At 40.4% G+C, this 60,948-nt stretch overlaps 4 protein-coding genes across 7 annotated transcripts; all 4 read right to left on the bottom strand.

The window, feature by feature from the left end:
• Positions 1-8,288: 8,288 nt before the first annotated feature.
• exoc3l2a (exocyst complex component 3-like 2a) lies at positions 8,289-24,794 on the bottom strand. The gene is made up of 13 exons (XM_026181058.1): positions 24,553-24,794; positions 21,586-22,157; positions 19,523-19,746; positions 18,339-19,086; positions 18,137-18,251; positions 17,942-18,052; positions 17,762-17,862; positions 17,532-17,642; positions 17,302-17,437; positions 14,085-14,207; positions 13,826-13,981; positions 12,360-12,481; positions 8,289-9,654 (listed from the first exon to the last, which is right to left on the bottom strand). Exons 2-13 carry the CDS (start codon positions 22,131-22,133, stop codon positions 9,339-9,341), a joined length of 2,811 nt encoding a protein of 936 aa, XP_026036843.1. The 5' UTR covers positions 22,134-22,157; positions 24,553-24,794; the 3' UTR covers positions 8,289-9,338.
• Positions 24,795-27,229: 2,435 nt separating this feature from the next.
• ppp1r14aa (protein phosphatase 1, regulatory (inhibitor) subunit 14Aa) lies at positions 27,230-36,598 on the bottom strand. The gene is made up of 4 exons (XM_026181073.1): positions 36,075-36,598; positions 33,267-33,347; positions 32,808-32,840; positions 27,230-28,434 (listed from the first exon to the last, which is right to left on the bottom strand). Exons 1-4 carry the CDS (start codon positions 36,261-36,263, stop codon positions 28,252-28,254), a joined length of 486 nt encoding a protein of 161 aa, XP_026036858.1. The 5' UTR covers positions 36,264-36,598; the 3' UTR covers positions 27,230-28,251.
• A 2,449-nt stretch (positions 36,599-39,047) lies between these two features.
• On the bottom strand, positions 39,048-43,715 carry dlb (deltaB). The gene is made up of 7 exons (XM_026183234.1): positions 43,450-43,715; positions 43,124-43,363; positions 42,919-42,976; positions 42,569-42,826; positions 41,329-41,690; positions 40,724-40,940; positions 39,048-40,532 (listed from the first exon to the last, which is right to left on the bottom strand). Exons 1-7 carry the CDS (start codon positions 43,498-43,500, stop codon positions 39,835-39,837), a joined length of 1,884 nt encoding a protein of 627 aa, XP_026039019.1. The 5' UTR covers positions 43,501-43,715; the 3' UTR covers positions 39,048-39,834.
• An 8,578-nt stretch (positions 43,716-52,293) lies between these two features.
• Positions 52,294-55,507, bottom strand: LOC113031155 (nuclear apoptosis-inducing factor 1). 4 transcript variants are annotated; one of them, XM_026183090.1, is made up of 5 exons: positions 55,394-55,507; positions 54,345-54,562; positions 53,658-54,086; positions 53,414-53,467; positions 52,294-53,339 (listed from the first exon to the last, which is right to left on the bottom strand). In XM_026183090.1, exons 2-5 carry the CDS (start codon positions 54,469-54,471, stop codon positions 52,897-52,899), a joined length of 1,053 nt encoding a protein of 350 aa, XP_026038875.1. In that variant the 5' UTR covers positions 54,472-54,562; positions 55,394-55,507; the 3' UTR covers positions 52,294-52,896. The 4 variants fall into 4 exon arrangements, with proteins under 4 accessions (XP_026038875.1, XP_026038874.1, XP_026038873.1 ...); XM_026183089.1 differs by lacking the exon at positions 55,394-55,507 and adding an exon at positions 55,203-55,365; XM_026183088.1 differs by lacking the exon at positions 55,394-55,507 and adding an exon at positions 55,151-55,214.
• Between the last annotated feature and the right edge of the window lie 5,441 nt (positions 55,508-60,948).

Here is a 60,948-nt window from a genome sequence, read left to right as displayed (position 1 = left end):
ATTTGATTGACCTGAAAAATTTCTAGTAAAACTTAAACAATACTTTAGTTAAACCACTTGTATTAAAGCTGAAAGTCTAATCACAGTACCACAGTGGCTGCGGTACTGTAGGAAAGCTACAAAAAAACCCCCAATTTCATCAGACTACCACCCAGTAGCGTTTTTTGATACGGGCGACACGGGCGGTTGCCCGGGGCGGCATCACGCCCATTTACTCGTACTCATGCTGCCCGACGTCATGCCAGCGCATATTGGGAAAGTCATAGGCACCAATCGGTTTTCTATCGCCCATTTGCTGGGAGTAAAGGCGCCCTTGCGACGTGCGCCTGCTGCTTGCGGCGCAGGTAGGAGAGGGCAGGGCGGCGGGGGATTCTCTGGCTGGCTGGAGCAGCATCTAATAACCAACTCGCAAAATAAAACAAAATAAAAACAAACCAAACACGAAAACAACAGACATTATAAGACAGACTTATAATTTGCACCGCTGTTTTTTCAAAATGCCGCGAAAAGTGAGCGTGAGAGCCCTCGGTGCGCCCGCTTCAGGGGCGATTTTGTTGACAATATTTGCTGTTTGTGTGACACACTACTAAAAATATAAAAGCATACAGTACTTGGTTGAGACGTAACACTTTAACAACAAAAGTATAGATAACCTCCCCCCCTCCCAAAGTGGTTTGTTCCAGCTCGCCTCTCCCCTGCTCTGGCTCTAGCGCCCTTTCTGCCAGAGCGATGGTGGCTGAGACACAGCAGAGCGGAGGTGTAAGTGCCTGGCTTAAAACAGGACATGTTGGCTGCATTTAACCTTCAGTTACTCTTTATATAGTTAGGTAGGAGTCAGACCATGTTTCTTTTTAGCTGAAAAACATTACACCAGGTAACCTGCAGTGTTGAAAACGTGTTTTTCCAACTACGGTTGCCACCCTACAATCCGTCCTGCTCTGTAGTAAAATCAGCGACCGTCCTGTTGCTCCCATTGAAATGTATACAGCCTATTTAAAATCTAAAACTTATAATTGTCCGTAGCCTACTGTTGTTACCACTGTCCTGTTTGAAATCTAATGAGAGAAACTGGTTATTTTCTCATATGTGCATGTGCTGATATTGAACCCAAGGTACTAACTAGCTAACTGACTGGATGCCCATTAACCTTATAACTCCTGTTTTGTGTGTGTGTGTGTGTGTGTGTGTGTGTGTGTGTGTGTGTGTGTGTGTGTGTGTGTGTGTGTGTGTGTGTGTGTGTGTGTACAGAGAGACAGCCAGGTTAATAATGGATATGAGGAGTTTTTTTCAAAAAAAGGAGCCACATTCAGGTAAAAGTGTAAAATCAAATGATCCATCGATAAAGGATAATGTTGGATCAGTGTTTCAATATTTATATCTTTTATTAGATGTTCATGTGGTTTGGTTATTTGCCTTTTGGTTTAAAGTACACTGAGAGAGGACTTTTTTATTAGTGATCTTAATAGTTTTTGTTTTTTTTATCTAATTGAATACAATCTATTTGTGTATGATTGTCAGTCCAAAGAGGGAGAGAGGAGAACATGAGGAGAAAGTACAAGGTCAGGAAGAACCAGGTAAGAAAACAGGCAGGAAATACTAACAGGCACAACACAAACTGTTAAACTGGCAAAGAAAAAAAAACTAATTTTACTCGTACAATCTGGAAGTTGTGTTCTCCCTATATTAAAGCTGCTATACAGAATCTGCTAAACAAACTGGGTTGTCAGCCCTGACACTGCATTACCATATTGAGCTTCAGTCAGAGGAAGTCACGGTTGCCAAAAACTTTTTGAAGCTCAAGAGTGAGGCTGGTGCCATCCCAGATATGTTTAACATTGTGCAATCTTCTGGATAATCAGATCTTCCCCACACTGAAAACTGCTATTCAGGTTGCCCTAACAAACCCAGTTAGCAGCTGTAGCTGTGAGAGGTCTTTTAGTGTCTTGAGTCAGCTCCATACAGTACCTGGCTGAGAAGGACCATGGGTCAAAGCTGACTCCAGCAACTGGCTGTGATGTCAGTTGAGAAAGATGCTTGAGAGACTTGACCACCAAAATGTGATAGACAGATTTGCCAACCTCAAGCTGAGGCGACATAGGTTAAAAGAAAAGATCTGCAGAGCAATAGTAGCATCTGCAGTAAAGATCTTTTCATACATTGTATACATTGTACCGTAGGCCAAGGTGTCTCAATTTTTCTAATTTTTTAATAATATTTTGTACATTTCAAGGACTGTGGAGTGTATTTTTATGTATCTGTATTGTATTATACATACACTTTAAAAGTGAGTCTCTGTCCAAAATATGCACTCAGTTTACTTCTTACTCACTGTGAGCATCATTCATTATTCTCCTGCAGTATTTAAGGTTAGGATATATATATTTTTTAAATTCCAGTCCATTCTTCATTAGCAGCATTTAAATAACCTTTATCAAATTTGATGGTTTTGTTACAAACTTTTCAAAAAAGTGTTTTGCTTTTCTTTCACAAATGTGGGGATTAAATTGTGTTAAAATGTACAAAACAGTGATGTCATGTTTTGTGACGAGGACCTAGGCACAGAGAGACTTGATGAATTTAAGAATGTTATGATTTAATAAAGAAATTTGCAGACTTGCACAGAGATGGTAAAATTATGATGACTGATGACGGAGACGAAGAGGGAGGAACAGAGGTTTAAATGCACCAAGGAGACAGTCAGAGGGAACTCAGGACAACTGGAGACATTTAAGGATGCAGGGACTGACAGAGACAGGGAAGAAGTCTCATTGTGACGAATAAAGTTTATCTTGCCTGGATGGGCAGCTCTCTGGGTGCTCAGCACCCCCAAACCTGTGATTCTAGAATCGCCCCTGGCCTGCTTGCGGCTGAAGTCAAAGTAAACTTTATTGTCATCTCCGCTACATACAGTCCAGTATATAGAGAGACGAGACGACGAGGCTCCAGTTACAACAGTGCAAGTAAACAAACAATAAATATAATTAGAGTAAGAAAATAAATATACACTTTAGGACGAGGGGTGAAGGGATCAATAACAATTTAAAATTTATATTTGATGATTTAAAGTCTCACACACAACCCATCGAAAGGGGAAGGGGGCCGGCTGCTTCCAAACAGAGCACATTTCATTTATAATATTGTAAATCCAAGCCCATTATGTATTCATGATTTGAATCCTGGGTTGTGCGAAATCTCAGAAATAAACACTAGACAAAGTGATTCTGTGAACTAAGGTGTAGGTCTATGAGGTTATGTTGTGGTGATCCTCAGGTTGGGGGGTGATTGTTCATACTGGAGTGCAAAATTAAAACCAATGGAGGTTTGGACAAGAAAAGTTCAAAGCCATCAGGTGCTCAGTTTAGAAAAAAGAGAAAGGAAGAGGAGAAGAAAAGAGCAAAAGATGCAGGTAAGCAGATGTGTCATTGGATAATGGCAGCTCATCCTGAAACAATCAGAATCAGAATACTTAACAGTAACAGACTAAACTCCAAACATTATGTAACATTATGTTACAGATTTTACACATTTAAGAAATAGCATTAAGATATATATGCTATATATATATATATATATATATTAGGGGTGCAACGATACACAAAATTCACGGTTCGGTTCGATACTTTGGTGTCACGGTTCGATATTTTTTCGATACAAAAAAAATGTTCATGCATTTTTAATTTGTCATTTATTAAAATTATAAATATATATTTTAACTCAAAAGTACAGTTTTTAAATTTAACCCTAACCCTTGTGCGTGTTTTTTATTTTGACAGCGAATGCGCACCTGCGGACCACTTATGTGCAGCCCTGGTTATTTAGCTCGTCATATTGCAGCCACAGAAATTATTTTGTCCATGAAACCATAAAGCTGCACTTTCTTTTTGCCTTATAGTCTGATTTGTCATAACTTTTCCGTTTTGTGGTAAGCTTTTCTTTGGCTGTCACTTCTTCACCCTGACCTGTCTTATTTGGCTCAGCAGAACTGAAATATATATCCTGCTGCTTTTACACACTCACTCACATAAGCTCAGTGATTCTCTGCGCGATCAACCTCTCACATGTTTAAGCTGCGGGAGATTTCACTTGTCATGTTTGCATAGTAAGCTAACGATTAATAAGACGATGTCAGAGGAATTGGTGCACAAATTATCATCACTCACAGATCAGTGCTGTCGCTCTCTATACACAGTTCGCACGATTGCAAAGTGAAAGCAAAAAAACAAGCGCAAATTCAAACGCAACTTCAATATGTCACATATTGACAGTGGCTCACCGATGCCAATGACATAATTACCCAGCTACATTTCTGAAAGAATGCAAAAGCATTGACATATATTTTTCCTACAATAGCCCGACGGGCAGGGAAGAGATAGATTTTGGTAGCCCGACTGAAAAGATCGCTAGCCCCGGGACGTCGGGCTAGCGATATTGCGAGCCCTGTATCTGATTGAGGAATCACTCATCTTTGGAAAAGAGAGTTTATTACAGAGAAATGGCTCTTTCCAAAATAAAAGCTATACTATCCGCTTCTTCTGGGCTATATTCTCAGCAGCATAAGGAGAATCATGTGCTAACAGCTGTCTAAATGACTTGGCTAAAGTTAGTAGCATGCTTGCTTTTTTTTGTCTGCTTCCACTTGTCTTTGCACTAGGATGATGTCGGCGTAAATGTGCAGTCATATTCGTTGTGTTCCCACTAGTGCTTTCAGGTTAATCTCGTTGAAATGACCTTAACGCCACAACACGGCAAATCTCCGTTAACGAGCTACCGCCGATCGCCCCGTGCATGGGGCTGGACGGCCAACACGTTAACGAGCTAACTGCGCTAACACACTAGTTCCCACCCATGTAATTGAGCATTGCATGGCACATCCAACATACTGTTTTAATTTAGTCCATGACTCGCTTACCTTCAGGGTCATACGTCACATGAAAACCAAAATAATTCCAAACGCCAGATCTGAATGAGGTTCAATTTGCCTGTTGCAGGGAGAGCTTACTTCTCGCTAGCTTGCCCTGTGCTCTTCCTTCTGACTATGCTGTCTGTGTGGAGCGCTCAGGGGATCTGCGCTCGACAGTGCAGCCTAGGCAGAGTAGTCGAACACAGATTCACTGAGCGCTCAACACAGACAGCATCGTCAGAAGGAAAATTGATAAAATAAATTACAAATGTTGTATTGTTCGATACGAATATCGTTGCACCCCTAATATATATATATATATATATATATATATATATATATATATATATATATATATATATATATATGTATATATACATATATATATATATATATATATATATATATATATATATATATATATATATATATATGTATATATACATATATATATATATATATATATATATATATATATATATATATATATATATATATATATATATATATATGTATATATATATATATATGTATATATATATATATATATATATATATATATATATATATATATATATATATATTGACAAGAAAATTGACAAGAATATTCCAGAGTAGAAAAGAGCGTGTATAAAAAGGGTGTAACTATTGCAGTGTTCACAGTGTATTACTTCCTGTTTTATTTTGGCAGTCTTCTGTCCCTTATATCTTGCCTTTAGAGTTTTTTTTTTTCCTTTATCCCCTTATCCCTTGCTGTGTGTTTACCCACCTGTTCCTCAGTCCCCTAATTAGCCTTTTGTGTGTATATATAGCTTTTGCCCTCCCTTTGTCCTTCTTATGTCATACTGTTGTCTTTACTCTGTCTATTTGTAATTCCTCATTCCTAGTATTTTTCATGGAGCTCTAGTGTTTAGTTGAACATTGTTTTGCCACCATCTACTTATACTAGCCTTAATAAATGGCCCAGTATTTATTTACTAATGCTCCTTCTCTCTCCACCTCTACATTTGTGTCCTTGCTTCATCACACTCCAACATGACTGTCAGACGGGCAGTAGTAATAGTGCTGTTACTATTTTCTATATTATCATTTTAGAGTTATTTGGTTTTATAATAAAACCACTGTTTTAAGACTTTTTATTTTTTTACTATACTTACAGATCAGAAAACAGAAAAGGCAAATGTATGCAATCGGAGAGCATACCACTAACTACTGTACAGTCCAATAAAGTCACACTGCACACATTCAGCAGCCACTTTATTACTTACACCTGTCAAAACAAGCTGCTGATGTTCAAACTGAACATCAGGAAGAAAGGTGAGTGAAAGTGGCATGGTTGTTGGTCTGAGTGCTGATCTACTTGACTCTAATGGATTTTCCCACACAATGAGGCAATGGTACAAAAATGACCAAATATCTTATGAGCCACAGTTGTCTGGTTGAAAATACCTTTTTGAAAATGCGCAACAAATCAACACAGTAAGAAATATCTTTACCACTGATCAATACATGGAAACCATAGCAGGGAGTATAAAAAGCTGATTTGAGAGCTGCATTAATAGTAGTGACAAAGACTGTTCTACTGTGAGGTTAGTGGCAGAGTGGAGAGGATTCTTACTTTTTATCTGAAAACATGTCTGCAGGACTAAATGTGTTGTTTTCTGTCAATATTTCCAAATGGAATACATGGTTATTATTGAATAATTACTAATAATTTCTAATGATCAGAAATTGAAATGAATCAATGTGAAGCAGCAAGCTTATATGTGAATGTAAATTTACCAAAAGCACTTAAAATAAACTTGCTGGATCGTGTCGTGTGACCACCCTTTACTACACTGACCTTACTGCGGTAAGGGGACATGGAGATGGCCAAACATCTGCAGTTCCATGCTTTTCAAATAAATATATCCCACCACCTGCTGTGAAATCCCACACGCTCACGGCAAACCTCCCAAGTTATTTCAAAGCACACGGCCACTCATTCAGAATTCAAATACAGATCCTCTGAGAGGTCGGCATGTAGAATGACCCCTGCTGGGGCTGGCCAACTTTGTTATGGTAAGCCCACGAGCAGCTCAGACATGAAAAAGCTCAGCGGCAGCAGCAGAAGGGAAGTTCCCTCCTAGTGCATAACGTAAACTTGGCTCCAATAAAAGCATCCGTTGGCACCTCAGCGGACAACAGGAAATCTTTGTTTAGTAAAAAACATCCCGTTGTTGGCCCCGGGTTGGATGACCCTTCTTGTTGCAAGACAGTGCAGTCGTTGTTCTTGAGCTCCATATTTAAAGCTCTGTTTACTGAACAAAGCAGCCTTACTCTTAAGATAAACAACAAAGACTTTATGTGTAGGTGGGCGTATATGCGTTGGCTACATAGATTGTGTGTTGGTCCAGTGCCTGTTTGTCAGAGTACCACTTGGTATGTATTGTTTAACACAGTGCTAGACAGCATGTCTGACCCTCCGGTGATCAGGGGTCACAGCACCTAAAGTTAGAAGCTGGCAGAGTAACTGACTAAAAGCATATCCATTCTAACAGTTACTCAATTTCTATTGGATTTCTCAGACTTTTTAAAGTCTAACTTAGTGCTCTGTTATGATAAATGATGATATTTTATTAGACCAATCCAAGAACAAGCTAACTTCAATCATTTCTTCCTAAAAACCATCATTGTGTCTTTTAGACCCCATCCCTGCTGCTTAATAAAGTTCCACCATTAATTAATCCTTCAATTGTAAACATGATTAACTCATCTTTATTATCAGGCCATGTACCACGGGTTTTTGAGGTGCCAGTAAATAACCTTCTAGGCACGACTCCTCTGCTTCCTTAATACCAGATCACTCTAACAGGTCCCTGAAAAGTCTTCAGTTAATCCAGAATTGGAGCTATAAAAAGAAACCATGTGTTTCCCATATTAGCTTCTTTTCATTGGCTCTCTGTTAAATTCACAGGTGAATTTGAAACCTTTCCCCGCACACTCAGGCTCTGAAAGGTCACACAACACCTTATTTTCCTAACAGAGCACCTTGTTCTCAGACTGGTGGCTTACGTGCGGTTCCTAGATTTGATAAAAGTTTAGTCAGAAGCCGAGCATTATTAAGCCGTCTGTGGGACCGGCTCCCGGTTTGGATTCAGAAAATTCACCGTCACTGCTTTTGAAACTTTTGTTTTTGATCAAACCGATAGTTAGTGATGGATCAGGTGATTCTGAACCATTCCTTAGTGACGCTGCAATAGGCTTAGGCTGCCGTGGGGTTTCCCATGATGCAGCGAGGGTTCCTTCTACACTATTTTTTGCACTCTCTGTATGTTTATACAGTACTGCTGATTTTTTACCTGAAATGCAAAACAGAATTTGAACCCACAATGACAGAGCTGCTGAATCACTTTACTCGACCCAGTCAATGGGCTTTTATTATGTTTCCAGCAATAGATCCATTTCATTCACAGTGACACAACAGATTTCCATAAAATTAATATGCAGTACTAAGAAAACATTGTAAAAGTAAAATGCAAATGGAGGATGTTTTGAAGAAAATAAAGCAATTTTGCATTTTTCTGTATTAGTTTAATTCAAAGTGCAGTCATGAAAAAACACCAATAAAACTGCACCACTTTTGTTTGATCAAAGGATCTTGGAGACCTTGCCACAGTTATTTTATGACTTCTTTCATGTTATATATAGCAATGAATGTTTGGCCCAAATCTGACCCACCTCATTGGATTTGGTGCAAATGTGACTTCTGCAGCTCAGCCACAGGTCCACTTTATCTTATATCCACATTTGTAACACTCACAACATTTGCCAGTTATATCGGTAAGTGTCAGAATGATCCCAGATTAGGTCCAAATGTTCAGGACCCTTTGTTTTTCTTATCACTAAAGCCAGCATCATATTGGCCTAATTGCACGCAGCAGAATGACTTTTTGACAGATCAGGTATCTGGATAAGAAGCAAACAGCTAAACAATAGCAAGTGTCTTTAACTTTTTATGCACAGTACTGTACATCCATATGCTCTATATACCAGAGAAAGGGTATATATCATTGGGTAAATATATGCTGAAGAGCAGACATTGTAAATCATATTGAAGTTTTTTGTGCAATGACAATTAAGAAATAAAGGCTGAAAAACTAATGAACATGATGTTACATTCAGAGGATATATTCTTTTTTGTTTACTTCTGTAGAGGTGTAAATAAACAGCAAAGTACTGTAAATCATGGTGAGTTATTAAAATACACAGTTTGTTTCATCGTTAAAGCAAAAGCGAACACGAGGAAATGGAGAATTGTCACTGAGGATGTACAGTATGTGCAGTACCTGAGGTTTTTTTTAAGTGGCTGGTGACAAAATCAGTTTTGGTCAAGGTGCATGTACATCTCATCTTCGCAGTATGCCTGTGACTACTCTCCTAGCACAAACACTAGTGGCTAGTCTTCTCTGTGAAGTTTAGTCGCATCTTCCTTATTCTCTGCAGGCTGAGGTGTAGCGTTCCTGATGCTTACTCTGCCTCTCCGTCTTGGCCGGTGCTCTGAGAACCAGTTGGAGACGGTCATGGCGAGGCGGAGGAAACCCAGGCTGATGCAGTGCACCTCTGAGGTGATGGGAATATCGGAAAAGAGGGCGTGGTCCCGGCACATGAGGGCGCTGCTGCATTCAAAATCTTTGACGACATTGAGGATCTCCTGTCGCTCTGCCTGCCGCATCATCCCTCGAACATTCAGCAGGGTGGAGACATGCTTCTTCCTGCAAAGAGGAAGGATACAGGGAGGACGAAGGATAAATGGGTATGAATCGGAAATTAGATCTGTGTGGTGTTGTTAAGAAGTGCCATGACGCCGAGTAACGGTCATTTTCTCTGAGTCACTGTGTTCACTTCTGGGAAGGACAGAAAATTCAGTGCCCGTCTAAAATTTTGCATGGCGATGGTTTTAAATCATATTGGGCCTACTTAAATTTACAAGCTTCATTTAAACTTAAACTAACACCGAATAAGGTAAAAACAAGAAGCACTTGTGTATGTAAACATTACAGAATAAAAAACTACAGTGGGGCAAAAAAGTATTTAGTCAGCCACCGATTGTGCAAGTTCCCCCACTTAAAATGATGACAGAGGTCAGTAATTTGCACCAGAGGTACACTTCAACTGTGAGAGACAGAATGTGAAAAAAAAAATCCATGAATCCACATGGTAGGATTTGTAAAGAATTTATTCGTAAATTAGGGTGGAAAATAAGTATTTGGTCACCTCAAACAAGGAAAATCTCTGGCTCTCACAGACCTGTAACGTCTTCTGTAAGAAGCTTTTCTGTCCCCCACTCGTTACCTGTATGAATGGCACCTGTTTGAACTCATCATCTGTATAAAAGACACCTGTCCACAGCCTCAAACAGTCAGACTCCAAACTCCGCCATGGCCAAGACCAAAGAGCTTTCGAAGGACACCAGGAAAAGTATTGTAGACCTGCACCAGACTGGGAAGAGTGAATCTACAATAGGCAAGCAGCTTGGTGTGAAAAAATCAACTGTGGGAGCAATCATCAGAAAATGGAAGACATACAAGACCACTGATAATCTCCCTCGATCTGGGGCTCCACGCAAGATCTCATCCCGTGGGGTCAAAATGATCATGAGAACGGTGAGCAAAGATCCCAGAACCACACGGGGGGACCTGGTGAATGACCTGCAGAGAGCTGGGACCAAAGTAACAAAGGTCACCATCAGTAACACACTACAACGGCAGGGAATCAAATCCCGCAGTGCCAGACGTGTTCCGCTGCTGAAGCCAGTGCATGTCCAGGCCCGTCTGAAGTTTGCCAGAGAGCACATGGATGATACAGCAGAGGATTGGGAGAATGTCATGTGGTCAGATGAAACCAAAGTAGAACTTTTTGGTATAAACTCAACTCGTCGTGTTTGGAGGAAGAAGAATACTGAGTTGCATCCCAAGAACACCATACCTACTGTGAAGCATGGGGGTGGAAACATCATGCTATGGGGCTGTTTTTCTGCCAAGGGGACAGGACGACTGATCCGTGTTAAGGACAGAATGAATGGGGCCATGTATCGTGAGATTTTGAGCCAAAACCTCCTTCCATCAGTGAGAACTTTGAAGATGACACGAGGCTGGGTCTTCCAACATGACAATGATCCAAAACACACCGCCCGGGCAACAAAGGAGTGGCTCCGTAAGAAGCATTTGAAAGTCCTGGAGTGGCCTAGCCAGTCTCCAGACCTCAACCCCATAGAAAATCTGTGGCGGGAGTTGAAAGTCCGTGTTGCTCGGCGACAGCCCCAAAACATCACTGCTCTCGAGAAGATCTGCATGGAGGAATGGGCCAAAATACCAGCTACTGTGTGTGCAAACCTGGTAAAGACCTATAGTAAACGTTTGACCTCTGTTATTGCCAACAAAGGTTATGTTACAAAGTATTGAGTTGTATTTTTGTTATTGACCAAATACTTATTTTCCACCCTGATTTACGAATCAATTCTTTACAAATCCTACCATGTGGATTCATGGATTTTTTTTTTTCACATTCTGTCTCTCACAGTTGAAGTGTACCTCTGGTGCAAATTACTGACCTCTGTCATCATTTTAGGTGGGGGAACTTGCACAATCGGTGGCTGACTAAATACTTTTTTGCCCCACTGTAAATGAGAAAATGATTTTGATAACTACCAGCAGCTGTGGCATAAACCTTACATTGGGTGGTGATCTAATAAAATTGTTAAGCACTGTATTTTATTTATCATTGGATTTTTTCATACTTTTTATCCACAATATGTAGACACAGCCGTATGTGCACAATGTGACTCTTATGGTAGATAAATAAAAGACTCGGGAAATCCTGCATTTGATCTCCTGAAAGACTTGCGGGTCTGTCATAAGGTACAAAGAAATGCAGCAAGTTAATGTGTCTCTAGGTCTGAACTGCTACTTTTTCTCTTCTCTTCCACACCTTTCTCTCTCTGACTCAAAGAGTGGCACCAGTCTGTCTCCTGCAGGATGGCAGGAACAGGAAGTATTCGGCAGCAGCTTCCTGTCTGTTCCTTGGAGGGTTATGCGTCACGTGCATTAGGTCGAAAACCGTCACTAATGTGAGTCTTAATCTGTGCACAAACAGGCTGGAACTCCCCCCCAGAGGCTTGTCTGCTTCATCCATTCTCAAAACAGACCCGCACCGCTCCAAAAATAGCAAAGTTAATGTAGATATGTTTCCGCGCTCCTTTTCCTTGTTTTGATCCATTGCAACAAAACAACATATGCAGGCTTACATTTTTCTTGTTTTAGCGCAGTGCCAAAAACAACACAGCGAATGTGTAGCCGTAAGCATAAAAGAATATAGGACCTTTGGGAGGGACCAGTGCAGAGAGCATCTGTCTTATAGATGTTTCCTGGTTGTAACATTTCAAGACTGTTCATTTGTGAGGGGGGGGGGGAATCCTTACCGTATATCTGGAAATTCTTTCACCAGGACAGCCACCTCCATTTGGATGGAGGGCGTGTCCTCCAGGAGAATGATGTCAGCAAGGTGACAGATGATGCTGTCCAACCAGGAGGAGCTCGATTCCTGAGGCAGAGAAGAGGCGACAATTCATTCACAGGAAACTCAGGACTACAAGATAAATCAAGTACTTTGAACGTCAGTAAGACTACAAAAGTAGCATATAAATGCAAGCACGCTACATAAATAAATATAAATCTGTCAAGTTGGACAGCTGTGCTTTTGTTTGAACTTATAATGTCGTTTGGGCACTTAGTTCTGGTGATTACACCTAAAATACCTCAAATACAGTGGATGAAATTTCAAAACACATAAAAGGCTAAAGGCTGGCATCCTTGCACATCTAATGGTAATGTATTGTTAGATATAAAAGTCATAAAAGATTCTGCAGACATCTTTGGTCACTGTTTACAAGACACATGCACTTGAATGTGCAAAAGTTTCAAAGAAAAACAGTGAGCGAGAGACGAGACATTGGATGGACAGAATGAGAAGAAATGGACTGCAAGAAGACGCGAGTTCCACTTATTTATTATCATTGCCCATCCAAATGACCTCTTCTTAAGTCTTAATGTGTTTTTCAGGCAAGAAGTGACAAGCAGTTTAGTGAACAATGAAACCCACAGAGGAAGCACAGGTTAATGCCTCTGGAGGCCAAACACTTAGGAATTTGATTAGTGAATACCAGACCTCAACCTCTGCTTTCCCAGTTCTTGTTTTTTTCTCAGGAACACTGAGGAAAAGAGAGGTTGCTTGCCACTCACTAAAAATAACAACGTCTTTTTTTGGTGGTCGTTAAAAACTCATCCTCCCCCCAATGCTCCTAAGTTCCCAGTTTCCACAGAAACTTCATCCCACTCCTCAGCGAAAAAGGCCATCAAGGCCATTCCAGAGCCACATCAAAGTGCGCCAGCTGACAGGAACAGGAAGTTTCCTCCGAACACAGCAGCTTCCTGTTGTCAGCTGAGGTGACGGACACTTGTTTGAACTTGTAGATAGAAAGGGGGCAAATGCCATGCCGTCAGGCCTCGTTGTTTGACTCCCTCTTCCCCACTTTGGCAAGTGCTAACGTAAGCCCGGTTCATCCATCTCCATTTCACTGACGGCAGCCATTTTTCAGAGCTCAGTCCTGTATCAACACTGTCTGAGTTATTCCTGACCTAGGAAATTCCAGGGTCAGGCTCCAGTCACAGCCGGCACACTCTTTCCCCCTCCCCATTCCAAGTTTTTGAGAATCAGCACTTTGGATCGGTTTGTGCTCCCCGGAAACATAACCACTACTTGTGTCTTGGACTCTGTAAATTTCCTTCTCCATATTTGGAGACCATTAGCACTCTAAAATATAATTTTCTTTTCCACACTAACACAGTCTAATAAAAAAAATGTTTTGTGTCTGCAGACCAGACTTACCAGATCCTTAAAGAGTCCTTTGAGCTGCTTGGCCTCATCTTGCAGGCGGAAAGCCATCCTCTTCCTCATCTTGGAGGATGTGCACATGAGGCGTCCCCTCATAATGGCTCTCACATACTCCACTAGGACCCGCCGGTGCACCTCACCCACCAGTGTCTGTCAGTCATAACAGCAATTGTAGATTAGCTATAGTTTTATATAGTTTCATACCTTTATACATTGAAAATGTTATCGACTACCATTTCAAACGTGTATTGACCTGATAGGGTGGAGAGTCCATCCTTCTAAATTTCTTGAAATGCTGTTTAATACTGGCTTCAATAGCCTCGAAGGCCTCTGTGTTGTTCAGCCACTTTCTCTTCATCAGTTTGTCAAAGAAGGGCTAGAAAGGCAACAGACAAAGTACAGATTAAGAACAGATTTAGGTTTGGTAAACCTAACCAAGGAAGGAAAACAGCAGATTAGCCTGGGTAAAAGACTGAAAGTGAGCACACAACGACGTGGGCTGCTGGCAAAGTTTCTGGGCTGCCTTTCCTCATAACAGCCATCCCTAGGGTTGCCAACCGTCCCTTAAAATACGGAATCGTCCCGTATTTCGAAACAAAAGTACACGTCCCGTATTGAGCTAATAAGGGACGCACTTTGTCCCGTAATACAGTGAGAATCAAAAGTAGTCTATAAATGTTTATGGAATTAACACTTTGTTTGAAAACATAATTCCCAGCCCCTCTCCTGCTTTGTGACCAATGAGCTGACAGCACACTTATGACAATTCGAGTATGACAATTCAGATTACCGCTCATCTCATTGGTCGAGGAAAGGTCGCTTGCGGAGAAAATACCGGAAGACAACAGATGACCACAACAAGAAGCATGGCCAACAGGGAAACAAACGCCGACTCTGCGGTGCAAGTCTCGGACGACAGTACACCTAAAGCTGGGCAGACACTGTGCGATTTTTTCAGTCACGTTATTCAGCTCCTGCTCAAACTGTACGGTTGACTCGCAGGGGTTAGAAGTTGGTAGGTCACGATGCAGGGTCTCACACTATATCGCCCGATGCTCTGATGCAACCTGAGTGCTCACACTGTGCCTCCATAAAATGAAGGTTATAACAGAAAATCTGTCGCGCTCTCTCTCTCTCCGTCTTACACTCACACAGACACACACACCACCATCAACTTTGCTAAATTGCTAATGAAAAACACTCATCAGGCAGCTGTGATTAAGCAGCAATGTAAATCCAACTATTTTCACGGTTGTTGTGGTCGTGATAATTTTGTGATGCCACATCGAAAAGGCTCGGATGAGCTTTCCAAAGTTCTACAAGTTGTGCCTCCATCGCTTGTGTCCAGATCACACGCTGCACAGCCGTGCTGCTCCATCTTTTACACCAATGTTTACGTGTTTGCGCGCGAGCAGTGTGAGCGGCTGTGGTGAGAACCTCACGAGCGATTGATGATCGGGAGCTGGTCGTGAGGTGTTAATCACTTCTCGTTACCCCACGTATACTACACGATGCACGATGAAGGCCAAAATCGGTCCGATCACTCAAAAATCGGCTCAAAATGGGCCTAAAACCGCACAGTGTGAGCCCAGCATTAGAGCAGCAATGTTTGTTCCCCTCAGACAAAGGGAAGAATGGGAAAAGGAAAACACCTGGCTGGAAAAAGTTAATATGGGCATGTGCAGTGAATATCAGCGCTATGTGGCCAGAAGTGTGATAATATAATTTATTTTGTGTAATAAACAACTGCAAGGATAGATGATTACAACAAATAGATGACTAATACATAAAAGTAATACATAGATGAATAATGATGATGAGTTAAGATGCGTAATCATGGGAACAAGCGGGTTTACAAACAGGAGCAGCTGATTAGCATTAGAAAAGCTGAAATAATACCTCAACTGAAGCCAATTGTACTAAATGCACTAAATGTGCACTGTTACAAGAATGTTTTTCTTTCTATTGTTTTCTATTATTTTAAGTTAAGCAGGACAGAGTTCTTTTAAAGAAAGATTTACTTATATTCTCAAAAGTTAAGCATGACAGGCTTCTGTTTAAGAAGGAGACCTGTTTTATCGTGTTAATGTTGTCATTTTGAGCTAAAAATAAATGGCTAAATGATCATTTGTTTCACATGTGTTCATATCACAAAGAATACACATCTACTTAAATCAAATTCAAGTCAAAGGGTTAAAAAAATAATTTCACACACAAAAAAAGAGCTAGAAAATTCACCACACTGGGAAGGGTGAAGACAACTGGGTCGCCCGGCCCTGGCCACGAGGTGTCCCTTATTTATTTTTCAGGGAGTTGGCAACCCTAGCCATCCCTCAAGAGTCTCTCCATCAAAAACAATGCATTATCAGGGGCTGTAACATCTAGTCCTTTTAACTGAATTAGTGTGGATGGTTTTATTACTTGAAATTTCAGATATAGGAATGAGGTAAAGACTGTACTTTATACTCATTGTTTATTATTATTATCATTATTATCATCATCACGTTGGACAGTTGTATTTAGCTGTTTTTGTCGAAACAGCTAACGAAACAGCTAACGAAACAGCTAACGATACAGCTAATGATACACTAAACAGCTGTGTGTACACAAAACACTTCTGCCCAAATACTGACTTTTCATGTATTACATGTAAGTTCTCCATATAATTCGGTGTATTATCAAAATAATAAAAGACACAAGTATGTGACCAGAAACTTAGCTACAAAAAAATACTGTTTTGTTTTAGCTTACCTGTCATGAACACAAATCTGCCAGAAACTTGTTCAGAACTAATAATAAGTAAACTTAATGAAATGAATTTGTGCTTTGTACCAAAAGCATAACCTTCAACCACTAAAACTATTTTTCTGTTCAGGAATGCAAGTAAATAACTGTAATTTTGTATCTTAACCTGATAAATAATAATGTGCTTTAATGTTTTTTTCTTTTTGTACAGTAAATTGAAAAATTCTTTGATAAGAAAAATAATTATATTTTAGCATTAAAATATAATTTTATTGAAGAGCTTGTGCATACTGGAGCAACCATTGCAGTGACACACACAATAATTTTGCCGATTACCATTACAGTACTGTTAATTTAGGGTAGCTGTGGAACATTATTAGTTCATTCCCTCTTTTTAAGTCCACCCTCAAAACTCATCTGTTTAAAATTGCTTATGTTTAAACCTCTGTATGCTCTTAACTTTTATCTGTTATTCTTATTATTGTGTATATTTCCAGTTTTTGTGTTTTTATCTGTTGTACAGTGTCCTTGGGTGCTTTGAAAGGCGCTATTTTTAAATAAAATGTATTATTATTATTATTATTATTATTATTATTATTATTATTATTATTGGGTGATGCTCTCATAAATTTGTTAAGCACAGCACATCTGGGTCATGATCGTAATTATGTTTCCAGAAAACCATCTTTAATGGCTCAGATGAATCTTGCCACTGTCCTACTCACTCTGATGTGGTCAAATAGCCTGTCAGTCAGCACCCTCACTGACTGGTTGATGATCCTGTCCAATGAGGAGTTGGCTTTCTGCGCAGATTCCTCACTGCCCTGTGGGTCACACTGCCTGCAGCGGTCCACAAAGGATCTACACATTACACAAGAAATATGACATGTCAGTTTAGTTTCTGTAGCTCTTTTAGAAAATGTTCAGATATGAAGTTTCACTGATCTTTGCCAACCTGAGAGGAGGGCAGCAGTTAACCAGAGCTATAGTCCTTGACACATATCCATCTCCTCGGTCTCCAAATTCTGCCTGACTGTCATGAAACATCTCCACCTTCCTCTGGAAACTGAATGCATAGAGGTTTTATGAGAACACTTTGAATGCAAATACTCTCTCTCTCTTTCTCAGTAGATAGATATATAGATATGATTTAACAGCTATAACCTTAAACTACTGTCCACACACCTGTAAATGAAGTCAGCCAATCCAATGAGACTGCAGCGAGCCACTCTTGCTCCTAGAAACTGGTTCACAGATGTAGATCTGTCCAAATCCACCTTTACCCTCTGAAATTTTAAAAGACATGAGTGATAAGACAGAGGTTTCATTCAAGGAAAATGTTACTGAAATAGTACGGCTTTGTACCTGGATTACTGAGCATGCTAGGTGAGACTGATACTCCTCTATGTGCAAAGTCTGGGCCCACCGCCTCTCCTCTTCATCAAGCACATGGATCAGCTCTGTTGTCACCTTATCCTGAAAATTGAAAAAGCAGGAAATTTAAATGCATCGCTTATCCACATTTTCCCAGCAACAGACATTCAAACACTCTTTTCTCACCCTGACTACACTAATGCAGTCTTGTTCCAGCCTATCCACTGTCTCTTGAGGCAGAATACCATCCAGTGTGCTGTAGTTGATGGGTGTGGTGGTCCCGATTGTTCCTAGGACATCCCTGGTGGGAAAGAATTAATGTAAAAATTTAACTAGGAATAAAAGCTTGTTGTGTGTGTCGTTATTGGAGCAGGCAATCATTACCAACCTGTTGTAGATGTTGTAGAACCAGTCAAGTAGTGAGTATACGTCTGTGATCTGCAGTGGGCCACTGGTAATAGTGCGAAGACGTTTGGCCACAGCTCGATGGTAACTTTCCACATACACCTGGAAGGCTGCAAACTCCTCTGGGTAAATGGATATAGCGTTCCTTCTCGCTGCATCCAGATCATCCACCATTCGACACTTCAGGCGCTCCAGGTATGAGGCCAACTGGCCTGCTTGGGTGTCTACCTGATGTGGCAGGCTCCAGTCTGCAGCCTCCGCTACAGCCTGCCTCCACTTCATCTTCAGTCGCCGGGGACGCTGGCTGGGCTGGATGCGGGGGACCTCTTGCTCTGGCTTAGTCTCCTCCCTCAGAGCCCAGGCAGCATCAGCATGCTCCTCCTGCTGGATTACCAGCACCACCAGACCAAGGTTGGGGCCAGCACTAGGCTGACGGAGTGACTCCCGCACCACATCCCACATCTCCTTCTGAAGGGCTTCATACAGGAGCTCCACATCCTTAGCTTTTCTCCGGCTTGAGTCCAAAGTCGCATTAGAGCTGAGGGACTCATCAAAGGAAGAGGACAAACACAACATGCTGGGTGGAGTACTGGGACACAGGGTAGGAGTAAGGGTAGGAGGAGTTGTGTTTGGCAGGAGAGACAGGAGCTCACACTCTCGCTCCAGTTCCTGAATGTGTGTGTCAGCCAGGAGAAGGTCCCTGTGATTGACCAGCTGTAAGATCTCCAGAACTGTGGGAAACCAGAAGAGAAACACAAGTTTAGAAGTTATAGGTTTAGTGACAAATATGTTAATGCACGTATCTCATTCAGCAGCTGTGCATGTACCTGGCTGACAAACTCGCCTGTTTTTTGCAGGTTTGTCTGCACATTCCTCTGTTCCTGATAAAATTCCCTGCCGGAGTCTCCAAACAGTAGCTGGACTGAATTGTCTAGAGGAAGCTGGGGAACATTTCTGACCCTACTTCCTCTCCTTTTCAGCCTGATGGTAAGTGAGCGCAGTGGCTCCCAAGTGAAAAGTTTTAACCTCATCAGAGGGTTGTCTAGGTTTCAACAACTGCTGTTGAAATTTGACCTGAAATATTAACTAATGTAATGTAGATTCTTTGCTAAAGTCTACAGGGTCACTTGGAAAGTAATTTTTTTTTATCGACTTCTTAATTATTACCTGAGAGGGGCTCTCTGGTTTTCACTACTGGATCCTCTGCCTCCTCCTCCATTTCCTCCTCCGCCTCTTGGGATGCCTTGTCTGACATGGATTCCCTCTTTAGCTTGCCCAGACTGACCATCCTGAGGAAGGATGATCGCCTGGAAGTCTCTACCTCGTTGCCTACGCTCAGGTCTCCACAGGGCAGGCTTTCTCTGCGCTCCTCCTTCCATCGACCAGTGAAGCTGCAGAACATCCACAGCAATGACAAAGAGCATAAATCATGGCCCTAAATGATGCAAGGACTTTAATGAGTGCATGAGGTTTGTATTGTCCTGTACGGAGTTCCTAGGAAAACCTGTGCTTTGAGTGCCACACATTCACAGTGTTGCTGCCGTGTGTGGCTACCTCGTCTAAAAATAGTCCCATTGAGTGAGGACAGCAAGTACACAACATGCCACTGAAAAACAAAAGAGGTTCCTTAGATCAACAAGTTACCACAGCAAATTACACAACCGCTTAGGAAATAAGGGCACTATATGTTATTCTGTCACTGACCAGTAAACAGGACTTTTATTCTCAGTCGCTGAAAAACAATTTTTTAATGCAATCAAAAGCATCATATGAGTCCAATGAGCATAGAGTTGCTTCACATAAGTGACATACAGTTGTCATCAGAATTTACATGGCTGTGAATATCACGGTAATTTGGGGGCTTGATTTCTTTGAAATGTTCTTTTTCCAGTCCTACATCTTCAATGACTTAAAAATTAACCAAAAATTGTTTGCACAAATTTTCTTTCGTTTTGGATTTTCTCTAATCCACACAGGGTCAAAGGTATATACAGGCTTAAAGAAATACAGATGCCCCCACTAATATTTGTTGCTTAGATAGTTGCGCCTGAACTTCTGATCACCGACAAGCTCCTGGCATAGTTCTTGCTGGATATTTGACCTGTACTCTTGGCAGAATTAGTAAAAATTTTATTTAAATTGGTTGGTTTCCTGGCACAAATCCAGCATAGTCCAGAATTTTTCAACGGGGTTGAGGTCTGGGATTTGGGAAGGCCATGCCAGAAGCTTAATATTAGCCTATTCCAGAACCATTTTAATGTGCGTTTTTACATTATTGCCCCATTGGATCACCCAGTTATGTCAAGGTTTAAAGCGTCTGCCTAATTTGGTAGATGGTAAATGGACTGGTTCTTATGTAGTGGTTTTCTACTCTACTCGAGCACTCAAAGCAAACAGTAGCTTACCAATGCTGAACGCTGAACACTGGCACAGGTTTGAAAGCCTCTTCCAAACGTACCTCTTTTAACTGTGACTCAGTCTTGTCTCGTCTGACAATAAAACTTTCCCACAAGGCATTTGGCTCGTCCACATAGGGAGCTACAAATTTCTACAAATGGATTAACCCTGAAATGTAAAACTTGCTTCACTGACAGTTATGCCAGCAGTTTTTCTGGGTTATGGTTAGGGATGTTTCTGAATATTCTAGCCAATTTTTATTTTTAGAACTTGTGCTTGGGTATAACTCCTTCAAATGATGAGCTCAGAATCTGCAGTTTTGTGGAAATGACTAAGACACCTTCCCAGCTTAAATTTACGTAAATTTAGAGTTCTTATTAATCATCTTTTCCCACAGACTTCTCTGGATTTTCCCATTGTTATGAGTATTAGTTAATCCCATGTGTGCTGTGAGCTGTGAAACACATCCTTTTTGTGCTGACAAAGATAAAGTACCAGTTGTAGTCAATGGTGATCACTAATGAGAAGTTAGTAGGCCTCGGCAAGTTAAAAGACATTCAGTGGACCTTCAGTGTCACCTATTAAAAGATTCAAGTGAGTGTATGAATATATTTTAGCCTATATGTATACGTTTGGCCCTGTGTGGATGTGACAAAATCCAATGTCAATTCAAACTTGTATACTCAAAGTGCAAAAGCATGCTGCACAATGATTACACCTGGAAAAAAGAACATTTAGGTCAATGATGAGTGAATGTAAACGTCAAACCACAACTGTACCACAGGTTAAATTGTTTAAAAACTGCTTTCTTTCTACTCCAAATCTCTCCTCACCGAAGCAGGGTCATTATTCCCTCTGAGCTCCTGCGTAGTCCTTTTCTTTTCTCTTTCTCTGCTGGTAGTGTATTTGAATCTCCAGGGCTGTAGTGTGGGGTGCTGTTCCCCCATACACTCCGTCCTGATATGCGAAGCCCCTTTCCCAATTTTCCAAGGGTCTTAAGGGGAGACACTCCACAGATCCGCTCAAGGGTCCCCCGCAGTGGCTTCACTTTAGGATTCCCTGCCCCGTGTTTCCCAGCATTTACCTCGTTCTCCTCCTCTTCACCATCACAGGACGACTTCAGCTGGAGGTTACCCTTGACCTCCCCCATAATGAGGCCCATGTCACCTCTGTTCCTGTCATCATCATCATCCAGGTCCACATCCTCAAAGGGGTTCAGGTTCTTGTTTAGATCCTTCAGTTCATTAAGCTCCTTCAGGTCCTTGAGCTCGTTCAAGTCCCTGATGTCTAAGTCTAGGCGAGGCAGAATCAGTTCACCGTTCACTCTGGGGAACTCGTGGCAGCTCTTGGATCTTCCCGGGAGTTTCTTCAGAATGGGCATGGTTGCATTTAATACGTTAACAAACTGCAAAACAAAGATAATGTGTAAGATCTAGGAAAAATGTTTCTTTTCTTTTTCTTTTAATTTAGATTTTTGTTTGTAATTCTATGGAAATACTTAGGATGAAACAACTGGGATAAAACACAACCTACAGAGATCTGTCAACATTACCCACAGTTAACATTAACTAGGACATGAGTACCAGACATACCCGGGCTTTAACCTACCAAGATAAGAGCAAAATAATATAATTTCATGCCCCAAAGAATTCAGAAACAGTCCTGGATCAGAGGTTTCATTTCAAACTACTTATAAGTGAACTCATTTTAAACTGAAAGTTAAAATAACTTTTAATGACATTTTTTATATAAGAGTTGGTTTGTGACGTTTTTTCAGTTCTAATATAAGGTGATGAAACTGAGTTTTTGCTGTTCTTCTTGGCCCCGATTTACACCTTAGTGACAAAACAGTTTCCAGGGAAACACAAATAGTCAGTTTCATACCGAGAATCCAGGTGGTGTCACATTAGTTTCAAATATACGAGTATGTGACAAATTAAAGGAAAAAAGTAGAACTTTTGATCCTTAAAGTGATGGGATCTGGTGACTCTGCGGTGGGCAAGTTATTGACAAAGTTCTGGAGCCACTCGTCGCCTTGTAGGGAATTGTCACTGCACATCAGAGCAAAATGTTCACCTTTATCCCTCTATGAAACATTTCTGTCCTGGTGGGAGTGACAAAAAGCCAAAGCGACAACAATAGGGCATTAGAGCTCCCTGAATACTTTCATGTGAAATATATTTGACCTTCATAGTAAGAAGAACGCAACACAATGGGTAGTGTATATCCTATAGCAGTGCTGTTATTGTGCTCTCTAGTGCTGGAATATCCTTTTGAAGAATGCCGTTTCATCCCCCGAACAAGACTTAGAGAAAAGAAGCTAAGGTGCTGTTCAGGTGATATGTATTGGCTAATATATGCAAGACTGCACACAGCCCTGGGTGGGATATCGGTGAGAAACAGGACAGCTAGTTCTTAAGTGCTTAAGTAACTTTACTACCTATTAAAGGTATCTAAAGATTGTTTTTCCACTTCCAGTTTTTAAAAAAAATCAAGTCATTGTGCTGTTATACGTAGAAAACATAAAATTGTCTGCTCTCATGCGTTGCATATTTAATGAGCAAATTTTTACAGAATCTTAAAAAGTACTGAAGGCAAAAAGCACCCCCTGCTGACTCAACATTATATTAACACCAGGCCTACAGTAGATTGCTGTTTTTGTCTGACTCTCCATTTTTCTGCTTTGGCTGTTTTTCATTATTGTGTTTTTTTGCCTTATGATGTGGTCATAATATTTCATATGATTACTTGTGGTCAGATGTGGTGGTTACTTTTTTGGAACCCAGGAGTATGTTTTTCTTTCATTTGTACTTTTTCATTAATTCAGTAAGTATACTTTGTTTCACTTCCACTATAATGAGAGGCTACTGCTTCATGATCAAGAACAAGAAACTGTGTTTAGTTTCATACCGCATGCGATGCTGAAAAAATACTTTAGGTGCTTTAATAGTGATTAAAGTTTGTACGGTATCATGCCAAGCTCATTTCAGTCAGTTTTTACTCGTTATATGGACTTCATTTTTAAATAATGACATTGAATAGAACAAATAGTAGCAGGGGAACAATTTTTTATTTTTTTTTGCTTTGATGGCAGTGAAAGAGAGTTCTCCTTTTGTTTGTTCATCTTTGTTCCTGCCAACAGAAACAGCCAAACTCCAGACAGTGACAACAATTGATCTTTTGTTAGTAAAAATTCAGAACAGTGACTCGAATTGAGATGGTTACTGTGATGCTTTGGCATTTGAATCCTTTAGTGTCTAGATGGAAAAATAATACTGAATGTTCCTGATGAAGAAAGTAGACGAGCAGGGATGGTATTTATCAGTTGTGTCTTTTTTAAGAAGATGACCTCAAAGTTCATAAAATCAGTGTGACTGGCAAACGCTCAAAAGCCAGACATCAGCATTGTATTACACTTAGCAACTGGTGGGTTGATCAAATATGAACTGTGTATGATTTTTTTTCCTTGATATTCTTTCTTGATTTTTCTAAGCTGTTTATTTGTTTGTTTGTTTGTTTGTTTGTTTGTTTGTTTGTTTGTTTGTTTGTGTAATTAGCCAGGATAGGGAAACTCTTCCAAAAATGAAAAAAGTAAAGGAGGAACGGTGAATCAGTTTGGGGTTTTTTTCTAAACACAAAAATGACTACCCAACTTTAAGTATATATGTTACAGACAGAGGTGGTGAAAAACAGCCAAACACAATGATTTCCACATAAAAACAATCATTTGAACTTAAATCTCTATCACAACGGAAACACTCAGTATGAAATAATAGATGATTGCAGAGGATCAGACTTACCTGATGACGATGCCTTGCTGTGTTTCAGTCCAATGTCATCCTGGAGTGTGTTGGCTAAATGAGCTGCCCGGCTGTAGAGTGTCTGTGATGAGTGTGAGAGCGTGTCTGAAAGTCCTCACTGACTCAAGAGAGCAATGTTGCTGCCTGCGGTTTCCTGATTTCCTGCGGTTTACCCTATTGTGGTTGAAGGTGATATGTTTTCCTGAGGAAAGGCTTGTCCCGTCCTTTCTGCCCCCCACACACACACCACAGACCCCCACCCCACCACCACCCTGTCCTGATCAGCCCCCGCACCTTGGGCCCCAAGTGTAATTAATTACACTAATTGTATTGACCTTAAGGTGAAGGAGGACAACACATCCCCATGTTTTGTTCTACGGTTGTGAATATCTCTACATTCTCTCTGTGTTTGTGAGTGTGGCTTCAGTAGAAAACGTAAAATGCGGATTATTCATTGTCAACAGCCATGAGGGAAAAGTCCCGTTCTTGCACTCTTACTTGAACGTCTTTGCATTACTGCAAAGTTTTACGTTCATCATAGCCGCGACAGAAGTCTAATGCAGGACAGAACAATTGAAGAATGCAGTGAGTTTGTAGAGTTTGAGCACGTGGACGGTTCAAAGTATTGTGAGTTTAAAAAAAAAAAAAAAGCAACATGTCAACAAGATGCAGTAACACATGAAGGGCCTTTATTCACGCTGGCTCCCTCCTGCCACCCAGTGTGCAGAGAGGTGTAGTGCAAAGGGTTGCGTTCTGCGTTTAGTCCAGTTCAGACATGATGACTGATGGAATTTTCTCATTTCTACTCATGTTTTCCATTATGAATGTCTCTCATCATGACAGTGGTTGGGTGAATTTCCGTTGTGTTTTGTGTGCTTTCGCAGCGTTTTTCTTATTGCTGGTGTTGCAGTCCGTTTGGCCTCTCAGGGCCACCGTATCATACAGTCAGGGATGCTGTCCAGCATTGACTTGTTTTCTTTACAATAGGCTAGGCTGGTAGCTGAAATCAACTATGCTGCAAACACAAAGTACAATTTAATGTAACCTAGGTCAAATATAAATACAAATTTGATTAAATGCACTCATAAAACTTCAAACCTAAAGAGGTTTTGCTCTAAAACATCTAAATTTTAGAGCAAATAAGATAAAAGTAACAGCTTTGTCAGCCACTGAAAAGATACACACAGTGTATCATAAGTGACATGAAAACGACTGTGTCGTCAATGTCACGTTTCAGATATGTTTTTATAATGTGCTATTTCCAAGGACGCATGGCTAATATGATATGAATATGTTGTGTTCCAAAAAGCTCATAAAGATGTAGTGGTGAATATGTTGAACTTCAATTATCAAGATTCCTTTTGATTTGATTACAAACACAACAGCTTGTTAAAGATGAGCCCAGTCGCTAGCATTCATTAATCATTCACAACTTTCAGATGTCTAAAAGTTGTTAACAGCTTCACCAGATTGTAGTTTTAGTGGGTATGTTTAGAGTCATAGAATGTGCATTTATAATAGTAAAATGAGTCCAGTCAGCTGGAGTCTTTGAAACCATTAAAAGGTCAAAAGGTCAATACAGTTTAAATGTGTGTTTCCTAAAATGTGTTAAATATACAAACAGAGCCAGCAGGCTCTCAGTTTGAGGCCGAATTCTTGCTGTGATGAATACGTTCCCACAAAGGTCAGGATGAGCCAGGATGTTCGCCACACAAAAGACCCCTGCTGGGGCACCAGGTAAATGTCACACGTTAGTGTATACATTAACATCGTAACATATTTGCAGTGCCTCTATGAGTACAAATAAACACATCCTACAGCTGAATTATCTTACATTGCTTAAAGAGATCTTTTATTTGCGGAGATGGAGATTGGTAAGTCATCTCGCTTCACCTAGCTAGAATTTGTATCGAATACTGCTACAAGACTCCATACCAGAGCCTCCAGACATCCTCATGTCAAACCTATGCTGATCTCACTGCACTGGCTCCCCGTTTAGATTCAATTCCAAGGTCTGGTGTTCATTTTTAGGGCTCTGGATAACCCACCCACCTACACAAGCAAACTTTTGCAGCCATGTCACCAGCAGGGGCCTCGGTTCTTCTGATCAGGGCTTTTTGTCAATTCCCAAAGCTCTCATAGAAATGATCTATGAGCTCACTGGACTCTTTTTAAAATGGCATGTCTTTCTTCTGAGCCTGAAGAAGTCACTTGGATGAAACGTTCCTCCCACTGGAAATCCTACGTCCAGATAAACAGTATAAACACTGGGAAAAGGAGTAAGTGGCCACCCTTACTCTCCCTGAAATTAAGTTTACTTCCAGAAGTATTAGTCCAAGGGTTTCTTCAAGTTAATGACTGCCTGTGTTTCCACAGTGGTCTATGTTTTTCTGCCTCCTGTCAAAATGTTATTTACTGCAAGCCTCACCCACATAGTTCCTCTACTTTTGAAATACTGCCCTTCAGTAGGGACTGCAGCACAAACTGCAAATTATATTTCCCCAAGCAGCTGGTGAGCTTTAGTAGTCCTGGTTGAGGAATGTTGTGGCCTTTGACACAAGCTGTTTTTTTTTAAAGTTCATAATTCACCATTGAACTTATGTGTCCCACATCCAGCTGTATATTAGACTACACATCTCAGCGGATTAGTGCAACCCCCTCCTGAAAACAAACATTATAACTGAACAAAATTATTTTATTAAACATTTCTTCAGGAGACTTCGGTTATTTTGCACAACTACAATTTAGTGAATATATCGACATAACTCACAACGTAGCAACACCAAAACTCAAACACAATATGAATAACAATGAAATATTAAAAAGCTACAGTGGATAAGCAATGCAACAGGATTATTTCCAGTGTTACATCATACCAGTATGTTAGATCCTTATCCTTTTTCTGTAATCATGACAATAAATAACCACTGGAATTTACCAGCTGTTAAATAAGTCACACGTATGTGCATGTGATTGAGCGGTGTTATTTCTAAACCCATGTTCATGTGCTCTGTGACACAGTTCTGTTCACACAGTGAATTTGTTGACCTAGAAGCCACCCTTGGATGTCACTTCAAAATCTGCTGTCAGTCCTGTTTTCCTTCATATACATTCATCCGTTACCACAACAGTTTCTGACACCAACTATATTTACGTAAGGAAAGTGACAAAGAGTACAAGTTAAGCGGTGTTTTGTTTTGTTTTTCCAGTCAAGTAAACCTACATGTTTGTTTGTGTTTTAAGGTATAGTACGACGTTAAGGGACATATAGAACTGGCTAGACATAAAGACCAAAAATAGGGGGCAAAGCAAAGCTTCTTCTGTCTGAAAGTCACTCTCTCTCTCAACATGTACATCTCCTTTTTGAACCAACGTTTGTTGGCTGTGAGCTGAAACCAGAGCTGTGAGCAAGTGAGCTTCGGTGGTGCCGCTGGGTCAATGTGGGCTTCAGAGTGAGCCAAGAAGCTAATCTATATTTTCCTTTATGAATACTGTATTGGGTTTTAAAATTGAGTGAGATACAGAGGGACTTCAAGAGAAATCTATATTTAATAATTTTGTTGTTGTTTTCAACAATGTATCCAATGCTTCACCGACTTTGCCTTCTGTAATCCAGGACGACTGACTTCATTTCACAATAGTATCTGTGTGTGTGTGTGTGTGTGTGTGTGCGTGCGCGCGCACATGTTTATTGGGCCATCAGAGGGTCTGATTTTGCTCTTGGTTGTGGTGAAAGTGGTGGTGGTGCTGTGGGTTGTTGAAGTGATAAGGCTCATGGCGATAGTGGCCATGACAGATGACAGGATGCTCGATGCCTTCACTCTGCAGCTCATCCTTCCTGTGAACTCCTTGTAGCTTGACCACCAGCTCCTTGATGAAGGTCTGAGGGTGAAACAGAAACCCAGTCCGTTAAGAGATCTTTCACACTTAACAGCACAACCTAAATCTAATCATTTCTGTCTATAATACACAAGATCTAGTATTTAAAAAGTATTCCATGACTCTGCCCACAAAACAAACAAAAAACTAAACAAAAATGGAATTTGAATCAAATCGATTGACAATGGGGTTAATCCTACCCACAGCACTCAGGCTTACTGCAGTTTACTTTGGTCTTTTTTTGTTTAAAATAAAAGATGACAGTAATAGCACCTCCTTATGGCTCACTGACTGAAGCAACACTGGACAATAGTAGAATTTAATATAACTAGAAAGTAAAATGAAGTTACAATGAGCTCAATATAATTACACGCATGTACTGTGTAACAACTGCAACCTCTTCAGGAACTCAGTTATGCCTTTGCCAGTTGTAGCCCTGATTAGATACGCGAGATTGGTAATACATTAAAGATGGGAACTTTTTTAATCAGATATTTAGGGTTTGTTTTTTTATAGATTTTATTTATAGGAGACCATAGTTGTGTCGGTTGCAACATACTTTATATGTGGAACCATCTGGAAGCATCTGAATCTACTATTACAACCCTGCAGCCCTTATCAGACAATCAAAAAAAAACAAAAAAACAAACAGCTTCTTATTTGATAACAATTAATTGTTGTGAGGCACAAAGCAGAACCAAATGTAGCGTTTAATCATTTTTCCACACATTCTTGTTTAAGAGTATTCAGTGTTCATATGTCCATAGATGGAAGAATGTCTCGAAGAGCACCAGAGTCCCGGGAGAATGACCTCAAGGCTGCGACGAGGGAGGTCCCCCCCCCCCTCCATGTTGTGATGTGGTGTAAATGTCCTCATGAGTAACTACTTAATCTGGAGTTAGATAAAAGTTTAAATGGTCAAAGTAAGGTCTAGTCCATGTGTATAGAGGTTTAAACACAGAGTCATCATCTTTTTCTTAAAAAAAAAAAAAAGAAAAAAAAAATGGGGAATACATGTCATCACAGCAGATATCTTTCTGAAAGTGCTACAGCTACTGTTATATTCTTCAATGTCATACGCCAGGGGTAGGGGAACTCCAGGCCTCAAGGCCCAGTGTCCTGCAGGTTTTAGATGTGTCCTTGATCGAAAACAGCTGATTTAAATGGCTACATGATCTCCTCAACATGTCTTGAAGTTCTCCAGAGGCCTGCTAATGACTATGTCATTAGATTCAGGTGTGTTGGCCCAGGGCGATATCTAAAACCTGCAGGACACCGACACTTGAGGCCTGGAGTTCCCCCACCCCTGCTATACACCAACACAATACAGAGCAGCTACAGGAACTACCAACATAGAAGTCAATTATGTTGTTAATAATCTTATTTCTTCACTGCACACGACTCTGGATACTGTAGCTCATCTAAAAAAAGAAAGCCTCAAACCAGAGGTACTTGACTCACCAGTATAATTCTTAAATGCGAACCTTAAAGCAGACAACTTGTAAGCTGGAGAGGAAATGGTGCCTCAGTAATTTAGAAGATCATCATTTAACCTTGAAAAATAAATTGTTGCTATATTTTTTTAAGTCCTCTGTAAAGCTAGAGCTACTTATTATTCATCACTGACTGATGAAAGTAAGAACAATACCAGGTTTCTTTTCAGCACCGTAGCCAGGCTGACAAAAACTCAAAGCTCTGTTGAGTAAAGCCTGAGGAAGTCAACTTCAGTAATAATTTTCTCCAAGCCATCAACGTGTCTTTTAGACCCCGTTTCTACAAACCTGCATAAAGAAGTGCTGCCATTAATTAATGTTTCAATCTCTAATAACCAGCTATGTACCACAGGCCTTCAACCTGGTAGTTGTTAAACTGTTACCAGCAGTCTTCACTAATTACATGCCAATCTCCAACCTTCCTTTCATATCAAAAATCCTTGAAAGAGTAGTTGTCAAACAGCTAACAGATCATCTGCAGAGGTTTATTTGAAGAGTTTCAGTCAGGTTTCAGAGTTCATCACAGCACAGAAACAGCTTTAGTGAAGGTTACAAATGATCTTCTTATGGCCTCTGACAGTGGACTCATCTCTGTGCTTGTCCTGCTAGACCTCAGTGCAGCGTTCGATACTGTCGACCATAATATCCTATTAGAGCGATTAAAACATGCTGTAGGTATTACAGGTACTGTGCTGCAGTGGTTTGTATCATATCTATCTAATAGACTCCAGTTTGTGCATGTAAATGGAGAGTCCTCTTCACACACTGAGGTTAATTATGGAGTTCCACAGGGTTCAGTGCTAGGACCAATTCTGTTTACATTATACATGCTTCCCTTAGGCAGCATCATTAGAAGACATAGTGCACATTTTCACTGCTATGCAGATGACACCCAGCTCTATCTGTCCATGAAGCCAGATAACACACACACACCAATTAGTTAAACTGCAGGAATGTCTTAAAGACATAAAGACCTGGATGGCCGCTAACTTTCTGCTTCTTAATTCAGATAAAACTGAGGTTATTGTACTCGGCCCTGAAAATCTTAGAAATATGGTATCTAACCAGATTCTTACTCTGGATGGCATTACCTTGGCCTCCAGTAACGCTGTGAGGAACCCGAGTGGTTTTTAACAGGATATGTCCTTCAATGCACATATTAAACAAACATGTAGGACTGCTTTCCTCCATTTGCATAATATCTCTAAAATCTGAAATATCCTGTTGCCGAGTGATGATAGAAAGCCTAGTTCATTCATTTATTACTTCAGGCTGGAAGTCATTATCAGGAAGTCCTAAAAACTCACTGAAAAGCCTTCAGTTAATCCAAAATGCTGCAGCAAGAGTCCTGACAGGCCCTAGAAAGAGAGAACATATTACTCCTATATTGGGTTCCCTTCATTGGCTTCCTGTTAAATCCAGAATTGAATTCAAAATCCTGCTCTTCACATACAAGGTCTTAAATAATCAGGCCAGTAATATTATCACCCCAATACTCTAGTTTCTAGAGTCTCCTCCAAGCGGTCGAAGCAGATGGCCGTCCCTCCCTATGACTGAGTGTGTCTGCGGTTTCTTCCTGTTAAACTGGATGTTTTTCTTTTCACGGTTGCCAAAGCACTTGGTCATAGGGGGTTATCACATTGTTGAGGTTCTCCTGTATTATTGTTGGGTCTTTACCTTACAATATAAAGTACCTTGAGGACACTGTTGTTGTGATTTGTGAGTTGTTGGTAGCATGTGATCGTGATGCCTTTAATTTTATGTTTAGCATTACACTTGGTTAAGCTTTTCGCTGCTTTAGCTACTTGAGCCCTATAGTTTGTTGAGACATGCAATACCCAGATATATTGTGTTATGTAACAGTCTACGTGCAGGTGAAAAAACCAGATGCCCCTGCCATGTAGAAATACTCCCTGTCCACATTTGTTTACTATGAACATTCATAAACATTCATCAGAAGTACTAAATCTCTGTGTTAGTATCAGCTGTAGCTGTTGCAGGTGTTTTACATTCATTCATTACCTTCATTAATTGAACCTATTTTAAAACAATATTCACCTAGTCATACGTGCACTGACTGTTGAATATTGTATGTGTGCTTGCTTCAGTCATCACCGATGCAAACGTCACATCCATCCACAGCTGTCCAGCATGGAAACTTTAGACTTGGACTGCTCACGTTTATTTAAGATAAACTTTGCAATCGATTTCTGCACAAACAGGAGTGTGGTTTTTGTCCCTTCCACTGTTAGTAGTGCAGACTGTACAGAAAAGATGGATGCAGCAACCGTGAAACCATTAACCGAGTTATGGACTAACATTTTGAAGCCTCAACAGCATTTCGGCTGCCCCCATGTTAATCTTTGTCGATCTTGTCAGGCACAAAGGCATCCACTGCCAAAACAATACTCTGCTTCAACATCTATTTTTCTTTAAATGAGATCATCAGTGACTAAATGCTAACAACTGAGATCATCAACTCATTAGGAAAGTGTTTATTGAAGTCGTACTGAAAACTTTACTTTTTAGGGCATATAGTCCATGGTGAGGAGAGGATATAGAAGGGAAGAAAAAAATGTTTCAGTGCTTGGATAAAAGTGAATCAGTTTAATCTAATCCATATCCAAAAAGTCTAATAAATTAAGTCTGAGTTAAAAAAATAAAAAATAAACAAAAAAAATGAAAATGCAGCTCCTACACTGACTCTGTTTGTTCCAGAGAGCCTCATTGTTTCACTGAACTGGAAAAAAAAAAAAAAAAAAAAAGAGCTGTTGCTGAGGAATGTGGAAGGACCGCAGGAAGAAAGACGGACTGTAGCTTTAGTTTAGCTCACGTGCATGTTTGCATCAGTGCTTGTAAATGCAACTTGCAGTTTTAACTTACCTCTGTGCTGCTTCTGCACTTTTGAAGAAGTTCCTGTTTTTTAAAAAAAGGACAGTGTTAAAACAAACCTTAAGTTCACACAACTGTATAAAAAAAAAAAAAAAAAAAAGTTTGTATGAAGATGATTTGACTTATCAAACTTATCGTTTTGACTCCGTTTTGCTGATTTCTAACTACTATTTTCCATTATTATTGTTATGTGGACATATCTATACCTAATGAGAACGTAGCAACCTGTATACAATTTAATTTGTAAATTTCTTTGTTCGTTGTTACATAAGGGGGTTTGTCTTGAAGAGTGTCTACATCTACCTGCTCAATTTTGGACTTGTATACCAACCTCATTAATGCACCTTGTGTTTTTTACTTTATTTATTTTGTCAGAAATAAAAAACAAAATGTCCATTTATCTCATGCCAAAATTGAAAAGATAGCGATAAATGCAACAGGTCACATTACCTGCAACTTTTTGACACGCTCCTCTTCATTCGGAAGGTCGAGCAAATCGTCAATGTTAACCTCCTCTGGCATGTCACTCTCCTGAGGGCAACACATGGACATGGAAGTAATGAAAACACACATGTGGAACACTTCAGCGAGTCATCGTAGAAGGCATACACACGTCACAAGAATGTGACAGATGCATGCTACAATACTGATTTTGTTATCAGTTGAAAAATCAAGTATCGTCCGTTTTCCTGCAGTTGGCATGCACTCAGCTTTAAATGCTTTGTTCATCTGTTTCTTTGTTTAAGGGGCAACCTATGGCGTTGAAAAACTAGGCCAATGCGGAGGTTTCAAAGACTGCTGTTTGTCTAGATAGCAACTGAAGCTGGGTTCAAGAGTTAGTCATTCCCCATAGAATCACATATTAATATGCCCAGCTTTATAGCACTAAAAAGCATGTTTACAGCTTGGTACAAAGAACTGTTTCAGCCTCTGTGGATAGTTTCCCCCTTCATAATTATTTTGAATGAAATTCACTTGGATACAAAAGTTTGGGGGGTGGCCGCTTTGATTGCCAGGTGGCCAGAAATAGGCAGCTGGAGCTGGTTTAAATCTGCCTCAGATTAGACCTTATCTACTACTTTAAGTCATTACACTGGATCTTTACTGTGTTTGTGTTGTCGGTGCCTTTTGGAGCAGGTACTAACTCATAACTTAAGACTTTGTCCTTTCAGTTGTCAGTGGATCCAAAGTAACTATGATCATGTGAACAAAACACATCCGTCAAACTGGCAATCACTACTGCAAACCAACCACCAGCTTTATCTGTCTGTAGTTACTATTACTACTTTCTTCATTCGTAAGTTCTTTAAAGTAGTTATTTCATTTTCTCAGCACTCTTTATTAATTAGTACATTTTCATGTCTATCCTTGATCACCCTGACCTGCTGCACATCCTTTCCAGTTCAAGCCCTCTGCCAAGCTAGTGCAAGTCCTTCTCTCCTTCAGTGTCCAAGCTAGCATAAGCTCACTATAAGCCTTTTCTTTTACTTCGTCTGTCTTTGCTGTATGTCTAGCCTACCCCAATCCACTTTCTTCATCTATGTACCAATCTCAATTTTTCTGTGCCAGCTTCCTCCTTTGAATATTTTTGTGTACTTGCTCATTCCACTGCTGAGTCTCCTGGTCTTCTTTCATTTGTCCAGACGATACAGCAAATACTTCAACACGTCAGCTGTACTTTCCCAGTTATCTGGTAACTCTTCCCTACCACCTAGAGCCTGTCTCAACTCTTCCACTTCAACTGGCTAATAAAAACCATAAAAAGGAATAGGCTGAGATTAGGAGAGGATTCACTCCCTGGGAATGATAATTTTTGGAACACAAACAGCTGATAAATTAAAATTAAATCTAACAGAAAGTCACCATTGGATGGGGACTTTCACCATTTGGATGAACATTTTCTAATATGATGGTCTAAAACATCTTCATACACACCACACCATTCAGAGAGTCCTCACACCCTCAAGACTGAGCTTAAAATAAAAAAAAAGTTTCATCCCAGGATAAACTGATCACACAAAACAACTTTTGCACAACTTTACAGTAATATTCTTACCAGATGTCTGTTAGTCAGCACATACACAGTATGCATACTTACAGGGACTTTCTGAATACCCAAGTTCTAAAGGTAGGCTACCTTTATGCTGAGAAAAGAGATTCAGCCATGTGCAAATGTCCATTTTAACAGTCACTAAGTTAAAAAGACTTCCTGAAACATTTAACCTCCATGTCCAAATAGTACTTTAAGCTTTAATAGTAGCTGGAATATTTACATTCAGCCTGCAAACATTAATTGCATTGTTTAGGCTGTGGGGACCGAATGTTAACAGTGTTCATGTAATAGGCTACAGTAAGAGTGACGTGTTCTGTTTGAACAAACAGCCATTGTACAAGCTGAGTGAAGGGCCAGTCCACCCACCCATGCACACCAGTGCACTGCACTGCCTTTGTGATCAGGCCCCTGGCACTTATAGGACTGCAACTCTATGCACTATAACAGCAACTCCTGTTTTTAGGCTTGTTTTATTTTTGAAAACAATGAAATGCTGTTCTTGAGTGTGACATGACCTTATGTTGCATAATCATACTTGGTTGAGTAAGGTCGGTTCACTGTAAAGGACCATTTTACAAAAAAAAAGCATTTGTCTCACTCAGAATCTTCTGGGTATGGGGATGATGAGAAAATTGGTATGTTCGCTCCTTTTTATTTGGAGAGATGACTTATCATTGTAACCATCTGAATTCTGCCATTTTAAAAATCAAACCAGACTTTCATTATAACTCTTAAGTCCAAAAACAAGAAACTTTCCCTGAAACTCCTGTTGAGGGATTCTAACATCTTGTCAGCTGCTTCCCAGATGTAGTGTTTACCCCCTCCTGGGACATAAAACCAGCATTCTCCCTCCTACCCCCTCTTCCTTTTCTCCCAGTTCCACACTGCCCATGTAAGGCAGAAAGCTCCAAGACAAATACAGATTTGTGAGACAGGAACAGCAGCAGATCTCACATCTACAGGATGTTTGGCCTTGTAAGGACAACATAGTGCCCCACCCCTCATTCCCTAAACACCTCATAAATCAACAGAGACCTGAAGATGAGTCTCAGGAAAGTGTCTTCACGCAACATTCTTGTTTAAATATAATATTTTCCATTTCGCATTTCAACTTCTTCTCAACTCGAAAGCTTTTAAACGTGTTGGACACGCAGACAGTACTGTGCAGTATCCTAAATCAGTTCACTTCTCTCAGAGACACCCACCTGCCCCGCGTACAGTCTATCCAGGCTCTCGTCGATCCACTTCTCTACGTCGAGGCGTCGCTGCAGCTCCTTCCTGTTGTACTTCACCGTAACCCGGGCATGTCTCTTCGGGATGCTACGACTGCACTCTTCGCCGGCGTTTTCTTCGAGCGCTGCGTCTGTCCACTCGGCTGCCATCTCTGCTGCCATCTCTGCTGTGGACTGGTCGGGCTGGTTTCTCGCCTTTTTGACGCGCACGGACGGGAGAGGAGCTGGGAGGCGACACAGCTCCCACCTTTTTTTTTTTCCTTGTTCCTCTTGAGATGTTTTTGTGATTTGATAAAAACTGAATTGAATTGAATCTTTGGCTTCTCTGGAACATAGAGCAAGTCACTGAACCATTCCGACTGTAAAACCTTTAATAAAAACAAGAAAAGAATAAATAAATACATGAAAATAAAAGAAGAGATATTTTCACTTTCTAATTACTCAGCTGTGCCTGGTTAACCGATTGCGTCACTTAAGCTCATGATGTCACAGGCGCAACGTGTGTAAGCGTTCACGGGGGGCACATGGCATGCACACCTACCACCACCTCAGGCACTTAGCGAGACCTCTGAAAGGAGTGGGTCCTTTCTCTTCAACAACTAATCTTTTTACGCTGCGTTACGCGGATGCATCCATCGGTGTGCATTTAAATAGAATGTTAGTAAGTGTTTACTATCTAACACTATGTGCTTGGAAAGTACACTTACATAAAAAGAGCATAGGAAAAAGTGCTGGAGTGACTCCTAATGGGATGAGCCATGAGAAGAAGAAGAAGAAGAAGATTTGATTGAGAAGCACTGAGCTGCTACTTACCCTTTAAATTCTGTGGAAGCACCAAGAGTGTACTTTGTTTAGGAATCTTCCCAATAACACATAGTAAAACTTTCTTTCTTACAACTATACTCATTTTCCATTACCTTTCACAGCTTGACAAATGGGTTAAGGTTGGGTGGTTGTAGTGGTGATTGGATCTTATTCACCACTCAATATTCTTGGTCTAGAAGCCATAAAAGAGGGAATGCACCCCCCCTTCAACCCTTAGGGAACATACCATCTGTCAGCCTCTCTCTGCCACAATGACATGGCAGCTGGAATCAAGCATCTCATATTTAGATTTATCAGACCAAGTTCAAATATCTTCTGGCCAAATGTCCATGATTCTTTGTTCTCATCTTGTTGGTGAACCTCATCAGTGGTTTATTTTCTTTGAAAGCCTGATAAACACCTGATTCTGAGACATGGCTGCAAAGCACTGAGCTGAGCTCTGATCTGAGCTGCTGTTAACTGTTGATTTCTCAGGCTAGTGACTCCAATCCACTTTTGTTTAGTATCAAAGGGAATTGTTGGAGATCTGGAGAAGTTTCATCACAGCGTTTGGTGGTTATTATTGTAGGTGCAACTGACACTTTAAACATTCTTGAAGACTGGATGAACTATAATTTCTCTTTACTCAGCTGAGCATTTCTAATATGGATTACTGCAGCAGTTGAATGAAGCTGTTTGCTGTATTTCAGCACAGCCGAATGTCTGATTAGAAGATAGAAATTAATGTATTTTTTGTTTTATTTTGCAGTTGTCTCAAGGCAGTTTATACTGTTTGGTAAAGACCCTTCAACATTAGAGTAAGAACTCCAGCGATCATCCCCTATGAGCAAACACATGACAGCTATTAGGAGCAAGAACGCCCTTTTAAAAGGGAGGAGCAGATATTTTCCCCCACAATTTAGGAAATTGGCAAATTAATAATTCCCATTAGTGGCATATATGAATGCATTGGGAGAGAAATAGGGGGTTAAGGGGAGGCATTCAGTGCATCATGAGTCTGTCATCATAGCTACAGTAAGGGGCTAACTGTAAGCTTTATCAAACCAAGTTTTAGAGAAGGTTTCTGTCTCCTTAATCTAAACTGCGAGCTGATTCCACGTGAGAGGGTCCTGAAGGCTTAAAGCTGTCTCTGATTTTAGTTATTTTCTCATTCCAGATGTATTTACACCAGTAACATGCAGAGCTTTTATCAAGAAAAACCATGGAGGAAATCTATAATATTAATTAATAAACAAACATGTGATACAGTTTCCTCACACTTTTTAGATAGCTGTAAAAACACCGTCCTGCATATTGTCTTTTAACTATGTCGCAGCGTTTATACATAAATTCTGTCCTGCAGCTGTTGTAGTTAGTACTTTCCGTCTCACTTTAACATAAAAATCCAGAAGTGTTTTGAGCTACCCTATCATTTCTTTACATTTTGCCTCCAAGGAGACAGAATCACTTCTATTGTAATTGCCAATTTAGTTACTTTCTTACAAAAACACCTCATTTGTTCTGATTTCTTTAGTTGAATCTATGAAAAGTGCCAAACAGAACATAGTTTGATGGGTATAAAATAGCATCGGCGAGTTCATTCCTGAAGAGCTATAAACTAAAAACTTGCTGTATCTCAGCAAAGTGTGCAGTGTGTTCCTGGAAAAGAAATCTGAGGAAGCAGAAAAATTGGAAGGCAAAATAGGTTTAATAAACTGAACAGCATCTGTTCAGTTAACAGAAGCCTCATCAGGAATGGTCACAGCGGTAGGGTGGCTGCTAAGAAGCCATTCTTAAGGAAGAGAAACAGGGAGAAAGATCTGAGGTCAGCCAAAGTACACAAGAACCGGACTGATAGTCACTGGTTCGAAATTTCCGTGTGTGAGTGCAATGAAGATGCATTTTTCAGCATCTTGACCTTTTTTTTTGAGCGAATTAGTAAATAGTTAAACTAGTTTATTTAAAAATATATATTTGAGCTCTGAAGTCATTGCCTCCTAGATCAACCAGAATATAAATCACCACTGATACCATGTAAAACAGGACTGTTCAAGCCTGTGGAACAGAATCCTAAAATCTCGGATCGCTTTAAAGCAAACTTTTATTTCACATCACAACCATGACATAATGAACTTACAAATAAATAATATGAATGAAAAGATGCAACATAAAACAAACTTTGGCATGAACTCAAAATGGCACATGAACAGCAGTACTATATTATATATATTTATATAAATTACAGTGATGGCTGACGTTATGTGAAAAAGCACATTCTCATTATATCCCTGCCCATCATATCTTTGGGATATCTCACACAGCCTACAAAACATCCATGCACAGCATCAAGCATCGGTCTTCATTTAGCATCATATAAATATATCTCTACATCTGTGACAAAGTGAAACCATAAACACGAGTTTTCAAATAAATAAATAATAATTAATAATAAAAGGATAAAAAAAAAATGATGGTACGCACAACAAGGAAATAATGGCAAAAGGAAGATTGAAAAGCAAAAGAAAATTTGAGTGTTAAAAAAAAACAACAACAAAGTGAACATATTCAAAAGAATAACCCAGCAAAACACATCTGGGCCAGTTTTCCAAAAGAGGCCTGGATATCGGATCTTCCTGTATTTGGTTTTGTGTTTTAGGTCCTATGAACAGTGGATCATATTATTTGTCTCTTTGGGTCTTACACATGGAAGAGCTTGGCCCCGGATACCTTCTCAGTAATAAATCATCTATATCAGAATAGTTTATTTGTCACAATTTTGCTTTTTTCAGTGATGTTTATATTGGTTTGTGAGCACGAGTGGTTTCCACCTCGTGGATTTACTCCTTCCCTCACTGTACATATCGAAAGAGGAGCAACAAGTGCTAATGTGTTTCTTTCCCTGTTTTTCAAATCTGTGCTTTGTCGCTTTTCATCTCAGTCCTGCCTCATCTCTCCACATGAAGTCCTGACGCTCCCCTCTGGAAAGGCTGTTCTCCACAGGGTTGTGCCTGTAGCCCGGTCTGCCATCTGGGCAGAGGGAGAGGCTGAGACGGGCTGTGCTGTTGCTGATCTTGAAGAGGCCATTGGGGCCGAGGAAGGCGTCTCTTTCGCTTCCACCCAGGTTGTTGACTGTCTCCAAGTCGTTATAAACTGCAGTGTCTCTTAGCTGCTTCCTTCCCTGCATTCTCCTCCTCCTCCTCAAGTAGAGGATCCCTGCAACCAGGACTAGTACCAGAATAGCCAGAGCGCAGGAGAGGGTGAGGGTAGTAGATGAGGGTTGGGAGGTTTGGCGCAAAGCTGGCTTGAAACTGGGCTGAAGCGTGAACTCACAACTGGGACCCATAAAGCCCTTGGGGCACTGGCACACGGGCCCAGTGAAGTGGGTGAAACAAGTGCCACCGTTCTGACAGGGATGGGCACCACAGGCATCTGAGCGCACGCTGCAGTTCTTGCCAGTGTATCCCAGAGTACAGGAGCAGGTGTAGTCATTTACACCATCTTGGCAGGTTCCAGCATTCTGGCAGGGACTTGAGGCACAGTCGTCAATGTTAACCTGGCAGTTGGCACCTGTGAAGCCTGCCTGACAACGACACAAGATGCTCTGGCCGAGATCCAGACACTCACCGCCTGCAGAAGAGAGAAACACTCTGTTCAGCATCCATTAAATCAGAAGGTGGCCAGTCGTTTAAAGAAGGAGTGTTAATTGGATTACATTTGGTACAAGTGCATTCATGCAGAAGTGCTGAGAGTCACACTTCACCACTGACGAAGAGCCAAGGTTGGTTGATTTGTACTTCAGCCACAAGATGTACACTCACCATTTAGACAGGGCCTGTTGCTGCAGCGGTCCAGCTTCTTCTCACAGTTGGAGCCAGTGTAGCTGGGAGGGCAGCGGCAGGTGTAGCCTCCGGTCATTGTCTCCACACAGGTGCCGCCATTGAAGCAGGGACCATCTGCACAAGTCATGGCAATGATCTCACAGTTCTTCCCATAGAATCCCTGAGGACAGGTGCAGGAGTAGTCGTTCTCCAGGTCCTGTGGAAGGAAAGAAAACCTTCAGCTCACAGAGCAAAGATCTAGAAAATAAGACGTAAGCAGCCGATCTATTTCGCTGCCAAGAACTATTCTGTATGCATTGTGTCAAATCTTCTGTAGACCAGTAGAGAGCAATCATCTAGTTCTACTCCCTCAAGTGCAATTTTGACTTTTCTTTTCTTTCTTTCTTTCTTTCTTTCTTTGTTAGCACAGTTTATAATCCATCCATTCATTTTCTTCTGTTGTTTGCAGTATATTGCTGCACATGGCCTATCCTATCTCCTGCTGTTGTGAAACTTAAACTTGCCTGCATGGGATCAGTTTTTCTTATCTTATCTTGCTCTTATTGCATCGTTATAATAAGCAGACAAACTGATTGTTGACTCACATTGCAGCTGCCTCCGTTCTTGCAGGGGTTGCTGTCACACTCGTTGGTCTCCAGCTCGCAGTTGGTACCTCCAAAGCCGGGCCGGCAGTTGCAGGTGTAGCTGCCCTGGCCTGTGTTGGTGCAAGTGGCACCATTGGTGCATGGCTTGTGGTTAGTACAATAGTTCAGGTCCTGGTCGCAGAAGAGGCCCCCCCAACCCTCCTGACAGTTACACTGCCACGGCTGGCTGCATGTCCCATGGAGGCAGCCAGGGTAGCGGACGCATTCATTGCAGGAAGGGCCCTGCCAGCCCATGCGGCACGTACAGCCCCCTGGGGCCTCGCAGTAGCCATGCCTCTCACTGCATTCCGCCGAGCAGATGGCTGGGGGGGAGAGGGAGGGGAGGGTGTGTGATTACAATGGGCACCCCTTCTCATACATCTCACACACAAACACATACAGGGCCCCATGTCTGACCCCAGCCCTGTTCCAGACTTCACTATTGGTTAAGCATTAAGCCAAGCAGCTGGTAGGCACACTGCCGGAGAAAATGCTTTCTTTTATCTCTTCCCGATTACATGCACACAAGTACACACACACGTGCACACACACACACACACGTAGCCTGATCACCTTGAAAAATGTGTATGTCTAACAATGGTCACAGCTCTTTGTCACATTGTAACACAACAAAAGGTAGATGGAATACCAAACCCCGCCTTATTAAAAAAAAAAAACTCTACAGGATATCTGCTGATGAGCACCTGTGTAATGTTTTTATAAATCTTGCTCATCATATTTTTTTTATACATATCTATCTATCTATCTATCTATCTATCTATCTATCTATCTATCTATCTATCTATCTATCTATCTATCTATCTATCTATCTATCTATCTATCTATCTATCTATCTATCTATCTATCTATCTCAGTCCTTACATTTCTTATATTTGTGCATTTATTCAACGTTTTTATTGATTTTTTAGGAACATTTTTTATTTGATTTAATTCTATTTAATTGTTTTCTCTACATTTATTTAACATTTTTGATCAAACTATAGTGAGAAAATTTGAATTTCCGTTTTATCAGCGTTGTAAGTTTGTTTTAAAAGATGCTATATTGTATAAATAGGTGAACTAACTTAAGTAGACGTATTTGTTATACACTATATGATAAAGCCACCGCAACATAAAAGAGTATGGCAAACTCAAGTGCCTTTCTCATGGACACTTCAAGTCATCAATCATGAACGCTTACGCTCAGAGCAGTAGTTTCCTTTCCAGCCCTCCAGGCAGATGCGGTTGCCCTCCTCGTCGCAGGTGTAGTGGCCCAGCGTGTCATCCCTCGGCCTGCAATAGTCAGCGCAGCCGTCTCCAAAGTAGTACTCGTCACAGAAGACGTGGTAGGAGTAGCGCAGCTCGCTCTGTTCTCCAAAATGCACGTCCTGGGACCAGTCTTCTCCAATGGCAAGTCTCCTTCTGGTCGCCAAACGGCTCACGAGGTTGTTCTGGTTGTCTGCAAGGGTTACAGAAAGTTGTAAAACAAATACCCTTCCGCAAGATATGTTGGTTTGGCTTAAATAGGGTCAGTTATTTAAAACAACCTACCTGTGTATTCAGTGGGAGATTCAGCGTTCCAGGCTTCAATGATCAACGAAAATGTTCCCTAAAAACAGGAGGGGGAAAGCGCATCAGTACTTGGTAAGTTCGAGATCAGGGATGTGTAGCGGACGTAAACTATGAATATTTTAAACGGGTATATGAACTCCAGCACCACTGTTTGTGTAACTGATATTCTTTTTTATTTATTTACCGGCCACTTGAAGTGGAAAGGCACCCTGATGGGAGCGCTGCTGGAGATCGAGGTGTGATCGGCTCTGATGACGTTGGTCTGTCCGGTACCAAAGGTGCAGGGCGGCTCTGCGGAGATGACATCCTCCGGGTGTTTCAGGCAAATTCTGAAAAAAATGTGACAGTCCCTGTGTCTTCGACAGATCCGCTGCGCGGTGTGGAAGGAATGAATCTTCAGCTCAAACACACCAGAGGACAAAACCTGTAATGAGAAATAAATAAAATAAGATATCACGGCGTAAAGACGTCTTCGGGGTGTTATTTGAGCATAAACTGAAGACAACTTACAACGTGCACTAAGGCCAGAGCCAATAGGCATCTCAGATGCAAATGTGCCATTTTTCCTGAAGTTTGCTTTTCCAAGTTTAAAGCTTGGAGCTCCTCATTCGCCGTGCGTCACAATGCCAGACAGATAGATCACTTCAGGATGCTGTCACAGTGGAGGGGAAATCTCTCAAATATTTTTCATCACTCTTAAGTCTGTTATCTTTTCAGGGTATCCTGAGACCTCTTGGTAGTCCTCTCCTTTGTCCTCTCACCTCTTATTGGCACTCGTCTTGTTTGGGTTCTGGTGCGTAAAGGCGCAGAGCGGTTTTATACCCTCTGATCTGCGCGTCACAGGCAAAGAGGTGGAGCCGTGGCAGACCTCAGGGGAGTAGATTTGCATCCAGACACAAGGGGCCTGCTTAGGGATTTAGGGAACACTCGTTACATCTGGACAAAGTTCTTTGGAATATGCATTAGAAGCTGGTACATGAAGATACGTTTATCAAGTTTGTACGATTCTTGATCAGCCAGGAAAAAAAGCAAGCCGATGCAGGTGATGGGACTAGATTGTCACAAATAGACAATAAAGTCAGTTTGATAGTAAACGATCCAACTTTTATTGATGGGCGTTGAAGCGTGTTTGGAGTTAGTTTTAAATCAGAACTTCTTTTCTCTCTGAAAGGATTTTTTTCTTCTGTATTTAGAATTTTGTTGCAGTTTTAATCAAACGCACTCCAAAGCATTCAAGACCTCCCACATGAATCATGACAGTGGGCTCTTCGCCATTTTCCTAGCTGTATATCATAGTTTAGAAAGTGTTTTATACATACACTAAAGATCAGAAGGGAGCAAAGAATAGTATTCAACCTTCTAATTGCTGTGGCGCGTGTGAGGTGACAAAGAGTGGGCAGGTTCCGGATAAGCGCGCATTGTGTGTGCAGCGGTCATTCAGACTTCTGTTGTGCTCTTGTGTCACAAGAAAGAAGGCGGCGCGCGCGCACGCGTGTGTGTGCAGGCGTAACCAGGGAGTCGTTGAGACTCTCTGTTGCCTTTGTCTGAACCTCATCCGAACAGCTGTATGATAATCAGCGGCACATGATCCGCCTTGGGGGGTTCCAAACCCGGCTATTGTCTCCTCAAAGCGTCTTCTTCCACTGCGCGGGCGCGCACAAACCACTAACCCCTTATTGATTTAAGAAAAAACTCCGGTCTGTTGCAGAGTCCCGCACCTGTCGCAGGAGAGTAAACACACCTAAACTGTTAGCTTTAGACCTTGAACTGATCCTACCATTGCCACCGACCTTTGTTGTTATCCATTTTAGTAGCCAGTTAATGTTTTAGTTCAAGTAAGTGTTAATGCTATCGAAGCTGTAGAGAAGCACAAAATAAAAATGTGGCAGCTTGACTGTTTATTAATATAAATACTTGTTTGAAGGTGAGTTAACCAATTCTTCATCCCAGTGCTTCAGTTCCAAAATCCCTGTAACTACAGTGGATTGATGAGTCACTGTAGCACAAATTAACAATATTAATACTGAATAAATAATATAATATATAAAATCTGACACATGATTCCACCATGGTAACCCCAAGGCATTTCAGCTACGTTCATTATTTTTTTCATTTTACAGACATGTCAGTTGGTATATGTGTGCTGTGACGGGGGCTGGACGACGGGTGGATACCTATTGATATTAAAATGAGAAAGGGGAACGCGTGCCTGAAGTGGCCCCCTGAATATCCTGGCACGCTTCTCTGCAGATAACGAGCACAATACGGAAAGGAAACATTCTAAAAGCGCAACAAAAGTCCTCCTTTAAAATATCGACAGCCTTGGAAAAAAGGACGATTTAGCAATAGTTTGATTGGGCAGGTGTAACCGTATGCCTGTAGGCCAAATAAATCCTGCTTGGACAGGAGAGGAGTTGTTGTGTCTTCTTTAACTTTCTTGTCTGTTTGAATTGTTATCTGTTGCATCCATCCATCAACTTAAACCATCTGAGTTTTATGGGGGAAAAAATCTCGTTTCAGTTAACTGAGGAGTACCCATGAGGAGGAGGTTTGTAGGTTTATCGTTTTTGTAATCTGTGTTGTTTTTAAAGTTGGCACTATGTGCTCTCCCGACTTGGCCCTGATTGCCAGCTATCACCTCATTACAAACTTTTCAACTGTTTGTTTTGTTTTGTTTCTAACACAAAAAATAAACACATTTATGGTGAGAATAACAATGTATTTATGATACATTGAGAAAAACATCATGTACCGCACAGTGGAAACTTCTGCTGTGGACCTGGCTGCACATAGAAATGTCCTTTCAGCCCCATCACTTTGAGATCAGACTCAGTGTAATGCAGTCACCTGTATGTTATATATATTTTACTGATCACTGAAAAGTACAAATCCATATAAATCCTTGGTTCTGCACATGTTTGCTACCTAAATTGTAGAATCATCAGGACCAAACACTCATGTTTGTGGACTGTGGGTAGAGACCAGATTTGACCTGCGGGTGTTGATTTTGACTCGTGCTGTTAACAATTTTGTAATTGTTCTTTTTGTATAAACTTTTATTTTAGGTCGAATTCATTTGCCCAAAAAGGAGAGACAATAAAGTTTGAAATCAGTTTAACTTCTTGATACTTTCAAAAAATCCCCATTGATATAGCAATTATTTTGTTTTTTATTTTTTTACCATGATGATCACAATGTGAGAATACAAAACGGCAGAGAAAATGATCAAATATCTGTGCTTCAACTGGTTAACTGAAAAAAAAATAGCCATCCGTCTGCTGATGTGTGTTAGAAGTTAGAGCCCATAAATAATGCAAAACATCAGAGCTGCAGTTGTTTGTTTTTGTGCACGTATCAGATGCTCTGTGTGGTTTTATGTCATGAAGCAAAGGATGTGTGGAACACCTGTTCCTGTACATCAGATCATATGTCCATCCTACAGCCCTCGTGTCACACAGACATGACAATTACCTTATCTGTTGTTCCTCTGGGTGAGACAGCAATGTTCTTTAATGTGTGCACTCTGAGCGTATACAGTATCTGCATCCTCCTGCAGATGCTGCAGGAGGATGCCTGTGTCTTTGTGTGGGGAGCAGATGGACAGTGCACCCTCACTGCTGTTGTCATCTGTATTACTTGCGAGGGTGTGACATGAACGTGCCACAGGGCATGGGAACCAAAGAAGAGTTATGTAAGCCCCCACCCCGGCCGCCGCGGACCTCCCATTAGTTTGAGTGGTCGGCATCTGCTTCGTCTATGGCCCCGCAGCAGCTTGGAGATCCTTCTCCCTGAGGACTCTTGAAGGGAGGGTAGCTGCTGCAAATCTGACTCGCGCAGGCTCTCAGGGGAGAAGTCAGCCGGTTGTGGCCACTTCTGGAGTCCCGTCCTGTTGTCTGACTGCACAACAATGGGAGGTACGGGATGGATGTGTACTGGGTTGTGATGTTCTGTTTGTGTGCGCCCATATGCAGGCAGCCTCTAATTTTATGCATGCCATGTGACTTATTGGTTTATCTCATTAAGATGCTGGATGCACTGCTGGGTACCAGAAAAGCCTTGCCACCTCCCCACTGAATAAATTTATGAGTCAAAGAGGTGTGAGATAGCTGGAAGTGTATTATGAGGCAAGTCACTGGCTAAAACTAACAAATATACAGTATCTTCTCATCTTTACAGCCTCCAGCCACATGTCATGAAATGAGCTTTTTAAAGTTTTTTAGGAAATTTACTTCTCATCTGCTCAGGACATCTGTATCTGCTTACTTCCTCCAGGCTGTGCTTGTAATCCTTCTAGGCCCCAAACTTCTCCTTTCAAAGCTGCCACAACATTCAATTATTTCCTTTGTGCTGATCTACATTTCTTAATATCATTCCAGGCAAGTCATATTAAACAAAGATTTTTATTTATTTATTTATTTTTACAAAAATACTTCATAATCATTTAGATGTTTAAAATAAAAATGGAAAGGGCTGGCATAGTTACATTAATTCATACAGTTTGGTAATGAAAAACACTTGTTTGAATGGGTATTTGCAGTGCACGCTCAGTTTAATTATTTGGTTCACAGTAGTTTAGTTCTGCTTCTGCAGCAATCACGGTGACCATTCTGAGTGAGGAGGACCCTGAGCAGGTGGCTCTATGCAGGTCAGACTTTGGGAAGTGCAGCTCATGTCTCCTTGAAACTAAAAGAGGTCATTCATCAGCTCATGCAGCTTTAAAGCATAACCCTGCTTCAAAATTGCAAAACAAATGAAAACAGGATAGTCTGTCCTAGTGTGTGGTGAGTTGATCAATCCACTTCTGCACCCAGAAAAAAAAATCTCTCCTGTTTTCTCCATGAGTATACTATTTGTAAAGGGTTTTTGATTTTGGTTCATTTTCAGTTTTTTGGTTTTCCTGAGTAGCACAGTGACTTGAGTTGAATGCCCTCCTGTGAAAGTTGGTTACTCATCCAGTTCATATGGTCTGCTGTGGGCCTTCATGTAATTGCAAATAATAATAAAATATTTCTACAAACAGCTGGAAGAGAAATGGAAGACTCAGTGAGTGCTTTTTAAAAATATATGTATGTGCAAAACTGAGAAAGATTCACTGAGAAAATATTTAAACAAAACAAAGTATATTTAAATTATTACATTATAAAAAAATACAGCAAAATAAAAAAAACAGATTATATAGATAATCCATCACAAGGTCAGCTGTAAATATTGTCTGTAAAAAGAAAAATACCTTATGTGGAGAATTTATCAAATATAGAACTAAAGAAGCACAAAATAGATGTAAAAGTACAAGAATAAGAATAAGTTACCGTCTGTTACGAAGTTTTCTAAATAGAAATATTGCAGTAAATTGTTGGTTAGGGTTTAATATGCTGATGATAAGTACTTGTGGCAATATCAGGAACAAAGCATGTTTATGCACATTTTCATGTGTTAGAGCCCGGACTTCAGTTCAGGCTCTGAGGTGAGGAGGAAAGGAGGGAGGAAACAGAGCAGCAGCGGAGGAAGGAATAGACATAATCAGAAAGAGATTATGAAAATAGTTTAACATTTGGTTAAACGTTGTACATTCATTCCACCCATTTATTTCTAAGAGATGCTAATGTGAAAATGCAGTCCGAGTGTGCTCCGGTTCATCTTGCCTGTTTCATGAAAGTGCACGTGGCAGGAGCCGACCTCTGCACTCTATCATCAGGGTTTTCTTTGCTAACGTGCTAAAGCAGTTATTAAGAATTTCTTCACACTGCACTCTAGCTCCTCTACATCAAACATGTTGCCCAACATGGTCAGCAAGAGAAAACTTTTCTGCTTAATGATGCTATTTCTGTTCAAAAACGAGCAACTGTTAATCTCAGAGCAGGGAAATTGGAGCCAGCAGCAGCTTGTCCAGCACCCTGATCTCTAACCAGTCTCCCATCAAGGACCTGAAGTTTATCCACAATGAGCATGCACAAACCTGAAGCAAAGCTGCTGCTTTCTCAGCCTGACAAGCTCAAGCCTTTTCTAATAGGACACAGACACGTCCATGAAATTGAGAATTGAGTGGAATTAAAGGCAAGCCTGTTTCCTCTGATAATGCCTAATTTCCAAAGGATGAAAGTAATATAAAGAATAGATGGGAAGAATTATGACAGAATGGTTTCACTTTGGTCTAATTGATATCAGCTTGTCCTCACAAAATGACCACTGGTTGAGGCTACGGTCATACTACCTTGATTACACCCAATCACATCTAATCTCAGAAGCCAAGCAGGGTCAGGCCTGGTTAGTACTTGGATGGGGGTACCAGGTGCTATAGGAGTTGGGTGTGGCTCAAGAGGTACAGCAGTTACCTCAGCTAAAGGTGAGTAATGAACGTTTTTCATTGGGAGTGACTACAATGGACAGGATAGACATATCAGAGCAACAGGCTGGGATGAGAGGTTTGGAGGCTAAGTTATAGTAGAAGCAAGTTTAGGTGGTTTCTACATGTACAGAGAAGTTAAAGTTGATATATTGGACAAAGGATGTTGAATATGGAGCTGCCAAGCAGGAAGACCCCAGAGTGGGTTCATAGATGTAATAAAGGAGGGTATGCAGATGGTTGGTGTGACAGAGGAGAATGCTAGGGACCTGGGTGCAACTGCAATGGTAAAACCAAATCCTTCACCCATAATATGGAATAATTTGATACTGAAGTAATATCACACAAGAGTAGACTCTCTTCTCTTATATTCTATAATTTCTCTCTGATCATTTATTTTATTCTCGTTCTTTTTATTAATAACATCTTATTCATATTCATCTTTCTAACACTTTCACAATTCCACAGACAACAACAGCAATAATACTGCAGCAGCTAGTATTTACTGACACTTGTTCCCTCCTCTGCAGGTTGTGTGTCCATGGTAGTGTTCATAATGCTGGTAAATTAAGTCCTGGGGACATGCAGGCTAAACAGGTTAATATGAGGATGACTGTCTTCAAAGTTCTTCTAGAAAGAAATCTGCCCACTCTGTGAGAAAAATGAAGAGTTTGATCAAAAAAAGGGAAGCAGATAAAAAACTGCCCGAGTTCCTTTTAATGGGTGCAACCTGTTATTGTCTTTGTATAACTTCACAGATCCAGTTTATGACTATAAACCTTTTATATGGTTTTAAAGAAATTTTTAAAAATTGCTTTAATATATGGAAGGAAGAAATCTGTGTCTCCGATCAAGTCCCAAATCCTTCCCGAAACAACGGCCGCGATGAAGTAAATAAAAGTGAAGTCTTTGGCTTAGCAGCAGATGCATAATTATGCTTTTGTTAGGGCACAAAAGAAATCATGATAATTATCTAAACCCGTCCAAGCTGAGCAGCAGCTCTGGCTTCCTCCAGTCCTACCTTTCCATACTTAGCCCTGCAGCAGCTTCAGTGGCAGATGGGAGATGAAAGGGGGAGCTGGATGAACGAGGGAATGAAAACAGGTGTTGGTGAAAACTGAAGAAAAGGAAAGGCCAAGGGGTCAACTGGGGCATTAGAAAGGGGGAGGAAACTTACATATAGACTTGCAGACGGACAGATCGATGGATAGATTTTTTTCTTTTTACCCTTTTCAATGTGCCTCTTGAAATCTGTTGTCTTGCCAAATGGTGAGCGGCTCTGCAGAAATGTGAACATTTACACTATAGCTAGAAAGAGTGTGTTTCACTAACTATTTTAACTAAAGACTGTTACAGTGTTTCAGCAGCTATACTGTTCAAAGCAAGTAGTTCTCATATTCTAAAATATAAAGTCTAGTATATTATTTGATCCAACCTTGTTTGTTTTAATCTACCTTTTTTATTATATGGGTCACAGCATTTTTTACCTTTGACATTCATTCTTCTGACCATAATGCACCATGTCGTGTGGAATAGTACAGAGAAATCCAGCCTATGAAGGTATTTAACAACTGAATGGAATCGTGTGTAGATTTAGTGTACCCTCCAATAAGTCATACTTTATTCTCAAAGAAGAAGAGGGGGGGTTGGAATCTGGCAGAATACAGTTTTATAGGCACTCAAAGTGAATAAGGTCTTTTCAGAAAGGCTTAAGTCTCAGTTTTAAGGGCTCCGTAAGGAACTGAAGGTGAAAGACCCGCTCACAATGTGAATACAGCTGCCTATTCAGGACCCCAGCCCCCATCCAGACACAATAATGCTGCCCCCTACCACTCAGCGATGGAGGAAACGGCATCAGATTGTTGAACTCCTGCTGGATCCCGCCCTCCTCCCCTCCCTGCTGCGGCACGCCGGCCCAGCCCTGGCAGCTGTTTAACCAACTGAGGCAGAAGGGCTGCAGGAGAACAATGCAGTTCGACTTAACCATTCCTCTTTCTCTCTCTATGTGTGTGTCAGTATCTGTCACTGCATTTAATTAGGAGAAGCTCTCTATAAATGAGGCTACCACCACCCCAACATCTGACAATGCTAGGCTGCATATTTATGCCAAAAGACAGAAACTTCATTACGCTCATTAAATCTGTCAGCGGAGAGACGGAAATTCATGTTTTAGTCTATAGTAAACAACAGAGCGTGGATTTATTGGGATACATTCAGTTTATTTCTGTCAATCCCAAAAGAGAGTTTGGAGCACAGCCACAACAATGCAGTACATGTGCACTGACTTATAAACTGTTTGTGTTCTATCTTGTCTTCTGTAAAGGTTTCAAGAGGTGTCGTGTACATAAAGTTAACATTCTTCTTATTGTTGTTGGAATGATCCACAAACTAACAAGCTATTCTGATAGCTTCACACAGTTGTTTCCATATAAGATGCATTTGCACATTGATGTAGAGAATGCTTATACAAAAAAAGCAAATTGTCATCATCTCAGCACAGACCATCCTGGACAATCAGTGCAGCAGAGCCCCCTGCTGCTACATCTGTACTCCTGCAACACTTGCTGGGTGTTTCTGTTGACACCGCTGGTCTGCACTGTCAGGATTTAGTGAGAGCTATTTAAAGATAACACAATCTTGGGTGATAAAATATTACACATAAATGATAAATCTTTAAATGTATTTCTAAGATATTTAAGCTACTATGTGCAACAGCACTACTGTAATCTCCTGAGGGAAGCACATTCAGTAGAAATGACCCATATTCGCTAGATGTGCCTCTCTGACTTAACCTTCTTTCTCAAAGTCAAACACAACATGACGTTTCCCATTTGACACACTGCAAGAGATCAACCAAGCATCTCAGATGTGCTAGTCATCAGAATAGGACTTTCAGGGTGTAATTTAAAGATGGTAGCTTCACCGGAAGCACTTAGTTCCTGCACAAAAGGACACTTGGAAATTGTAGAGTGTTTGCATGTTATAGATCACAGCTCAGAGGTTGGCTTATGTTCTGTTTAAATACACCAGTTTATTATATTTTTAAAAGAACTTAGTGAAATTTTCATATTCAAGTGTTCATGTTTGCAATGTAAAAAACCAAAATCAATCACAAATAATATACTTACTTGTATTTTAAAAGTATCTAACACACACCACAGTTAGCGCTCAGACATAAAGACCATATAATGGTCAAGTGCAGACATCCACTCACCATTACAGTACACGTGATAATCTCCAGACATAAAGTAAGGGAAACGTACAACATAAGGACACAAACGCATTCTGAGAACTTTTCAGAGGCTTTAAACAAGTTGTTTTATCAATAGAAAATGTGGTGGAGTCTCACTGTCAGTAGCAAAACGAAAAACTCTCCAGGTTCTTTCTTTATGGCTAATATTGGTTGTTTTTGCAATCCACTTTCATATAACCACACAAACAGTAATTCCAACGATACAATGAGTCTACCAATAGTTTTAAAATATAACCACAGAAAATCTGCTGATTTAAAAACCACAGGTGAAGTCCAAAAGAACCGAGAAGTTCCTGCACCTGAAGGTCATGTGTGACGTCAGTGAGATAACAGACCCTCACACCTCCATGTGTCACTGCTGTTATAATGCCGGCCGTCCATTCAGTTTGTCATGCATGAGTGCGATGGCTCCACCTGTGAAGTCTCTGAGCACCTGCACCGTCTCCCGCTGGAGCTGCAGCGACTCGCGCACAAACTCCTGCTGAGTCTCTGCCAGCTGCTGCACTGACTCCGACAGAAGCTCCAGGGAGCGCGACACAGTCTCCAGCAGGATGTTGGTGGCGTGCTGCTCCTGAAGGCTCAGCGATGCACTATGCAGCATGCTGTCTCTCGTGCTCTGCGAGGACTGACCGGGCGACGGAAACGCAGCCGCAGATGCCGGCAGTCCAGTAGATGTGTGAGGTTGCGCTTGTTTCTGGGTGCTGCTGTTAGCTTGGTGATCATCTTTTGGCTTTGCTGTCTGAGTTGAAGGAAGCATATCGTCTCTTTGTTCATCGTCCGAGTCTCCAAATGCATTTTCAGTATCTGAGAAAAATAAGACACATCAGCATTTTCTAAGTACTAACATAAACCAGAAAAGCAATTTCTTGACAGCTCACCTTCTGCTGGAGGCACCTCATATTGCACATCAAAAGATGGCTGTGATGAGTCCCCTGCAACATTAACAGTTCAAATCAAATCAAATCAAATCACTTTTATTGTCACTTTTACAGTTCATATAAAACTAATTGCAGGAATGTGAAAAAAGACACTGCATGCAATAATTTATAGGACATGTGTGTGTGTTGACAATGCACTCATGTTTAGACTGAAATGAGGTCAATATGTGACCCCCTTTGCTACCTGACTGTCCTATCTTGTAGGAAGAAGGTGGAGGCATAGGTGTCATGTCCAACCCGCCATTAGGAGAGCTCTGCATTGCAATCATATCATCCTCGTCCAATTCTTCTTCCTCCTCTGGCACATCGTCGTCTTCCCCCAGCAGGCCGAAGTCACCGGAGCTCTGCTCCTCATCGTCCATCTCCAGTATCTGGAGGACTATTTTCTCTGTCTGGTTAAGATCCCGGGAAAGGCGTGAGTTGAGGCCTCTGTTGGGCACTGTCCCCGACCTCATAGCAGCCACTTTCCGTTTTGTGTCACACTTTAGGTCAGACCACTTCTTGATGACTTCTATGACCTCACGTTGGCACTCTCCAATCTCATTGACCCGTGCAGTAATCTCTGCCCATGTGCGCTTTTTCATGTCTGTTGGCACACCACGATTGAATTTGCCTTTGGGAATGAAAAAAAGAAATCCTGTCACTGTCAGTGACTGCATAAGATTAAAGTTATTATAATACAGAAATTCGCACTCAGTTCTTGCATACTTTGCACATTTAAATGTTTCAATTACCTCTGCTGGTAACGTTTTCATGACCAGCCACATCACACTCATTTATTCATTCTCCAGACACAATCTTTTCAGAAAGAGCTGAATTTAAAAAAATAAAAATCCTAAATGCTGTAAGCAACTGATAAGCTAATACATACCCACAACAACCATACGGTGCTTCCTAACTTCATCCAGCAATATGTGGACTTCACTGAAAGAGAAACGAGCCTTTCTTTTCTTGAAGCGTGTCACACTGTCTTGATTGTAGTATATGGGTGAAGACATTCTTCACACACTGTGTCGGTAGGTATCAAGCTGCTCTGAGGTCTCTGCTGTGCTTCAGCTCCTCCAGGTGTCTGATAGGAGGCTCAACAGTCTGATTAACAACAAAGTGTGGACGGTAAATCGTGTCTTGTCTCTCTGATGTGAGTTTAATGTTAGATTAACGGTTATACAAAAACAACTGGCATGATGAAACGTCAGATTAGTAGTATTCATAATCTGTTATTCTCCTGCATGTTTAAAAGAGCCACGGACACCTCTGGAGCTCGAGTTAGTCGATAAGTTAAACTCATAATAAACTAATATAATTAAAATTTAAGTTGTAACATACACAGCTTTCAAGGTTAAGCAGGAAAATAGCTCAGGCTCAGCTTTACACTATCAGCTCTGGAGGAGTGAATGAACAATGGAGGATGCTGTGCTCACTTCACACATGCGATAGCATAGTTAGCTTGTTACATTTAGAAGCCACTCGTAGCTACTTGCTAAGGATACCTTTACATATCGCTCGTTATTCTATTGAGTGATGGCTCTGTCATCTCCCATTACAGTACGCTGAACACTTAGCTAGCCTAAAGTAAAATTACAAAATACCCACTATGCTAGCTATATGCACCAAGGCAACGTTAGCTAACGCTACGCTTGTTTGGCTAACAAACACGTTGTTAAAACGCAACCTCACCTCAAGAGGTACATGCCGATAGCAGAAATAGCTAATGAGATTATGAACATACCCCCGAGTTAAATAAATTGGGATTTAGTCCGGAAACGTGAAGATAAACTTCCTTATCGCCAAGATAGCAATTGTCAAGTTACCCGCTGTGACGCCATCACTTCACAATTTGTGTCCGGTTAATATTAACTACATAGCTAAGTAAAGCTTGTTGACGAAAACAGGGGCATTAGAGTGGGAATTCAACCTTACCTATGAGTGTTTGGTTCACATCTAACATATAGCGACGACAATCATTTATCTGGCCATTTAACTGCTGAGTTTTATAATCTATTTTAGAGCTGTGCGACTTTTATTTTGAAGGCTCTAGCCGGATTTCGGTATCGTTTGCCATGGATGGATAGCGGAACTATGGATGTGTGTCCCAGAGCAACGTGATCTCAGCAGAGGTAGCAAAAGTACATACAGTCTGTACTTAAGTAGAAGTACAGATACTTGTGTTAGAAAATACTCCAGTAAACGCTGAAGTACTGATTCCACTTCTTTACTCAAGTGAAAGTAAAAAAGCACAATCTCTGAAATGTACTCAAAGTCCGAAAATAAAAAGTAGCTCCTTGAAAGACAATTATACCATCTATTTTTATGGACAGGTAACTCTGCTCTATTAATGTCATACAAATACAATATTAGAATAGAATACAATAGAATAGCCCTTTACTGTCATAATATATATGGACAACGAAATTGTGGGTGCTTCACACCAACCGTGTCAGAATAAAATATTAATTATTCAGACATATGAGAATACAAATGTTATTTGAATCTAAATACTAATTCTAATGAATGTGCTTAGCTTGAATGTGTTATTTAGACCACAAGAGGGTGACTTTGCCTCCACACATAAAAAGAAACATAAGTACAGTTAGTAGTTACACTGGGAGCTGTCTTCCATTTGCTACACCAACAGCATACTGTATGATGTCTTTATACTAGATGGTATAAAGTTGGTCTAACAATTGAATTCAGTAAATGGAGCTCAGAATCATCAGCTTAAATGTAAATTAATCACACTTGATTTAAACCAGCACTAACCACCACAGCCACTGTGTAGCAGTCAAACACAGTGTTTTACTGTGAATTTACCATTTTAATGCAAACTAACCTTTTTATCCTTCACAAACTACAGAGTATTTTCATGTAACCCATAAAACACATCATCTGGTTGTAATGTTTTCAGTCAATCACCCAAGTGACTTCCTGAGTCTCAGATCAATGCAGGTTTCCCCATCCTTATAAAAAGTACATATTCACTGAAACTAGCACCATGGGCAAACAATGAGATCAGTTTCTTGATCATTAATATGCAAATTGACATGACCCTTGATCAATGGGCAGTTGGGAAATGGCTGCAATCACAACATTGTAAGATGGTGAAAGATGTACCCTTAGGCCCCCTCCTCGATTCAGAGATGGTCTTTCCTTTTTCACCTAAGTGGCCTCCTTGACTCCCCACTCAAACCAGCGTTCCTCCCTGTCCAGGATGTGTACATCCTTCTCCTTTATGTCAAGTCATGACATTTTGCATATTAATGACCAAGAAACTGACCTCACAGCCCATTGTTCAGCAGTGTGTTTGCTGATTTTGTTGAGCTGATAGAAATGTTATGTCGAGTAGAAACGCTACTCCTTTCATGCTTACTCCTCATCTGTAGTGCTAGCTAGAAGCTGACTACAACATATGCCTACTAAAGTAGGCCTACGAGTATAAACACTGTAAATGATACCACTGAGCCTAAAGCACTAAGCCTGTTTTGAAAATGGAAGTAGTTGAAAGTACAGATATTTGTGTTAAAATGAAGGGAGTAAAAGTAAAAAGTTATCAGAAAAATACTCAAGTACAGATACCTTGAAATTGTACAGCAAGAAAGAATTCGCACTTTGTTACTTCCCACCTGTTTCTCAATCATATATTTCTGACTCCTTAAAGTAGGCGGCATTAGTACTTAAGCATCCCATCATGCAAAGTGTTTATTCCGAGCTTTGCAGAATCATTAATTTATTTTAATTTTAATAAGGTTTGCACAAAACTTCAAGGAAACATTTGACAAGTCTCAGTTTCACCAGTTTGTTTTTGCCATGACAACCTTGTGGATCTAGAGCAGGGGTGGGCAATTCCAGGCCTCGAGGGCTGGTGTCCTGCAGGTTTTAGATCTCACCTTGGGTCAACACACCTGAATCACATGATTAGTTCGTTACCAGGCCTCTGGAGAACTGCGGGACATGTTGGCTGTGTCCCAATTCAGGGTCTGCACGCTTGAAGTACGCGCACTACGGGTACTACGTACGGTGCGTACTATAAGTACGAGAAGTGCGGAAGTGAGAGGCTTGTGAAATGGGACGGTATACGCTTCGTCGCGCTGTTCAGGTTGCCTAGCAACCATGATACTAACCGCGAGACACGTTACATACAGCTTTGTTTGACAGAAATGAAGGAGAAAAATGTTTTGTTGGTCATTCATTTTTGACATCACTTTGATTAGTTGAGTATCTGAGGCTGAGACCACGGGACTGTAAAACATGATTGTTGGGCTTCATTTCTGTGCTGAACAGTCATTTAAGATTAGTTAGTAAATAACAATTAGTTGTTCATGAGACTAAAGTCATCTCACTGTGGTAATGTAAATATAATATGGCCAATTTTATAGTATTGTCAGATTATTATGAGATATATATATATATATATATATATATATATATATATATATATATATATATATATAAAATCACTGACTTTCAGCTTGTTGTGTTTGTGGATATATGACTGACTTTAATTATTAAGCTTATTCATAAATAAGTGACGTCATGTTCAGTACTTTTGACAGTTCACTTTTCGGCCGCTCCATCTTATTAGGGAAATTCCACATACATAAATGTAAATTCCAAAACTCAACCCCATCATTTAATTTGTTTTTGATTGAAATAGAATATTACTTAAACTCTATTAAATTAACTTCCAATAAAAAAGGTTTATCATTGATTGAAATTCATTCAGAAATGTTTAACGAATGAGCTGTCACAACTTTCAAGTACACAGTAAAAAACCAAGTGTCAATTTTACACTTACAGAGTTGATTTTAACTCTGCTTCAGATAACATTTGGTCCCACTCAAAATTAGTTAAATTTACTCTATGGCCAGTGTTAACGTTTCAGTGTTAATTGTACTCAATTTAGTGTCAAAATTAACAACAAAATGTGTAAAAATATTTAACACTGAGGGTTATTCACACTGTTCAGAGTAATTTGATTACACTTTATAGAGCTATTTTTACTCCAAATTTAGTTTAATAATAACACTCTGATGTGTAATAATATATCATTTTTATTTCTCTGTAGTGTGATTCTTTTCATATTCATCTTATGATGCTATATTACTAAATAACTGATCTATCCTACATTATGGAAATAACAAATATACAGGTTAAAGTAACAGCATTTATTATGTTTCTCAATTCAGTGTCATTTAATTAACGTAACAAACCTTTACAATTCACAGTTCTATGATGCTCACTAGAGAAAGCAATATGACATTTCCCCAATGTCGTAGTTGCAGAAAAGTAACAAAGTTGGTCAGGGATGAACTGTATGATGTACCAAAGACATAATGGGCCCTAAAGAGTTCATCAAGGGCTCCTACAGAACCTGTCGCATTACATGGAAGTGCATGCTTCTCAATCACAATGAAGCTGTGAATGCTGCTTCTTGTGGATCCCTGAGTAAGATGGTAGGGCTGACTGCTTCGGGTGATGTTGTCTAGATGCTGCTGTACACTGGTTCCAGCCTACAACAACACATTAAACAACAGTATTAAGTGACTATCCTCTGACAGTAGATTAGCTCAACTCACTGTCCATGAAAATAGAGGTGATGGAAAGTATATTTTAAACAACATACCTTTGGGAATTTGATGAGGTTATTGACAGCTTGAGATGCAGACATCTTTCCTGGTCTCTTTCGCCCTTGTGCAGATGGTAGTAGCAGATGTAGCAGCAGCAAGATGGTAGACAAGTCACTGTCCCAGCCTACAGACGAATAAACAAAGAATTATTCCAAAAATACATTGAATTGACAGAATTACCTATATAACCAACAATGGCAAATAAAAACAGTCACAATCATACCATTCTCAACTTCAGTACCTGACTCAGCATTGCACATTAACTCCAAGAACTCTGAGGTGGGGACAAGTCCATGACTTTCCTTTACAACCTTTGCTTTGAGATTGGTGAGCCACCTCTCCAAGAATTTGCTCCCAGTGACCTCACAAAACAGGAGTCAGAAATCTTGTTCTATCTGTAATGCAAAAATACAGAACATAGAGAGGTGTATGATTGAATCCTGCCTACAAATTACATCAGTATCATTTAAATGATAAGTGAACTTACTTTTGGGAGATTTGCAAACTGAGACGCTTCTTTCCTCCACAGCTTTTCTTTGAATGGTCTTCAACCGCCATGCAATGTATCCTGAACTGTTCTCTGGATCGTAGTAATGTTTCTATGTAATTAAATAAACGAAGAAGGACTATGTTATCAACATTTCTGAGGGCAATTATGTATGTAATGTTGAAAAGTTCCCTTTACTTACATATCCATGTTGTGAATATGGGTCTTCCAGATATGGAGACAGAGCAACAATGCCCTGCGCATACATCACTCTTACACTTTTAGGGGGAGATGTCCTAATGTATAAATTCAATAATTGGCATTAAACATCACAATTAAAAATAATACAATGTTTAAAATGTTTCTTTATATCTTACATTTTTGATTCTTACCCATGTCATTCTGTCATCTCAGCCTCAAGTATGTTTCTCATCCGTCTTCTGGTTGCATCTCTCAGAGATTTGGTTTTTGCGTACTCTTAAACCTTTCTATAAAATAGGAACATTACTTAATATTACTTAACATGTCATTAACATTGCTATCAGTTAATTTACACAAAATACATATTTCTTACTAAATAATGAGCAAAACTCTAAAGTAGTGTATGCCTTTGGCATTTGCTTAAAATAATATAAACCAGTAAAGTTAACTTTATGGTAATGTTACCCACTTTTTCTGAAAGTATGTTCGCTTATGTAAGCTAATTAGCGATTATTAGCTTACTGATAAACGGTAATTTAGTTGTTCAAACTGTGCGATTTGACATGTGACAATGATATTATTTAGACAGCAGAAATACATAGTTAAAATGTTTTAGGTTCATATTAACGCAGTGAGAAGATAACGAACATCTTAACTTTTAGCAACTGCTAGCATGTAGCTACTGGAATGCCATTAAACCTATGGGTAAATGCTGCTAACATGTCCTCACTCGACATCAGTGAAACTATAAAGAGCTACTTAGTTTAAAATACCTTTTAAACAATGTTACCAATATGGGAATGTTAACTTCTCTTACCTGACTGTGGCAGCTCTTCGGAGAAAATTTCATGCGCATTAGAGCTCTGAGGCCACACACGCCTGCGGACTGGTAATAATCAACACTGTGTGGAGTGAAGTCTTCACTGCGTGACTAACAAACTTTACACTGACTTTTAACTCTGATGTTAGAGCTGGTTTACTCCTCATAGAGTTGTAAATACTCTATCTAGGTTAAAATAGGTTTACTCTGAAATACTGACACTCCATTTTTTACTGTGTACAAAGTTGTTATGAAGTCTGTCACATTCCCCCCCCCCCCCTTTTTTTTTCTTTTTTTATCCTTTATTTATTTATCCTTCCTATTTCATTGTACTGTATATTGT

The sequence above is a fragment of the Astatotilapia calliptera genome, chromosome 10 (genome assembly GCF_900246225.1).
Source record: "Astatotilapia calliptera chromosome 10, fAstCal1.2, whole genome shotgun sequence".
Lineage (NCBI taxonomy): Eukaryota > Metazoa > Chordata > Actinopteri > Cichliformes > Cichlidae > Astatotilapia > Astatotilapia calliptera.
Note: the sequence above shows the minus strand (reverse complement) of the source record. Positions and strands in the feature narration are given on the sequence as shown.

Bases quoted from the DNA above. Each gene is read 5' to 3' on its own strand.
- LOC113031155 (XM_026183090.1), bottom strand. From the start codon at position 54,471: ATGTCTTCACCCATATACTACAATCAAGACAGTGTGACACGCTTCAAG. The intron at 54,087-54,344 runs GTATGTATTAGC...TCATTCCCAAAG, and splicing joins GCACCGTATGGTTGTTGTGG to GCAAATTCAATCGTGGTGTG. The intron at 53,468-53,657 runs GTAGCAAAGGGG...TTAATGTTGCAG, and splicing joins CTACAAGATAGGACAGTCAG to GGGACTCATCACAGCCATCT.
- ppp1r14aa (XM_026181073.1), bottom strand. From the start codon at position 36,263: ATGGCAGCAGAGATGGCAGCCGAGTGGACAGACGCAGCGCTCGAAGAA. The intron at 32,841-33,266 runs GTAATGTGACCT...TTTAAAAAACAG, and splicing joins AGCGTGTCAAAAAGTTGCAG to GAACTTCTTCAAAAGTGCAG. The intron at 28,435-32,807 runs GTAAGTTAAAAC...TTTCACCCTCAG, and splicing joins AGTGCAGAAGCAGCACAGAG to ACCTTCATCAAGGAGCTGGT.
- exoc3l2a (XM_026181058.1), bottom strand. From the start codon at position 22,133: ATGCCCATTCTGAAGAAACTCCCGGGAAGATCCAAGAGCTGCCACGAG. The intron at 19,087-19,522 runs GTAATAATTAAG...GGTTTCCCACAG, and splicing joins AACCAGAGAGCCCCTCTCAG to TTCTGGAGATCTTACAGCTG. The intron at 18,053-18,136 runs GTGAGAAAAGAG...TTCAATTTTCAG, and splicing joins ACTGCATTAGTGTAGTCAGG to GATAAGGTGACAACAGAGCT.
- dlb (XM_026183234.1), bottom strand. From the start codon at position 43,500: ATGGCACATTTGCATCTGAGATGCCTATTGGCTCTGGCCTTAGTGCAC. The intron at 42,977-43,123 runs GTAAATAAATAA...TCCTGTTTTTAG, and splicing joins CTTTCCACTTCAAGTGGCCG to GGAACATTTTCGTTGATCAT. The intron at 42,827-42,918 runs GTAGGTTGTTTT...TAACCCTTGCAG, and splicing joins ATCTCCCACTGAATACACAG to ACAACCAGAACAACCTCGTG.